Here is a 72,089-nt window from a genome sequence, read left to right on the forward strand (position 1 = left end):
GACTTGAAAGAAGTGGATTCTGGTGCATGGTTTTGAAACCGCAGTCAGAAAAAAAAAATCACATATATATCAACATTTTTATAACTCCCGGGGCTGTCGTTTTGGTCAAAAAATGAAAATTCTAAAAGTTCCTGTTTTTCTGCTTTAAACTCTAGGTACACATCCAAAATGTATTACTGAGTTGAAAGAAGTGGATTCTGGTGCATGGTTTTGAAACCGCAGTCAGAAAAAAAATCACAACCATATCAACATGTTTATAACCCCCGGGGCTGTCGTTTTGGTCAAAAAATTAAAATTCTAAATGTTCCTGTTTTTCTGCTTTAAACTCTAGGTACACATCCAAAATGTATTACTGAGTTGAAAGAAGTGGATTCTGGTGCATGGTTTTGAAACCGCAGTCAGAAAAAAAATCACAACCATATCAACATGTTTATAACCCCCGGGGCTGTCGTTTTGGTCAAAAAATTAAAATTCTAAAAGTTCCTGTTTTTCTGCTTTAAACTCTAGGTACACATCCAAAATGTATTACTGAGTTGAAAGAAGTGGATTCTGGTGCATGGTTTTGAAACCGCAGTCAGAAAAAAAATCACAACCATATCAACATGTTTATAACCCCCGGGGCTGTCGTTTTGGTCAAAAAATGAAAATTCTAAAAGTTCAGTTTTTTCTGCTTTAAACTCTAGGTACACATCCAAAATGTATTACTGAGTTGAAAGAAGTGGATTCTGGTGCATGGTTTTGAAACCGCAGTCAGAAAAAAAATCACATCCATATCAACATTTTTATAACCCCCGGGGCTGTCGTTTTGGTCAAAAAATGAAAATTCTAAAAGTTCAGTTTTTTCTGCTTTAAACTCTAGGTACAAATCCAAAATGTATTACTGAGTTGAAAGAAGTGGATTCTGGTGCATGGTTTTGAAACCGCAGTCAGAAAAAAAATCACATCCATATCAACATGTTTATAATCCCCGGGGCTGTCGTTCTGGTCAAAAAATGAAAATTCTAAAAGTTCCTGTTTTTCTGCTTTAAACTCTAGGTACACATCCAAAATGTATTACTGAGTTGAAAGAAGTGGATTCTGGTGCATGGTTTTGAAACCGCAGTCAGAAAAAAAATCACATCCATATCAACATGTTTATAACCCCCGGGGCTGTCGTTCTGGTCAAAAAATGAAAATTCTAAAAGTTCCTGTTTTTCTGCTTTAAACTCTAGGTACACATCCAAAATGTATTACTGAGTTGAAAGAAGTGGATTCTGGTGCATGGTTTTGAAACCGCAGTCAGAAAAAAAATCACAACCATATCAACATTTTTATAACCCCCGGGGCTGTCGTTTTGGTCAAAAAATGAACATTCTAAAAGTTCCGGTTTTTCTGCTTTAAACTCTAGGTACACATCCAAAATGTATTACTGAGTTGAAAGAAGTGGATTCTGGTGCATGGTTTTGAAACCAAAGTCAGAAAAAAAATCACATCCATATCAACATTTTTATAACCCCCGGGGCTGTCGTTTTGGTCAAAAATCGAAAATTCTAAAAGTTCAGTTTGTTCTGCTTTAAACTCTAGGTACACATCCAAAATGTATTATTGACTTGAAAGAAGTGGATTCTGGTGCATGGTTTTGAAACCGCAGTCAGAAAAAAAATCACATATATATCAACATTTTTATAACTCCCGGGGCTGTCGTTTTGGTCAAAAAATGAAAATTCTAAAAGTTCCTGTTTTTCTGCTTTAAACTCTAGGTACACATCCAAAATGTATTACTGAGTTGAAAGAAGTGGATTCTGGTGCATGGTTTTGAAACTGCAGTCAGAAAAAAAAATCACATCCATATCAACATTTTTATAACCCCCGGGGCTGTCGTTTTGGTCAAAAAATGAAAATTCTAAAAGTTCAGTTTTTTCTGCTTTAAACTCTAGGTACACATCCAAAATGTATTACTGACTTGAAAGAAGTGGATTCTGGTGCATGGTTTTGAAACCGCAGTCAGAAAAAAAAATCACATATATATCAACATTTTTATAACTCCCGGGGCTGTCGTTTTGGTCAAAAAATGAAAATTCTAAAAGTTCCTGTTTTTCTGCTTTAAACTCTAGGTACACATCCAAAATGTATTACTGAGTTGAAAGAAGTGGATTCTGGTGCATGGTTTTGAAACCGCAGTCAGAAAAAAAATCACAACCATATCAACATGTTTATAACCCCCGGGGCTGTCGTTTTGGTCAAAAAATTAAAATTCTAAAAGTTCCTGTTTTTCTGCTTTAAACTCTAGGTACACATCCAAAATGTATTACTGAGTTGAAAGAAGTGGATTCTGGTGCATGGTTTTGAAACCGCAGTCAGAAAAAAAATCACAACCATATCAACATGTTTATAACCCCCGGGGCTGTCGTTTTGGTCAAAAAATGAAAATTCTAAAAGTTCAGTTTTTTCTGCTTTAAACTCTAGGTACACATCCAAAATGTATTACTGAGTTGAAAGAAGTGGATTCTGGTGCATGGTTTTGAAACCGCAGTCAGAAAAAAAATCACATCCATATCAACATTTTTATAACCCCCGGGGCTGTCGTTTTGGTCAAAAAATGAAAATTCTAAAAGTTCATTTTTTTCTGCTTTAAACTCTAGGTACAAATCCAAAATGTATTACTGAGTTGAAAGAAGTGGATTCTGGTGCATGGTTTTGAAACCGCAGTCAGAAAAAAAATCACATCCATATCAACATGTTTATAATCCCCGGGGCTGTCGTTCTGGTCAAAAAATGAAAATTCTAAAAGTTCCTGTTTTTCTGCTTTAAACTCTAGGTACACATCAAAAATGTATTACTGAGTTGAAAGAAGTGGATTCTGGTGCATGGTTTTGAAACCGCAGTCAGAAAAAAAATCACATCCATATCAACATGTTTATAACCCCCGGGGCTGTCGTTCTGGTCAAAAAATGAAAATTCTAAAAGTTCCTGTTTTTCTGCTTTAAACTCTAGGTACACATCCAAAATGTATTACTGAGTTGAAAGAAGTGGATTCTGGTGCATGGTTTTGAAACCGCAGTCAGAAAAAAAATCACAACCATATCAACATTTTTATAACCCCCGGGGCTGTCGTTTTGGTCAAAAAATGAACATTCTAAAAGTTCCGGTTTTTCTGCTTTAAACTCTAGGTACACATCCAAAATGTATTACTGAGTTGAAAGAAGTGGATTCTGGTGCATGGTTTTGAAACCAAAGTCAGAAAAAAAATCACAACCATATCAACATTTTTATAACCCCCGGGGCTGTCGTTTTGGTCAAAAATCGAAAATTCTAAAAGTTCAGTTTGTTCTGCTTTAAACTCTAGGTACACATCCAAAATGTATTACTGACTTGAAAGAAGTGGATTCTGGTGCATGGTTTTGAAACCGCAGTCAGAAAAAAAATCACATATATATCAACATTTTTATAACTCCCGGGGCTGTCGTTTTGGTCAAAAAATGAAAATTCTAAAAGTTCCTGTTTTTCTGCTTTAAACTCTAGGTACACATCCAAAATGTATTACTGAGTTGAAAGAAGTGGATTCTGGTGCATGGTTTTGAAACTGCAGTCAGAAAAAAAAATCACATCCATATCAACATTTTTATAACCCCCGGGGCTGTCGTTTTGGTCAAAAAATGAAAATTCTAAAAGTTCAGTTTTTTCTGCTTTAAACTCTAGGTACACATCCAAAATGTATTACTGACTTGAAAGAAGTGGATTCTGGTGCATGGTTTTGAAACCGCAGTCAGAAAAAAAAATCACATATATATCAACATTTTTATAACTCCCGGGGCTGTTGTTTTGGTCAAAAAATGAAAATTCTAAAAGTTCCTGTTTTTCTGCTTTAAACTCTAGGTACACATCCAAAATGTATTACTGAGTTGAAAGAAGTGGATTCTGGTGCATGGTTTTGATACCGCAGTCAGAAAAAAAATCACAACCATATCAACATGTTTATAACCCCCGGGGCTGTCGTTTTGGTCAAAAAATGAAAATTCTAAAAGTTCCTGTTTTTTCTGCTTTAAACTCTAGGTACACATCCAAAATGTATTACTGAGTTGAAAGAAGTGGATTCTGGTGCATGGTTTTGAAACCGCAGTCAGAAAAAAAATCACATCCATATCAACATTTTTATAACCCCCGGGGCTGTCGTTTTGGTCAAAAAATGAAAATTCTAAAAGTTCAGTTTTTTCTGCTTTAAACTCTAGGTACAAATCCAAAATGTATTACTGAGTTGAAAGAAGTGGATTCTGGTGCATGGTTTTGAAACCGCAGTCAGAAAAAAAATCACATCCATATCAACATGTTTATAATCCCCGGGGCTGTCGTTCTGGTCAAAAAATGAAAATTCTAAAAGTTCCTGTTTTTCTGCTTTAAACTCTAGGTACACATCCAAAATGTATTACTGAGTTGAAAGAAGTGGATTCTGGTGCATGGTTTTGAAACTGCAGTCAGAAAAAAAATCACATCCATATCAACATTTTTATAACCCCCGGGGCTGTCGTTTTGGTCAAAAAATGAAAATTCTAAAAGTTCAGTTTTTTCTGCTTTAAACTCTAGGTACACATCCAAAATGTATTACTGACTTGAAAGAAGTGGATTCTGGTGCATGGTTTTAAAACCGCAGTCAGAAAAAAAATCACATCCATATCAACATGTTTATAACCCCCGGGGCTGTCGTTTTGGTCAAAAAATGAAAATTCTAAAAGTTCCTGTTTTTCTGCTTTAAACTCTAGGTACACATCCAAAATGTATTACTGAGTTGAAAGAAGTGGATTCTGGTGCATGGTTTTGAAACCGCAGTCAGAAAAAAAATCACATCCATATCAACATGTTTATAACCCCTGGCGCTGTCGTTTTGGTCAAAAAATTAAAATTCTAAAAGTTCCTGTTTTTCTGCTTTAAACTCTAGGTACACATCCAAAATGTATTACTGAGTTGAAAGAAGTGGATTCTGGTGCATGGTTTTGAAACCGCAGTCAGAAAAAAAATCACAACCATATCAACATTTTTATAACCCCCGGGGCTGTCGTTTTGGTCAAAAAATGAACATTCTAAAAGTTCCGGTTTTTCTGCTTTAAACTCTAGGTACACATCCAAAATGTATTACTGAGTTGAAAGAAGTGGATTCTGGTGCATGGTTTTGAAACCAAAGTCAGAAAAAAAATCACATCCATATCAACATTTTTATAACCCCCGGGGCTGTCGTTTTGGTCAAAAATCGAAAATTCTAAAAGTTCAGTTTGTTCTGCTTTAAACTCTAGGTACACATCCAAAATGTATTATTGACTTGAAAGAAGTGGATTCTGGTGCATGGTTTTGAAACCGCAGTCAGAAAAAAAATCACATATATATCAACATTTTTATAACTCCCGGGGCTGTCGTTTTGGTCAAAAAATGAAAATTCTAAAAGTTCCTGTTTTTCTGCTTTAAACTCTAGGTACACATCCAAAATGTATTACTGAGTTGAAAGAAGTGGATTCTGGTGCATGGTTTTGAAACTGCAGTCAGAAAAAAAAATCACATCCATATCAACATTTTTATAACCCCCGGGGCTGTCGTTTTGGTCAAAAAATGAAAATTCTAAAAGTTCAGTTTTTTCTGCTTTAAACTCTAGGTACACATCCAAAATGTATTACTGACTTGAAAGAAGTGGATTCTGGTGCATGGTTTTGAAACCGCAGTCAGAAAAAAAAATCACATATATATCAACATTTTTATAACTCCCGGGGCTGTTGTTTTGGTCAAAAAATGAAAATTCTAAAAGTTCCTGTTTTTCTGCTTTAAACTCTAGGTACACATCCAAAATGTATTACTGAGTTGAAAGAAGTGGATTCTGGTGCATGGTTTTGATACCGCAGTCAGAAAAAAAATCACAACCATATCAACATGTTTATAACCCCCGGGGCTGTCGTTTTGGTCAAAAAATGAAAATTCTAAAAGTTCCTGTTTTTTCTGCTTTAAACTCTAGGTACACATCCAAAATGTATTACTGAGTTGAAAGAAGTGGATTCTGGTGCATGGTTTTGAAACCGCAGTCAGAAAAAAAATCACATCCATATCAACATTTTTATAACCCCCGGGGCTGTCGTTTTGGTCAAAAAATGAAAATTCTAAAAGTTCAGTTTTTTCTGCTTTAAACTCTAGGTACAAATCCAAAATGTATTACTGAGTTGAAAGAAGTGGATTCTGGTGCATGGTTTTGAAACCGCAGTCAGAAAAAAAATCACATCCATATCAACATGTTTATAATCCCCGGGGCTGTCGTTCTGGTCAAAAAATGAAAATTCTAAAAGTTCCTGTTTTTCTGCTTTAAACTCTAGGTACACATCCAAAATGTATTACTGAGTTGAAAGAAGTGGATTCTGGTGCATGGTTTTGAAACTGCAGTCAGAAAAAAAATCACATCCATATCAACATTTTTATAACCCCCGGGGCTGTCGTTTTGGTCAAAAAATGAAAATTCTAAAAGTTCAGTTTTTTCTGCTTTAAACTCTAGGTACACATCCAAAATGTATTACTGACTTGAAAGAAGTGGATTCTGGTGCATGGTTTTAAAACCGCAGTCAGAAAAAAAATCACATCCATATCAACATGTTTATAACCCCCGGGGCTGTCGTTTTGGTCAAAAAATGAAAATTCTAAAAGTTCCTGTTTTTCTGCTTTAAACTCTAGGTACACATCCAAAATGTATTACTGAGTTGAAAGAAGTGGATTCTGGTGCATGGTTTTGAAACCGCAGTCAGAAAAAAAATCACATCCATATCAACATGTTTATAACCCCTGGCGCTGTCGTTTTGGTCAAAAAATTAAAATTCTAAAAGTTCCTGTTTTTCTGCTTTAAACTCTAGGTACACATCCAAAATGTATTACTGAGTTGAAAGAAGTGGATTCTGGTGCATGGTTTTGAAACCGCAGTCAGAAAAAAAATCACAACCATATCAACATTTTTATAACCCCCGGGGCTGTCGTTTTGGTCAAAAAATGAACATTCTAAAAGTTCCGGTTTTTCTGCTTTAAACTCTAGGTACACATCCAAAATGTATTACTGAGTTGAAAGAAGTGGATTCTGGTGCATGGTTTTGAAACCAAAGTCAGAAAAAAAATCACATCCATATCAACATTTTTATAACCCCCGGGGCTGTCGTTTTGGTCAAAAATCGAAAATTCTAAAAGTTCAGTTTGTTCTGCTTTAAACTCTAGGTACACATCCAAAATGTATTATTGACTTGAAAGAAGTGGATTCTGGTGCATGGTTTTGAAACCGCAGTCAGAAAAAAAATCACATATATATCAACATTTTTATAACTCCCGGGGCTGTCGTTTTGGTCAAAAAATGAAAATTCTAAAAGTTCCTGTTTTTCTGCTTTAAACTCTAGGTACACATCCAAAATGTATTACTGAGTTGAAAGAAGTGGATTCTGGTGCATGGTTTTGAAACTGCAGTCAGAAAAAAAAATCACATCCATATCAACATTTTTATAACCCCCGGGGCTGTCGTTTTGGTCAAAAAATGAAAATTCTAAAAGTTCAGTTTTTTCTGCTTTAAACTCTAGGTACACATCCAAAATGTATTACTGACTTGAAAGAAGTGGATTCTGGTGCATGGTTTTGAAACCGCAGTCAGAAAAAAAAATCACATATATATCAACATTTTTATAACTCCCGGGGCTGTTGTTTTGGTCAAAAAATGAAAATTCTAAAAGTTCCTGTTTTTCTGCTTTAAACTCTAGGTACACATCCAAAATGTATTACTGAGTTGAAAGAAGTGGATTCTGGTGCATGGTTTTGATACCGCAGTCAGAAAAAAAATCACAACCATATCAACATGTTTATAACCCCCGGGGCTGTCGTTTTGGTCAAAAAATGAAAATTCTAAAAGTTCCTGTTTTTTCTGCTTTAAACTCTAGGTACACATCCAAAATGTATTACTGAGTTGAAAGAAGTGGATTCTGGTGCATGGTTTTGAAACCGCAGTCAGAAAAAAAATCACATCCATATCAACATTTTTATAACCCCCGGGGCTGTCGTTTTGGTCAAAAAATGAAAATTCTAAAAGTTCAGTTTTTTCTGCTTTAAACTCTAGGTACAAATCCAAAATGTATTACTGAGTTGAAAGAAGTGGATTCTGGTGCATGGTTTTGAAACCGCAGTCAGAAAAAAAATCACATCCATATCAACATGTTTATAATCCCCGGGGCTGTCGTTCTGGTCAAAAAATGAAAATTCTAAAAGTTCCTGTTTTTCTGCTTTAAACTCTAGGTACACATCCAAAATGTATTACTGAGTTGAAAGAAGTGGATTCTGGTGCATGGTTTTGAAACTGCAGTCAGAAAAAAAATCACATCCATATCAACATTTTTATAACCCCCGGGGCTGTCGTTTTGGTCAAAAAATGAAAATTCTAAAAGTTCAGTTTTTTCTGCTTTAAACTCTAGGTACACATCCAAAATGTATTACTGACTTGAAAGAAGTGGATTCTGGTGCATGGTTTTAAAACCGCAGTCAGAAAAAAAATCACATCCATATCAACATGTTTATAACCCCCGGGGCTGTCGTTTTGGTCAAAAAATGAAAATTCTAAAAGTTCCTGTTTTTCTGCTTTAAACTCTAGGTACACATCCAAAATGTATTACTGAGTTGAAAGAAGTGGATTCTGGTGCATGGTTTTGAAACCGCAGTCAGAAAAAAAATCACATCCATATCAACATGTTTATAACCCCTGGCGCTGTCGTTTTGGTCAAAAAATTAAAATTCTAAAAGTTCCTGTTTTTCTGCTTTAAACTCTAGGTACACATCCAAAATGTATTACTGAGTTGAAAGAAGTGGATTCTGGTGCATGGTTTTGAAACCGCAGTCAGAAAAAAAATCACATCCATATCAACATGTTTATAACCCCCGGGGCTGTCGTTCTGGTCAAAAAATGAAAATTCTAAAAGTTCCTGTTTTTCTGCTTTAAACTCTAGGTACACATCCAAAATGTATTACTGACTTGAAAGAAGTGCATTCTGGTGCATGGTTTTGAAACCGCAGTCAGAAAAAAAATCACAACCATATCAACATGTTTATAACCCCCGGGGCTGTCGTTTTGGTCAAAAAATGAAAATTCTAAAAGTTCCTGTTTTTCTGCTTTAAACTCTAGGGACACATCCAAAATGTATTACTGAGTTGAAAGAAGTGGATTCTGGTGCATGGTTTTGAAACTGCAGTCAGAAAAAAAATCACATCCATATCAACATTTTTATAACCCCCGGGGCTGTCGTTTTGGTCAAAAAAATGAAAATTCTAAAAGTTCAGTTTTTTCTGCTTTAAACTCTAGGTACACATCCAAAATGTATTACTGACTTGAAAGAAGTGGATTCTGGTGCATGGTTTTGAAACCGCAGTCAGAAAAAAAAATCACATATATATCAACATTTTTTTAACCCCCGGGGCTGTCGTTTTGGTCAAAAAATGAAAATTCTAAAAGTTCCTGTTTTTCTGCTTTAAACTCTAGGTACACATCCAAAATGTATTACTGACTTGAAAGAAGTGCATTCTGGTGCATGGTTTTGAAACCGCAGTCAGAAAAAAAATCACAACCATATCAACATGTTTATAACCCCCGGGGCTGTCGTTTTGGTCAAAAAATGAAAATTCTAAAAGTTCCTGTTTTTCTGCTTTAAACTCTAGGTACACATCCAAAATGTATAACTGAGTTGAAAGAAGTGGATTCTGGTGCATGGTTTTGAAACCGCAGTCAGAAAAAAAATCACATCCATATCAACATTTTTATAACCCCCGGGGCTGTCGTTTTGGTCAAAAAATGAAAATTCTAAAAGTTCAGTTTTTTCTGCTTTAAACTCTAGGTACACATCCAAAATGTATTACTGACTTGAAAGAAGTGGATTCTGGTGCATGGTTTTGAAACCACAGTCAGAAAAAAAATCACATATATATCAACATTTTTATAACTCCCGGGGCTGTCGTTTTGATCAAAAAATGAAAATTCTAAAAGTTCCTGTTTTTCTGCTTTAAACTCTAGGTACACATCCAAAATGTATTACTGAGTTGAAAGAAGTGGATTCTGGTGCATGGTTTTGAAACTGCAGTCAGAAAAAAAAATCACATCCATATCAAAAATTTTATAACCCCCGGGGCTGTCGTTTTGGTCAAAAAATGAAAATTCTAAAAGTTCAGTTTTTTCTGCTTTAAACTCTAGGTACACATCCAAAATGTATTACTGACTTGAAAGAAGTGGATTCTGGTGCATGGTTTTGAAACCGCAGTCAGAAAAAAAAATCACATATATATCAACATTTTTATAACTCCCGGGGCTGTCGTTTTGGTCAAAAAATGAAAATTCTAAAAGTTCCTGTTTTTCTGCTTTAAACTCTAGGTACACATCCAAAATGTATTACTGAGTTGAAAGAAGTGGATTCTGGTGCATGGTTTTGAAACCGCAGTCAGAAAAAAAATCACAACCATATCAACATGTTTATAACCCCCGGGGCTGTCGTTTTGGTCAAAAAATTAAAATTCTAAAAGTTCCTGTTTTTCTGCTTTAAACTCTAGGTACACATCCAAAATGTATTACTGAGTTGAAAGAAGTGGATTCTGGTGCATGGTTTTGAAACCGCAGTCAGAAAAAAAATCACAACCATATCAACATGTTTATAACCCCCGGGGCTGTCGTTTTGGTCAAAAAATGAAAATTCTAAAAGTTCAGTTTTTTCTGCTTTAAACTCTAGGTACACATCCAAAATGTATTACTGAGTTGAAAGAAGTGGATTCTGGTGCATGGTTTTGAAACCGCAGTCAGAAAAAAAATCACATCCATATCAACATTTTTATAAACCCCGGGGCTGTCGTTTTGGTCAAAAAATGAAAATTCTAAAAGTTCAGTTTTTTCTGCTTTAAACTCTAGGTACACATCCAAAATGTATTACTGACTTGAAAGAAGTGGATTCTGGTGCATGGTTTTGAAACCGCAGTCAGAAAAAAAAATCACATATATATCAACATTTTTATAACTCCCGGGGCTGTCGTTTTGGTCAAAAAATGAAAATTCTAAAAGTTCCTGTTTTTCTGCTTTAAACTCTAGGTACACATCCAAAATGTATTACTGAGTTGAAAGAAGTGGATTCTGGTGCATGGTTTTGAAACCGCAGTCAGAAAAAAAATCACAACCATATCAACATGTTTATAACCCCCGGGGCTGTCGTTTTGGTCAAAAAATTAAAATTCTAAATGTTCCTGTTTTTCTGCTTTAAACTCTAGGTACACATCCAAAATGTATTACTGAGTTGAAAGAAGTGGATTCTGGTGCATGGTTTTGAAACCGCAGTCAGAAAAAAAATCACAACCATATCAACATGTTTATAACCCCCGGGGCTGTCGTTTTGGTCAAAAAATTAAAATTCTAAAAGTTCCTGTTTTTCTGCTTTAAACTCTAGGTACACATCCAAAATGTATTACTGAGTTGAAAGAAGTGGATTCTGGTGCATGGTTTTGAAACCGCAGTCAGAAAAAAAATCACAACCATATCAACATGTTTATAACCCCCGGGGCTGTCGTTTTGGTCAAAAAATGAAAATTCTAAAAGTTCAGTTTTTTCTGCTTTAAACTCTAGGTACACATCCAAAATGTATTACTGAGTTGAAAGAAGTGGATTCTGGTGCATGGTTTTGAAACCGCAGTCAGAAAAAAAATCACATCCATATCAACATTTTTATAACCCCCGGGGCTGTCGTTTTGGTCAAAAAATGAAAATTCTAAAAGTTCAGTTTTTTCTGCTTTAAACTCTAGGTACAAATCCAAAATGTATTACTGAGTTGAAAGAAGTGGATTCTGGTGCATGGTTTTGAAACCGCAGTCAGAAAAAAAATCACATCCATATCAACATGTTTATAATCCCCGGGGCTGTCGTTCTGGTCAAAAAATGAAAATTCTAAAAGTTCCTGTTTTTCTGCTTTAAACTCTAGGTACACATCCAAAATGTATTACTGAGTTGAAAGAAGTGGATTCTGGTGCATGGTTTTGAAACCGCAGTCAGAAAAAAAATCACATCCATATCAACATGTTTATAACCCCCGGGGCTGTCGTTCTGGTCAAAAAATGAAAATTCTAAAAGTTCCTGTTTTTCTGCTTTAAACTCTAGGTACACATCCAAAATGTATTACTGAGTTGAAAGAAGTGGATTCTGGTGCATGGTTTTGAAACCGCAGTCAGAAAAAAAATCACAACCATATCAACATTTTTATAACCCCCGGGGCTGTCGTTTTGGTCAAAAAATGAACATTCTAAAAGTTCCGGTTTTTCTGCTTTAAACTCTAGGTACACATCCAAAATGTATTACTGAGTTGAAAGAAGTGGATTCTGGTGCATGGTTTTGAAACCAAAGTCAGAAAAAAAATCACATCCATATCAACATTTTTATAACCCCCGGGGCTGTCGTTTTGGTCAAAAATCGAAAATTCTAAAAGTTCAGTTTGTTCTGCTTTAAACTCTAGGTACACATCCAAAATGTATTATTGACTTGAAAGAAGTGGATTCTGGTGCATGGTTTTGAAACCGCAGTCAGAAAAAAAATCACATATATATCAACATTTTTATAACTCCCGGGGCTGTCGTTTTGGTCAAAAAATGAAAATTCTAAAAGTTCCTGTTTTTCTGCTTTAAACTCTAGGTACACATCCAAAATGTATTACTGAGTTGAAAGAAGTGGATTCTGGTGCATGGTTTTGAAACTGCAGTCAGAAAAAAAAATCACATCCATATCAACATTTTTATAACCCCCGGGGCTGTCGTTTTGGTCAAAAAATGAAAATTCTAAAAGTTCAGTTTTTTCTGCTTTAAACTCTAGGTACACATCCAAAATGTATTACTGACTTGAAAGAAGTGGATTCTGGTGCATGGTTTTGAAACCGCAGTCAGAAAAAAAAATCACATATATATCAACATTTTTATAACTCCCGGGGCTGTCGTTTTGGTCAAAAAATGAAAATTCTAAAAGTTCCTGTTTTTCTGCTTTAAACTCTAGGTACACATCCAAAATGTATTACTGAGTTGAAAGAAGTGGATTCTGGTGCATGGTTTTGAAACCGCAGTCAGAAAAAAAATCACAACCATATCAACATGTTTATAACCCCCGGGGCTGTCGTTTTGGTCAAAAAATTAAAATTCTAAATGTTCCTGTTTTTCTGCTTTAAACTCTAGGTACACATCCAAAATGTATTACTGAGTTGAAAGAAGTGGATTCTGGTGCATGGTTTTGAAATCGCAGTCAGAAAAAAAATCACAACCATATCAACATGTTTATAACCCCCGGGGCTGTCGTTTTGGTCAAAAAATTAAAATTCTAAAAGTTCCTGTTTTTCTGCTTTAAACTCTAGGTACACATCCAAAATGTATTACTGAGTTGAAAGAAGTGGATTCTGGTGCATGGTTTTGAAACCGCAGTCAGAAAAAAAATCACAACCATATCAACATGTTTATAACCCCCGGGGCTGTCGTTTTGGTCAAAAAATGAAAATTCTAAAAGTTCAGTTTTTTCTGCTTTAAACTCTAGGTACACATCCAAAATGTATTACTGAGTTGAAAGAAGTGGATTCTGGTGCATGGTTTTGAAACCGCAGTCAGAAAAAAAATCACATCCATATCAACATTTTTATAACCCCCGGGGCTGTCGTTTTGGTCAAAAAATGAAAATTCTAAAAGTTCAGTTTTTTCTGCTTTAAACTCTAGGTACAAATCCAAAATGTATTACTGAGTTGAAAGAAGTGGATTCTGGTGCATGGTTTTGAAACCGCAGTCAGAAAAAAAATCACATCCATATCAACATGTTTATAATCCCCGGGGCTGTCGTTCTGGTCAAAAAATGAAAATTCTAAAAGTTCCTGTTTTTCTGCTTTAAACTCTAGGTACACATCCAAAATGTATTACTGAGTTGAAAGAAGTGGATTCTGGTGCATGGTTTTGAAACCGCAGTCAGAAAAAAAATCACATCCATATCAACATGTTTATAACCCCCGGGGCTGTCGTTCTGGTCAAAAAATGAAAATTCTAAAAGTTCCTGTTTTTCTGCTTTAAACTCTAGGTACACATCCAAAATGTATTACTGAGTTGAAAGAAGTGGATTCTGGTGCATGGTTTTGAAACCGCAGTCAGAAAAAAAATCACAACCATATCAACATTTTTATAACCCCCGGGGCTGTCGTTTTGGTCAAAAAATGAACATTCTAAAAGTTCCGGTTTTTCTGCTTTAAACTCTAGGTACACATCCAAAATGTATTACTGAGTTGAAAGAAGTGGATTCTGGTGCATGGTTTTGAAACCAAAGTCAGAAAAAAAATCACATCCATATCAACATTTTTATAACCCCCGGGGCTGTCGTTTTGGTCAAAAATCGAAAATTCTAAAAGTTCAGTTTGTTCTGCTTTAAACTCTAGGTACACATCCAAAATGTATTACTGACTTGAAAGAAGTGGATTCTGGTGCATGGTTTTGAAACCGCAGTCAGAAAAAAAATCACATATATATCAACATTTTTATAACTCCCGGGGCTGTCGTTTTGGTCAAAAAATGAAAATTCTAAAAGTTCCTGTTTTTCTGCTTTAAACTCTAGGTACACATCCAAAATGTATTACTGAGTTGAAAGAAGTGGATTCTGGTGCATGGTTTTGAAACTGCAGTCAGAAAAAAAAATCACATCCATATCAACATTTTTATAACCCCCGGGGCTGTCGTTTTGGTCAAAAAATGAAAATTCTAAAAGTTCAGTTTTTTCTGCTTTAAACTCTAGGTACACATCCAAAATGTATTACTGACTTGAAAGAAGTGGATTCTGGTGCATGGTTTTGAAACCGCAGTCAGAAAAAAAAATCACATATATATCAACATTTTTATAACTCCCGGGGCTGTTGTTTTGGTCAAAAAATGAAAATTCTAAAAGTTCCTGTTTTTCTGCTTTAAACTCTAGGTACACATCCAAAATGTATTACTGAGTTGAAAGAAGTGGATTCTGGTGCATGGTTTTGATACCGCAGTCAGAAAAAAAATCACAACCATATCAACATGTTTATAACCCCCGGGGCTGTCGTTTTGGTCAAAAAATGAAAATTCTAAAAGTTCCTGTTTTTTCTGCTTTAAACTCTAGGTACACATCCAAAATGTATTACTGAGTTGAAAGAAGTGGATTCTGGTGCATGGTTTTGAAACCGCAGTCAGAAAAAAAATCACATCCATATCAACATTTTTATAACCCCCGGGGCTGTCGTTTTGGTCAAAAAATGAAAATTCTAAAAGTTCAGTTTTTTCTGCTTTAAACTCTAGGTACAAATCCAAAATGTATTACTGAGTTGAAAGAAGTGGATTCTGGTGCATGGTTTTGAAACCGCAGTCAGAAAAAAAATCACATCCATATCAACATGTTTATAATCCCCGGGGCTGTCGTTCTGGTCAAAAAATGAAAATTCTAAAAGTTCCTGTTTTTCTGCTTTAAACTCTAGGTACACATCCAAAATGTATTACTGAGTTGAAAGAAGTGGATTCTGGTGCATGGTTTTGAAACTGCAGTCAGAAAAAAAATCACATCCATATCAACATTTTTATAACCCCCGGGGCTGTCGTTTTGGTCAAAAAATGAAAATTCTAAAAGTTCAGTTTTTTCTGCTTTAAACTCTAGGTACACATCCAAAATGTATTACTGACTTGAAAGAAGTGGATTCTGGTGCATGGTTTTAAAACCGCAGTCAGAAAAAAAATCACATCCATATCAACATGTTTATAACCCCCGGGGCTGTCGTTTTGGTCAAAAAATGAAAATTCTAAAAGTTCCTGTTTTTCTGCTTTAAACTCTAGGTACACATCCAAAATGTATTACTGAGTTGAAAGAAGTGGATTCTGGTGCATGGTTTTGAAACCGCAGTCAGAAAAAAAATCACATCCATATCAACATGTTTATAACCCCTGGCGCTGTCGTTTTGGTCAAAAAATTAAAATTCTAAAAGTTCCTGTTTTTCTGCTTTAAACTCTAGGTACACATCCAAAATGTATTACTGAGTTGAAAGAAGTGGATTCTGGTGCATGGTTTTGAAACCGCAGTCAGAAAAAAAATCACAACCATATCAACATTTTTATAACCCCCGGGGCTGTCGTTTTGGTCAAAAAATGAACATTCTAAAAGTTCCGGTTTTTCTGCTTTAAACTCTAGGTACACATCCAAAATGTATTACTGAGTTGAAAGAAGTGGATTCTGGTGCATGGTTTTGAAACCAAAGTCAGAAAAAAAATCACATCCATATCAACATTTTTATAACCCCCGGGGCTGTCGTTTTGGTCAAAAATCGAAAATTCTAAAAGTTCAGTTTGTTCTGCTTTAAACTCTAGGTACACATCCAAAATGTATTATTGACTTGAAAGAAGTGGATTCTGGTGCATGGTTTTGAAACCGCAGTCAGAAAAAAAATCACATATATATCAACATTTTTATAACTCCCGGGGCTGTCGTTTTGGTCAAAAAATGAAAATTCTAAAAGTTCCTGTTTTTCTGCTTTAAACTCTAGGTACACATCCAAAATGTATTACTGAGTTGAAAGAAGTGGATTCTGGTGCATGGTTTTGAAACTGCAGTCAGAAAAAAAAATCACATCCATATCAACATTTTTATAACCCCCGGGGCTGTCGTTTTGGTCAAAAAATGAAAATTCTAAAAGTTCAGTTTTTTCTGCTTTAAACTCTAGGTACACATCCAAAATGTATTACTGACTTGAAAGAAGTGGATTCTGGTGCATGGTTTTGAAACCGCAGTCAGAAAAAAAAATCACATATATATCAACATTTTTATAACTCCCGGGGCTGTTGTTTTGGTCAAAAAATGAAAATTCTAAAAGTTCCTGTTTTTCTGCTTTAAACTCTAGGTACACATCCAAAATGTATTACTGAGTTGAAAGAAGTGGATTCTGGTGCATGGTTTTGATACCGCAGTCAGAAAAAAAATCACAACCATATCAACATGTTTATAACCCCCGGGGCTGTCGTTTTGGTCAAAAAATGAAAATTCTAAAAGTTCCTGTTTTTTCTGCTTTAAACTCTAGGTACACATCCAAAATGTATTACTGAGTTGAAAGAAGTGGATTCTGGTGCATGGTTTTGAAACCGCAGTCAGAAAAAAAATCACATCCATATCAACATTTTTATAACCCCCGGGGCTGTCGTTTTGGTCAAAAAATGAAAATTCTAAAAGTTCAGTTTTTTCTGCTTTAAACTCTAGGTACAAATCCAAAATGTATTACTGAGTTGAAAGAAGTGGATTCTGGTGCATGGTTTTGAAACCGCAGTCAGAAAAAAAATCACATCCATATCAACATGTTTATAATCCCCGGGGCTGTCGTTCTGGTCAAAAAATGAAAATTCTAAAAGTTCCTGTTTTTCTGCTTTAAACTCTAGGTACACATCCAAAATGTATTACTGAGTTGAAAGAAGTGGATTCTGGTGCATGGTTTTGAAACTGCAGTCAGAAAAAAAATCACATCCATATCAACATTTTTATAACCCCCGGGGCTGTCGTTTTGGTCAAAAAATGAAAATTCTAAAAGTTCAGTTTTTTCTGCTTTAAACTCTAGGTACACATCCAAAATGTATTACTGACTTGAAAGAAGTGGATTCTGGTGCATGGTTTTAAAACCGCAGTCAGAAAAAAAATCACATCCATATCAACATGTTTATAACCCCCGGGGCTGTCGTTTTGGTCAAAAAATGAAAATTCTAAAAGTTCCTGTTTTTCTGCTTTAAACTCTAGGTACACATCCAAAATGTATTACTGAGTTGAAAGAAGTGGATTCTGGTGCATGGTTTTGAAACCGCAGTCAGAAAAAAAATCACATCCATATCAACATGTTTATAACCCCTGGCGCTGTCGTTTTGGTCAAAAAATTAAAATTCTAAAAGTTCCTGTTTTTCTGCTTTAAACTCTAGGTACACATCCAAAATGTATTACTGAGTTGAAAGAAGTGGATTCTGGTGCATGGTTTTGAAACCGCAGTCAGAAAAAAAATCACATCCATATCAACATGTTTATAACCCCCGGGGCTGTCGTTCTGGTCAAAAAATGAAAATTCTAAAAGTTCCTGTTTTTCTGCTTTAAACTCTAGGTACACATCCAAAATGTATTACTGACTTGAAAGAAGTGCATTCTGGTGCATGGTTTTGAAACCGCAGTCAGAAAAAAAATCACAACCATATCAACATGTTTATAACCCCCGGGGCTGTCGTTTTGGTCAAAAAATGAAAATTCTAAAAGTTCCTGTTTTTCTGCTTTAAACTCTAGGGACACATCCAAAATGTATTACTGAGTTGAAAGAAGTGGATTCTGGTGCATGGTTTTGAAACTGCAGTCAGAAAAAAAATCACATCCATATCAACATTTTTATAACCCCCGGGGCTGTCGTTTTGGTCAAAAAAATGAAAATTCTAAAAGTTCAGTTTTTTCTGCTTTAAACTCTAGGTACACATCCAAAATGTATTACTGACTTGAAAGAAGTGGATTCTGGTGCATGGTTTTGAAACCGCAGTCAGAAAAAAAAATCACATATATATCAACATTTTTTTAACCCCCGGGGCTGTCGTTTTGGTCAAAAAATGAAAATTCTAAAAGTTCCTGTTTTTCTGCTTTAAACTCTAGGTACACATCCAAAATGTATTACTGACTTGAAAGAAGTGCATTCTGGTGCATGGTTTTGAAACCGCAGTCAGAAAAAAAATCACAACCATATCAACATGTTTATAACCCCCGGGGCTGTCGTTTTGGTCAAAAAATGAAAATTCTAAAAGTTCCTGTTTTTCTGCTTTAAACTCTAGGTACACATCCAAAATGTATAACTGAGTTGAAAGAAGTGGATTCTGGTGCATGGTTTTGAAACCGCAGTCAGAAAAAAAATCACATCCATATCAACATTTTTATAACCCCCGGGGCTGTCGTTTTGGTCAAAAAATGAAAATTCTAAAAGTTCAGTTTTTTCTGCTTTAAACTCTAGGTACACATCCAAAATGTATTACTGACTTGAAAGAAGTGGATTCTGGTGCATGGTTTTGAAACCACAGTCAGAAAAAAAATCACATATATATCAACATTTTTATAACTCCCGGGGCTGTCGTTTTGATCAAAAAATGAAAATTCTAAAAGTTCCTGTTTTTCTGCTTTAAACTCTAGGTACACATCCAAAATGTATTACTGAGTTGAAAGAAGTGGATTCTGGTGCATGGTTTTGAAACTGCAGTCAGAAAAAAAAATCACATCCATATCAAAATTTTTATAACCCCCGGGGCTGTCGTTTTGGTCAAAAAATGAAAATTCTAAAAGTTCAGTTTTTTCTGCTTTAAACTCTAGGTACACATCCAAAATGTATTACTGACTTGAAAGAAGTGGATTCTGGTGCATGGTTTTGAAACCGCAGTCAGAAAAAAAAATCACATATATATCAACATTTTTATAACTCCCGGGGCTGTCGTTTTGGTCAAAAAATGAAAATTCTAAAATTTCCTGTTTTTCTGCTTTAAACTCTAGGTACACATCCAAAATGTATTACTGAGTTGAAAGAAGTGGATTCTGGTGCATGGTTTTGAAACCGCAGTCAGAAAAAAAATCACAACCATATCAACATGTTTATAACCCCCGGGGCTGTCGTTTTGGTCAAAAAATTAAAATTCTAAAAGTTCCTGTTTTTCTGCTTTAAACTCTAGGTACACATCCAAAATGTATTACTGAGTTGAAAGAAGTGGATTCTGGTGCATGGTTTTGAAACTGCAGTCAGAAAAAAAAATCACATCCATATCAACATTTTTATAACCCCCGGGGCTGTCGTTTTGGTCAAAAAATGAAAATTCTAAAAGTTCAGTTTTTTCTGCTTTAAACTCTAGGTACACATCCAAAATGTATTACTGACTTGAAAGAAGTGGATTCTGGTGCATGGTTTTGAAACCGCAGTCAGAAAAAAAAATCACATATATATCAACATTTTTATAACTCCCGGGGCTGTTGTTTTGGTCAAAAAATGAAAATTCTAAAAGTTCCTGTTTTTCTGCTTTAAACTCTAGGTACACATCCAAAATGTATTACTGAGTTGAAAGAAGTGGATTCTGGTGCATGGTTTTGATACCGCAGTCAGAAAAAAAATCACAACCATATCAACATGTTTATAACCCCCGGGGCTGTCGTTTTGGTCAAAAAATGAAAATTCTAAAAGTTCCTGTTTTTTCTGCTTTAAACTCTAGGTACACATCCAAAATGTATTACTGAGTTGAAAGAAGTGGATTCTGGTGCATGGTTTTGAAACCGCAGTCAGAAAAAAAATCACATCCATATCAACATTTTTATAACCCCCGGGGCTGTCGTTTTGGTCAAAAAATGAAAATTCTAAAAGTTCAGTTTTTTCTGCTTTAAACTCTAGGTACAAATCCAAAATGTATTACTGAGTTGAAAGAAGTGGATTCTGGTGCATGGTTTTGAAACCGCAGTCAGAAAAAAAATCACATCCATATCAACATGTTTATAATCCCCGGGGCTGTCGTTCTGGTCAAAAAATGAAAATTCTAAAAGTTCCTGTTTTTCTGCTTTAAACTCTAGGTACACATCCAAAATGTATTACTGAGTTGAAAGAAGTGGATTCTGGTGCATGGTTTTGAAACTGCAGTCAGAAAAAAAATCACATCCATATCAACATTTTTATAACCCCCGGGGCTGTCGTTTTGGTCAAAAAATGAAAATTCTAAAAGTTCAGTTTTTTCTGCTTTAAACTCTAGGTACACATCCAAAATGTATTACTGACTTGAAAGAAGTGGATTCTGGTGCATGGTTTTAAAACCGCAGTCAGAAAAAAAATCACATCCATATCAACATGTTTATAACCCCCGGGGCTGTCGTTTTGGTCAAAAAATGAAAATTCTAAAAGTTCCTGTTTTTCTGCTTTAAACTCTAGGTACACATCCAAAATGTATTACTGAGTTGAAAGAAGTGGATTCTGGTGCATGGTTTTGAAACCGCAGTCAGAAAAAAAATCACATCCATATCAACATGTTTATAACCCCTGGCGCTGTCGTTTTGGTCAAAAAATTAAAATTCTAAAAGTTCCTGTTTTTCTGCTTTAAACTCTAGGTACACATCCAAAATGTATTACTGAGTTGAAAGAAGTGGATTCTGGTGCATGGTTTTGAAACCGCAGTCAGAAAAAAAATCACATCCATATCAACATGTTTATAACCCCCGGGGCTGTCGTTCTGGTCAAAAAATGAAAATTCTAAAAGTTCCTGTTTTTCTGCTTTAAACTCTAGGTACACATCCAAAATGTATTACTGACTTGAAAGAAGTGCATTCTGGTGCATGGTTTTGAAACCGCAGTCAGAAAAAAAATCACAACCATATCAACATGTTTATAACCCCCGGGGCTGTCGTTTTGGTCAAAAAATGAAAATTCTAAAAGTTCCTGTTTTTCTGCTTTAAACTCTAGGGACACATCCAAAATGTATTACTGAGTTGAAAGAAGTGGATTCTGGTGCATGGTTTTGAAACTGCAGTCAGAAAAAAAATCACATCCATATCAACATTTTTATAACCCCCGGGGCTGTCGTTTTGGTCAAAAAAATGAAAATTCTAAAAGTTCAGTTTTTTCTGCTTTAAACTCTAGGTACACATCCAAAATGTATTACTGACTTGAAAGAAGTGGATTCTGGTGCATGGTTTTGAAACCGCAGTCAGAAAAAAAAATCACATATATATCAACATTTTTTTAACCCCCGGGGCTGTCGTTTTGGTCAAAAAATGAAAATTCTAAAAGTTCCTGTTTTTCTGCTTTAAACTCTAGGTACACATCCAAAATGTATTACTGACTTGAAAGAAGTGCATTCTGGTGCATGGTTTTGAAACCGCAGTCAGAAAAAAAATCACAACCATATCAACATGTTTATAACCCCCGGGGCTGTCGTTTTGGTCAAAAAATGAAAATTCTAAAAGTTCCTGTTTTTCTGCTTTAAACTCTAGGTACACATCCAAAATGTATAACTGAGTTGAAAGAAGTGGATTCTGGTGCATGGTTTTGAAACCGCAGTCAGAAAAAAAATCACATCCATATCAACATTTTTATAACCCCCGGGGCTGTCGTTTTGGTCAAAAAATGAAAATTCTAAAAGTTCAGTTTTTTCTGCTTTAAACTCTAGGTACACATCCAAAATGTATTACTGACTTGAAAGAAGTGGATTCTGGTGCATGGTTTTGAAACCACAGTCAGAAAAAAAATCACATATATATCAACATTTTTATAACTCCCGGGGCTGTCGTTTTGATCAAAAAATGAAAATTCTAAAAGTTCCTGTTTTTCTGCTTTAAACTCTAGGTACACATCCAAAATGTATTACTGAGTTGAAAGAAGTGGATTCTGGTGCATGGTTTTGAAACTGCAGTCAGAAAAAAAAATCACATCCATATCAAAATTTTTATAACCCCCGGGGCTGTCGTTTTGGTCAAAAAATGAAAATTCTAAAAGTTCAGTTTTTTCTGCTTTAAACTCTAGGTACACATCCAAAATGTATTACTGACTTGAAAGAAGTGGATTCTGGTGCATGGTTTTGAAACCGCAGTCAGAAAAAAAAATCACATATATATCAACATTTTTATAACTCCCGGGGCTGTCGTTTTGGTCAAAAAATGAAAATTCTAAAATTTCCTGTTTTTCTGCTTTAAACTCTAGGTACACATCCAAAATGTATTACTGAGTTGAAAGAAGTGGATTCTGGTGCATGGTTTTGAAACCGCAGTCAGAAAAAAAATCACAACCATATCAACATGTTTATAACCCCCGGGGCTGTCGTTTTGGTCAAAAAATTAAAATTCTAAAAGTTCCTGTTTTTCTGCTTTAAACTCTAGGTACACATCCAAAATGTATTACTGAGTTGAAAGAAGTGGATTCTGGTGCATGGTTTTGAAACCGCAGTCAGAAAAAAAATCACAACCATATCAACATGTTTATAACCCCCGGGGCTGTCGTTTTGGTCAAAAAATGAAAATTCTAAAAGTTCAGTTTTTTCTGCTTTAAACTCTAGGTACACATCCAAAATGTATTACTGAGTTGAAAGAAGTGGATTCTGGTGCATGGTTTTGAAACCGCAGTCAGAAAAAAAATCACATCCATATCAACATTTTTATAAACCCCGGGGCTGTCGTTTTGGTCAAAAAATGAAAATTCTAAAAGTTCAGTTTTTTCTGCTTTAAACTCTAGGTACAAATCCAAAATGTATTACTGAGTTGAAAGAAGTGGATTCTGGTGCATGGTTTTGAAACCGCAGTCAGAAAAAAAATCACATCCATATCAACATGTTTATAATCCCCGGGGCTGTCGTTTTGGTCAAAAAATGAAAATTCTAAAAGTTCAGTTTTTTCTGCTTTAAACTCTAGGTACACATCCAAAATGTATTACTGACTTGAAAGAAGTGGATTCTGGTGCATGGTTTTGAAACCGCAGTCAGAAAAAAAAATCACATATATATCAACATTTTTATAACTCCCGGGGCTGTCGTTTTGGTCAAAAAATGAAAATTCTAAAAGTTCCTGTTTTTCTGCTTTAAACTCTAGGTACACATCCAAAATGTATTACTGAGTTGAAAGAAGTGGATTCTGGTGCATGGTTTTGAAACCGCAGTCAGAAAAAAAATCACAACCATATCAACATGTTTATAACCCCCGGGGCTGTCGTTTTGGTCAAAAAATTAAAATTCTAAATGTTCCTGTTTTTCTGCTTTAAACTCTAGGTACACATCCAAAATGTATTACTGAGTTGAAAGAAGTGGATTCTGGTGCATGGTTTTGAAACCGCAGTCAGAAAAAAAATTACAACCATATCAACATGTTTATAACCCCCGGGGCTGTCGTTTTGGTCAAAAAATGAAAATTCTAAAAGTTCAGTTTTTTCTGCTTTAAACTCTAGGTACACATCCAAAATGTATTACTGAGTTGAAAGAAGTGGATTCTGGTGCATGGTTTTGAAACCGCAGTCAGAAAAAAAATCACATCCATATCAACATTTTTATAACCCCCGGGGCTGTCGTTTTGGTCAAAAAATGAAAATTCTAAAAGTTCAGTTTTTTTCTGCTTTAAACTCTAGGTACAAATCCAAAATGTATTACTGAGTTGAAAGAAGTGGATTCTGGTGCATGGTTTTGAAACCGCAGTCAGAAAAAAAATCACATCCATATCAACATGTTTATAATCCCCGGGGCTGTCGTTCTGGTCAAAAAATGAAAATTCTAAAAGTTCCTGTTTTTCTGCTTTAAACTCTAGGTACACATCCAAAATGTATTACTGAGTTGAAAGAAGTGGATTCTGGTGCATGGTTTTGAAACCGCAGTCAGAAAAAAAATCACATCCATATCAACATGTTTATAACCCCCGGGGCTGTCGTTCTGGTCAAAAAATGAAAATTCTAAAAGTTCCTGTTTTTCTGCTTTAAACTCTAGGTACACATCCAAAATGTATTACTGAGTTGAAAGAAGTGGATTCTGGTGCATGGTTTTGAAACCGCAGTCAGAAAAAAAATCACAACCATATCAACATTTTTATAACCCCCGGGGCTGTCGTTTTGGTCAAAAAATTAACATTCTAAAAGTTCCGGTTTTTCTGCTTTAAACTCTAGGTACACATCCAAAATGTATTACTGAGTTGAAAGAAGTGGATTCTGGTGCATGGTTTTGAAACCAAAGTCAGAAAAAAAATCACATCCATATCAACATTTTTATAACCCGCGGGGCTGTCGTTTTGGTCAAAAATCGAAAATTCTAAAAGTTCAGTTTTTTCTGCTTTAAACTCTAGGTACACATCCAAAATGTATTACTGACTTGAAAGAAGTGGATTCTGGTGCATGGTTTTGAAACCGCAGTCAGAAAAAAAATCACATATATATCAACATTTTTATAACTCCCGGGGCTGTCGTTTTGGTCAAAAAATGAAAATTCTAAAAGTTCCTGTTTTTCTGCTTTAAACTCTAGGTACACATCCAAAATGTATAACTGAGTTGAAAGAAGTGGATTCTGGTGCATGGTTTTGAAACCGCAGTCAGAAAAAAAATCACATCCATATCAACATGTTTATAATCCCCGGGGCTGTCGTTTTGGTCAAAAAATGAAAATTCTAAAAGTTCAGTTTTTTCTGCTTTAAACTCTAGGTACACATCCAAAATGTATTACTGACTTGAAAGAAGTGGATTCTGGTGCATGGTTTTGAAACCGCAGTCAGAAAAAAAAATCACATATATATCAACATTTTTATAACTCCCGGGGCTGTCGTTTTGGTCAAAAAATGAAAATTCTAAAAGTTCCTGTTTTTCTGCTTTAAACTCTAGGTACACATCCAAAATGTATTACTGAGTTGAAAGAAGTGGATTCTGGTGCATGGTTTTGAAACCGCAGTCAGAAAAAAAATCACAACCATATCAACATGTTTATAACCCCCGGGGCTGTCGTTTTGGTCAAAAAATTAAAATTCTAAATGTTCCTGTTTTTCTGCTTTAAACTCTAGGTACACATCCAAAATGTATTACTGAGTTGAAAGAAGTGGATTCTGGTGCATGGTTTTGAAACCGCAGTCAGAAAAAAAATTACAACCATATCAACATGTTTATAACCCCCGGGGCTGTCGTTTTGGTCAAAAAATGAAAATTCTAAAAGTTCAGTTTTTTCGGCTTTAAACTCTAGGTACACATCCAAAATGTATTACTGAGTTGAAAGAAGTGGATTCTGGTGCATGGTTTTGAAACCGCAGTCAGAAAAAAAATCACATCCATATCAACATTTTTATAACCCCCGGGGCTGTCGTTTTGGTCAAAAAATGAAAATTCTAAAAGTTCAGTTTTTTCTGCTTTAAACTCTAGGTACAAATCCAAAATGTATTACTGAGTTGAAAGAAGTGGATTCTGGTGCATGGTTTTGAAACCGCAGTCAGAAAAAAAATCACATCCATATCAACATGTTTATAATCCCCGGGGCTGTCGTTCTGGTCAAAAAATGAAAATTCTAAAAGTTCCTGTTTTTCTGCTTTAAACTCTAGGTACACATCCAAAATGTATTACTGAGTTGAAAGAAGTGGATTCTGGTGCATGGTTTTGAAACCGCAGTCAGAAAAAAAATCACATCCATATCAACATGTTTATAACCCCCGGGGCTGTCGTTCTGGTCAAAAAATGAAAATTCTAAAAGTTCCTGTTTTTCTGCTTTAAACTCTAGGTACACATCCAAAATGTATTACTGAGTTGAAAGAAGTGGATTCTGGTGCATGGTTTTGAAACCGCAGTCAGAAAAAAAATCACAACCATATCAACATTTTTATAACCCCCGGGGCTGTCGTTTTGGTCAAAAAATGAACATTCTAAAAGTTCCGGTTTTTCTGCTTTAAACTCTAGGTACACATCCAAAATGTATTACTGAGTTGAAAGAAGTGGATTCTGGTGCATGGTTTTGAAACCAAAGTCAGAAAAAAAATCACATCCATATCAACATTTTTATAACCCCCGGGGCTGTCGTTTTGGTCAAAAATCGAAAATTCTAAAAGTTCAGTTTTTTCTGCTTTAAACTCTAGGTACACATCCAAAATGTATTACTGACTTGAAAGAAGTGGATTCTGGTGCATGGTTTTGAAACCGCAGTCAGAAAAAAAATCACATATATATCAACATTTTTATAACTCCCGGGGCTGTCGTTTTGGTCAAAAAATGAAAATTCTAAAAGTTCCTGTTTTTCTGCTTTAAACTCTAGGTACACATCCAAAATGTATAACTGAGTTGAAAGAAGTGGATTCTGGTGCATGGTTTTGAAACCGCAGTCAGAAAAAAAATCACATCCATATCAACATTTTTATAACCCCCCGGGGCTGTCGTTTTGGTCAAAAAATGAAAATTCTAAAAGTTCAGTTTTTTCTGCTTTAAACTCTAGGTACACATCCAAAATGTATTACTGAGTTGAAAGAAGTGGATTCTGGTGCATGGTTTTGAAACTGCAGTCAGAAAAAAAAATCACATCCATATCAACATTTTTATAACCCCCGGGGCTGTCGTTTTGGTCAAAAAATGAAAATTCTAAAAGTTCCTGTTTTTCTGCTTTAAACTCTAGGTACACATCCAAAATTTATTACTGAGTTGAAAGAAGTGGATTCTGGTGCATGGTTTTAAAAACCGCAGTCAGAAAAAAAATCACAACCATATCAACATTTTTATAACCCCCGGGGCTGTCGTTTTGGTCAAAAAATGAACATTCTAAAAGTTCCGGTTTTTCTGCTTTAAACTCTAGGTACACATCCAAAATGTATTACTGAGTTGAAAGAAGTGGATTCTGGTGCATGGTTTTGAAACCGCAGTCAGAAAAAAAATCACATCCATATCAACATGTTTATAACCCCCGGGGCTGTCGTTTTGGTCAAAAAATGAAAATTCTAAAAGTTCAGTTTTTTCTGCTTTAAACTCTAGGTACACATCCAAAATGTATTACTGAGTTGAAAGAAGTGGATTCTGGTGCATGGTTTTGAAACCGCAGTCAGAAAAAAAAATCACATATATATCAACATTTTTATAACTCCCGGGGCTGTCGTTTTGGTCAAAAAATGAAAATTCTAAAAGTTCCTGTTTTTCTGCTTTAAACTCTAGGTACACATCCAAAATGTATTACTGAGTTGAAAGAAGTGGATTCTGGTGCATGGTTTTGAAACCGCAGTCAGAAAAAAAATCACATCCATATCAACATGTTTATAACCCCTGGCGCTGTCGTTTTGGTCAAAAAATTAAAATTCTAAAAGTTCCTGTTTTTCTGCTTTAAACTCTAGGTACACATCCAAAATGTATTACTGAGTTGAAAGAAGTGGATTCTGGTGCATGGTTTTGAAACTGCAGTCAGAAAAAAAATCACATCCATATCAACATTTTTATAACCCCCGGGGCTGTCGTTTTGGTCAAAAAAATGAAAATTCTAAAAGTTCAGTTTTTTCTGCTTTAAACTCTAGGTACACATCCAAAATGTATTACTGACTTGAAAGAAGTGGATTCTGGTGCATGGTTTTGAAACCGCAGTCAGAAAAAAAAATCACATATATATCAACATTTTTTTAACCCCCGGGGCTGTCGTTTTGGTCAAAAAATGAAAATTCTAAAAGTTCCTGTTTTTCTGCTTTAAACTCTAGGTACACATCCAAAATGTATTACTGACTTGAAAGAAGTGGATTCTGGTGCATGGTTTTGAAACCACAGTCAGAAAAAAAATCACATATATATCAACATTTTTATAACTCCCGGGGCTGTCGTTTTGATCAAAAAATGAAAATTCTAAAAGTTCCTGTTTTTCTGCTTTAAACTCTAGGTACACATCCAAAATGTATTACTGAGTTGAAAGAAGTGGATTCTGGTGCATGGTTTTGAAACTGCAGTCAGAAAAAAAAATCACATCCATATCAAAATTTTTATAACCCCCGGGGCTGTCGTTTTGGTCAAAAAAATGAAAATTCTAAAAGTTCAGTTTTTTCTGCTTTAAACTCTAGGTACACATCCAAAATGTATTACTGACTTGAAAGAAGTGGATTCTGGTGCATGGTTTTGAAACCGCAGTCAGAAAAAAAAATCACATATATATCAACATTTTTTTAACCCCCGGGGCTGTCGTTTTGGTCAAAAAATGAAAATTCTAAAAGTTCCTGTTTTTCTGCTTTAAACTCTAGGTACACATCCAAAATGTATTACTGACTTGAAAGAAGTGGATTCTGGTGCATGGTTTTGAAACCACAGTCAGAAAAAAAATCACATATATATCAACATTTTTATAACTCCCGGGGCTGTCGTTTTGATCAAAAAATGAAAATTCTAAAAGTTCCTGTTTTTCTGCTTTAAACTCTAGGTACACATCCAAAATGTATTACTGAGTTGAAAGAAGTGGATTCTGGTGCATGGTTTTGAAACTGCAGTCAGAAAAAAAAATCACATCCATATCAAAATTTTTATAACCCCCGGGGCTGTCGTTTTGGTCAAAAAATGAAAATTCTAAAAGTTCCTATTTTTCTGCTTTAAACTCTAGGTACACATCCAAAATGTATTACTGACTTGAAAGAAGTGGATTCTGGTGCATGGTTTTGAAACCGCAGTCAGAAAAAAAATCACAACCATATCAACATGTTTATAACCCCCGGGGCTGTCGTTTTGGTCAAAAAATTAAAATTCTAAAAGTTCCTGTTTTTCTGCTTTAAACTCTAGGTACACATCCAAAATGTATTACTGAGTTGAAAGAAGTGGATTCTGGTGCATGGTTTTGAAACCGCAGTCAGAAAAAAAATCACAACCATATCAACATGTTTATAACCCCCGGGGCTGTCGTTTTGGTCAAAAAATGAAAATTCTAAAAGTTCAGTTTTTTCTGCTTTAAACTCTAGGTACACATCCAAAATGTATTACTGAGTTGAAAGAAGTGGATTCTGGTGCATGGTTTTGAAACCGCAGTCAGAAAAAAAATCACATCCATATCAACATTTTTATAACCCCCGGGGCTGTCGTTTTGGTCAAAAAATGAAAATTCTAAAAGTTCAGTTTTTTCTGCTTTAAACTCTAGGTACAAATCCAAAATGTATTACTGAGTTGAAAGAAGTGGATTCTGGTGCATGGTTTTGAAACCGCAGTCAGAAAAAAAATCACATCCATATCAACATGTTTATAATCCCCGGGGCTGTCGTTCTGGTCAAAAAATGAAAATTCTAAAAGTTCCTGTTTTTCTGCTTTAAACTCTAGGTACACATCCAAAATGTATTACTGAGTTGAAAGAAGTGGATTCTGGTGCATGGTTTTGAAACCGCAGTCAGAAAAAAAATCACATCCATATCAACATGTTTATAACCCCCGGGGCTGTCGTTCTGGTCAAAAAATGAAAATTCTAAAAGTTCCTGTTTTTCTGCTTTAAACTCTAGGTACACATCCAAAATGTATTACTGAGTTGAAAGAAGTGGATTCTGGTGCATGGTTTTGAAACCGCAGTCAGAAAAAAAATCACAACCATATCAACATTTTTATAACCCCCGGGGCTGTCGTTTTGGTCAAAAAATGAACATTCTAAAAGTTCCGGTTTTTCTGCTTTAAACTCTAGGTACACATCCAAAATGTATTACTGAGTTGAAAGAAGTGGATTCTGGTGCATGGTTTTGAAACCAAAGTCAGAACAAAAATCACATCCATATCAACATTTTTATAACCCCCGGGGCTGTCGTTTTGGTCAAAAATCGAAAATTCTAAAAGTTCAGTTTGTTCTGCTTTAAACTCTAGGTACACATCCAAAATGTATTACTGACTTGAAAGAAGTGGATTCTGGTGCATGGTTTTGAAACCGCAGTCAGAAAAAAAAATCACATATATATCAACATTTTTATAACTCCCGGGGCTGTCGTTTTGGTCAAAAAATGAAAATTCTAAAAGTTCCTGTTTTTCTGCTTTAAACTCTAGGTACACATCCAAAATGTATTACTGAGTTGAAAGAAGTGGATTCTGGTGCATGGTTTTGAAACCGCAGTCAGAAAAAAAATCACATCCATATCAACATGTTTATAACCCCTGGCGCTGTCGTTTTGGTCAAAAAATTAAAATTCTAAAAGTTCCTGTTTTTCTGCTTTAAACTCTAGGTACACATCCAAAATGTATTACTGAGTTGAAAGAAGTGGATTCTGGTGCATGGTTTTGAAACCGCAGTCAGAAAAAAAATCACAACCATATCAACATTTTTATAACCCCCGGGGCTGTCGTTTTGGTCAAAAAATGAACATTCTAAAAGTTCCGGTTTTTCTGCTTTAAACTCTAGGTACACATCCAAAATGTATTACTGAGTTGAAAGAAGTGGATTCTGGTGCATGGTTTTGAAACCAAAGTCAGAAAAAAAATCACATCCATATCAACATTTTTATAACCCCCGGGGCTGTCGTTTTGGTCAAAAATCGAAAATTCTAAAAGTTCAGTTTGTTCTGCTTTAAACTCTAGGTACACATCCAAAATGTATTATTGACTTGAAAGAAGTGGATTCTGGTGCATGGTTTTGAAACCGCAGTCAGAAAAAAAATCACATATATATCAACATTTTTATAACTCCCGGGGCTGTCGTTTTGGTCAAAAAATGAAAATTCTAAAAGTTCCTGTTTTTCTGCTTTAAACTCTAGGTACACATCCAAAATGTATTACTGAGTTGAAAGAAGTGGATTCTGGTGCATGGTTTTGAAACTGCAGTCAGAAAAAAAAATCACATCCATATCAACATTTTTATAACCCCCGGGGCTGTCGTTTTGGTCAAAAAATGAAAATTCTAAAAGTTCAGTTTTTTCTGCTTTAAACTCTAGGTACACATCCAAAATGTATTACTGAGTTGAAAGAAGTGGATTCTGGTGCATGGTTTTGAAACCGCAGTCAGAAAAAAAATCACATCCATATCAACATGTTTATAATCCCCGGGGCTGTCGTTCTGGTCAAAAAATGAAAATTCTAAAAGTTCCTGTTTTTCTGCTTTAAACTCTAGGTACACATCCAAAATGTATTACTGAGTTGAAAGAAGTGGATTCTGGTGCATGGTTTTGAAACTGCAGTCAGAAAAAAAATCACATCCATATCAACATTTTTATAACCCCCGGGGCTGTCGTTTTGGTCAAAAAATGAAAATTCTAAAAGTTCAGTTTTTTCTGCTTTAAACTCTAGGTACACATCCAAAATGTATTACTGACTTGAAAGAAGTGGATTCTGGTGCATGGTTTTAAAACCGCAGTCAGAAAAAAAATCACATCCATATCAACATGTTTATAACCCCCGGGGCTGTCGTTTTGGTCAAAAAATGAAAATTCTAAAAGTTCCTGTTTTTCTGCTTTAAACTCTAGGTACACATCCAAAATGTATTACTGAGTTGAAAGAAGTGGATTCTGGTGCATGGTTTTGAAACCGCAGTCAGAAAAAAAATCACATCCATATCAACATGTTTATAACCCCTGGCGCTGTCGTTTTGGTCAAAAAATTAAAATTCTAAAAGTTCCTGTTTTTCTGCTTTAAACTCTAGGTACACATCCAAAATGTATTACTGAGTTGAAAGAAGTGGATTCTGGTGCATGGTTTTGAAACCGCAGTCAGAAAAAAAATCACATCCATATCAACATGTTTATAACCCCCGGGGCTGTCGTTCTGGTCAAAAAATGAAAATTCTAAAAGTTCCTGTTTTTCTGCTTTAAACTCTAGGTACACATCCAAAATGTATTACTGACTTGAAAGAAGTGCATTCTGGTGCATGGTTTTGAAACCGCAGTCAGAAAAAAAATCACAACCATATCAACATGTTTATAACTCCCGGGGCTGTCGTTTTGGTCAAAAAATGAAAATTCTAAAAGTTCCTGTTTTTCTGCTTTAAACTCTAGGGACACATCCAAAATGTATTACTGAGTTGAAAGAAGTGGATTCTGGTGCATGGTTTTGAAACTGCAGTCAGAAAAAAAATCACATCCATATCAACATTTTTATAACCCCCGGGGCTGTCGTTTTGGTCAAAAAAATGAAAATTCTAAAAGTTCAGTTTTTTCTGCTTTAAACTCTAGGTACACATCCAAAATGTATTACTGACTTGAAAGAAGTGGATTCTGGTGCATGGTTTTGAAACCGCAGTCAGAAAAAAAAATCACATATATATCAACATTTTTTTAACCCCCGGGGCTGTCGTTTTGGTCAAAAAATGAAAATTCTAAAAGTTCCTGTTTTTCTGCTTTAAACTCTAGGTACACATCCAAAATGTATTACTGACTTGAAAGAAGTGCATTCTGGTGCATGGTTTTGAAACCGCAGTCAGAAAAAAAATCACAACCATATCAACATGTTTATAACCCCCGGGGCTGTCGTTTTGGTCAAAAAATGAAAATTCTAAAAGTTCCTGTTTTTCTGCTTTAAACTCTAGGTACACATCCAAAATGTATAACTGAGTTGAAAGAAGTGGATTCTGGTGCATGGTTTTGAAACCGCAGTCAGAAAAAAAATCACATCCATATCAACATTTTTATAACCCCCGGGGCTGTCGTTTTGGTCAAAAAATGAAAATTCTAAAAGTTCAGTTTTTTCTGCTTTAAACTCTAGGTACACATCCAAAATGTATTACTGACTTGAAAGAAGTGGATTCTGGTGCATGGTTTTGAAACCACAGTCAGAAAAAAAATCACATATATATCAACATTTTTATAACTCCCGGGGCTGTCGTTTTGATCAAAAAATGAAAATTCTAAAAGTTCCTGTTTTTCTGCTTTAAACTCTAGGTACACATCCAAAATGTATTACTGAGTTGAAAGAAGTGGATTCTGGTGCATGGTTTTGAAACCGCAGTCAGAAAAAAAATCACAACCATATCAACATGTTTATAACCCCCGGGGCTGTCGTTTTGGTCAAAAAATTAAAATTCTAAAAGTTCCTGTTTTTCTGCTTTAAACTCTAGGTACACATCCAAAATGTATTACTGAGTTGAAAGAAGTGGATTCTGGTGCATGGTTTTGAAACCGCAGTCAGAAAAAAAATCACAACCATATCAACATGTTTATAACCCCCGGGGCTGTCGTTTTGGTCAAAAAATGAAAATTCTAAAAGTTCAGTTTTTTCTGCTTTAAACTCTAGGTACACATCCAAAATGTATTACTGAGTTGAAAGAAGTGGATTCTGGTGCATGGTTTTGAAACCGCAGTCAGAAAAAAAATCACATCCATATCAACATTTTTATAAACCCCGGGGCTGTCGTTTTGGTCAAAAAATGAAAATTCTAAAAGTTCAGTTTTTTCTGCTTTAAACTCTAGGTACAAATCCAAAATGTATTACTGAGTTGAAAGAAGTGGATTCTGGTGCATGGTTTTGAAACCGCAGTCAGAAAAAAAAATCACATATATATCAACATTTTTATAACTCCCGGGGCTGTCGTTTTGGTCAAAAAATGAAAATTCTAAAAGTTCCTGTTTTTCTGCTTTAAACTCTAGGTACACATCCAAAATGTATTACTGAGTTGAAAGAAGTGGATTCTGGTGCATGGTTTTGAAACCACAGTCAGAAAAAAAATCACAACCATATCAACATGTTTATAACCCCCGGGGCTGTCGTTTTGGTCAAAAAATTAAAATTCTAAAAGTTCCTGTTTTTCTGCTTTAAACTCTAGGTACACATCCAAAATGTATTACTGAGTTGAAAGAAGTGGATTCTGGTGCATGGTTTTGAAACCGCAGTCAGAAAAAAAAATCACAACCATATCAACATGTTTATAACCCCCGGGGCTGTCGTTTTGGTCAAAAAATTAAAATTCTAAAAGTTCCTGTTTTTCTGCTTTAAACTCTAGGTACACATCCAAAATGTATTACTGAGTTGAAAGAAGTGGATTCTGGTGCATGGTTTTGAAACCGCAGTCAGAAAAAAAATCACAACCATATCAACATGTTTATAACCCCCGGGGCTGTCGTTTTGGTCAAAAAATGAAAATTCTAAAAGTTCAGTTTTTTTCTGCTTTAAACTCTAGGTACACATCCAAAATGTATTACTGAGTTGAAAGAAGTGGATTCTGGTGCATGGTTTTGAAACCGCAGTCAGAAAAAAAATCACATCCATATCAACATTTTTATAAACCCCGGGGCTGTCGTTTTGGTCAAAAAATGAAAATTCTAAAAGTTCAGTTTTTTCTGCTTTAAACTCTAGTTACAAATCCAAAATGTATTACTGAGTTGAAAGAAGTGGATTCTGGTGCATGGTTTTGAAACCGCAGTCAGAAAAAAAAATCACATATATATCAACATTTTTATAACTCCCGGGGCTGTCGTTTTGGTCAAAAAATGAAAATTCTAAAAGTTCCTGTTTTTCTGCTTTAAACTCTAGGTACACATCCAAAATGTATTACTGAGTTGAAAGAAGTGGATTCTGGTGCATGGTTTTGAAACCGCAGTCAGAAAAAAAATCACAACCATATCAACATGTTTATAACCCCCGGGGCTGTCGTTTTGGTCAAAAAATTAAAATTCTAAAAGTTCCTGTTTTTCTGCTTTAAACTCTAGGTACACATCCAAAATGTATTACTGAGTTGAAAGAAGTGGATTCTGGTGCATGGTTTTGAAACCGCAGTCAGAAAAAAAATCACAACCATATCAACATGTTTATAACCCCCGGGGCTGTCGTTTTGGTCAAAAAATGAAAATTCTAAAAGTTCAGTTTTTTCTGCTTTAAACTCTAGGTACACATCCAAAATGTATTACTGAGTTGAAAGAAGTGGATTCTGGTGCATGGTTTTGAAACCGCAGTCAGAAAAAAAATCACATCCATATCAACATTTTTATAAACCCCGGGGCTGTCGTTTTGGTCAAAAAATGAAAATTCTAAAAGTTCAGTTTTTTCTGCTTTAAACTCTAGGTACAAATCCAAAATGTATTACTGAGTTGAAAGAAGTGGATTCTGGTGCATGGTTTTGAAACCGCAGTCAGAAAAAAAATCACATCCATATCAACATGTTTATAATCCCCGGGGCTGTCGTTTTGGTCAAAAAATGAAAATTCTAAAAGTTCAGTTTTTTCTGCTTTAAACTCTAGGTACACATCCAAAATGTATTACTGACTTGAAAGAAGTGGATTCTGGTGCATGGTTTTGAAACCGCAGTCAGAAAAAAAAATCACATATATATCAACATTTTTATAACTCCCGGGGCTGTCGTTTTGGTCAAAAAATGAAAATTCTAAAAGTTCCTGTTTTTCTGCTTTAAACTCTAGGTACACATCCAAAATGTATTACTGAGTTGAAAGAAGTGGATTCTGGTGCATGGTTTTGAAACCGCAGTCAGAAAAAAAATCACAACCATATCAACATGTTTATAACCCCCGGGGCTGTCGTTTTGGTCAAAAAATTAAAATTCTAAATGTTCCTGTTTTTCTGCTTTAAACTCTAGGTACACATCCAAAATGTATTACTGAGTTGAAAGAAGTGGATTCTGGTGCATGGTTTTGAAACCGCAGTCAGAAAAAAAATCACAACCATATCAACATGTTTATAACCCCCGGGGCTGTCGTTTTGGTCAAAAAATGAAAATTCTAAAAGTTCAGTTTTTTCTGCTTTAAACTCTAGGTACACATCCAAAATGTATTACTGAGTTGAAAGAAGTGGATTCTGGTGCATGGTTTTGAAACCGCAGTCAGAAAAAAAATCACATCCATATCAACATTTTTATAACCCCCGGGGCTGTCGTTTTGGTCAAAAAATGAAAATTCTAAAAGTTCAGTTTTTTCTGCTTTAAACTCTAGGTACAAATCCAAAATGTATTACTGAGTTGAAAGAAGTGGATTCTGGTGCATGGTTTTGAAACCGCAGTCAGAAAAAAAATCACATCCATATCAACATGTTTATAATCCCCGGGGCTGTCGTTCTGGTCAAAAAATGAAAATTCTAAAAGTTCCTGTTTTTCTGCTTTAAACTCTAGGTACACATCCAAAATGTATTACTGAGTTGAAAGAAGTGGATTCTGGTGCATGGTTTTGAAACCGCAGTCAGAAAAAAAATCACATCCATATCAACATGTTTATAACCCCCGGGGCTGTCGTTCTGGTCAAAAAAATGAAAATTCTAAAAGTTCCTGTTTTTCTGCTTTAAACTCTAGGTACACATCCAAAATGTATTACTGAGTTGAAAGAAGTGGATTCTGGTGCATGGTTTTGAAACCGCAGTCAGAAAAAAAATCACAACCATATCAACATTTTTATAACCCCCGGGGCTGTCGTTTTGGTCAAAAAATGAACATTCTAAAAGTTCCGGTTTTTCTGCTTTAAACTCTAGGTACACATCCAAAATGTATTACTGAGTTGAAAGAAGTGGATTCTGGTGCATGGTTTTGAAACCAAAGTCAGAAAAAAAATCACATCCATATCAACATTTTTATAACCCCCGGGGCTGTCGTTTTGGTCAAAAATCGAAAATTCTAAAAGTTCAGTTTTTTCTGCTTTAAACTCTAGGTACACATCCAAAATGTATTACTGACTTGAAAGAAGTGGATTCTGGTGCATGGTTTTGAAACCGCAGTCAGAAAAAAAAATCACATATATATCAACATTTTTATAACTCCCGGGGCTGTTGTTTTGGTCAAAAAATGAAAATTCTAAAAGTTCCTGTTTTTCTGCTTTAAACTCTAGGTACACATCCAAAATGTATTACTGAGTTGAAAGAAGTGGATTCTGGTGCATGGTTTTGATACCGCAGTAAGAAAAAAAATCACAACCATATCAACATGTTTATAACCCCCGGGGCTGTCGTTTTGGTCAAAAATCGAAAATTCTAAAAGTTCAGTTTGTTCTGCTTTAAACTCTAGGTACACATCCAAAATGTATTATTGACTTGAAAGAAGTGGATTCTGGTGCATGGTTTTGAAACCGCAGTCAGAAAAAAAATCACATATATATCAACATTTTTATAACTCCCGGGGCTGTCGTTTTGGTCAAAAAATGAAAATTCTAAAAGTTCCTGTTTTTCTGCTTTAAACTCTAGGTACACATCCAAAATGTATTACTGAGTTGAAAGAAGTGGATTCTGGTGCATGGTTTTGAAACTGCAGTCAGAAAAAAAAATCACATCCATATCAACATTTTTATAACCCCCGGGGCTGTCGTTTTGGTCAAAAAATGAAAATTCTAAAAGTTCAGTTTTTTCTGCTTTAAACTCTAGGTACACATCCAAAATGTATTACTGACTTGAAAGAAGTGGATTCTGGTGCATGGTTTTGAAACCGCAGTCAGAAAAAAAAATCACATATATATCAACATTTTTATAACTCCCGGGGCTGTTGTTTTGGTCAAAAAATGAAAATTCTAAAAGTTCCTGTTTTTCTGCTTTAAACTCTAGGTACACATCCAAAATGTATTACTGAGTTGAAAGAAGTGGATTCTGGTGCATGGTTTTGATACCGCAGTCAGAAAAAAAATCACAACCATATCAACATGTTTATAACCCCCGGGGCTGTCGTTTTGGTCAAAAAATGAAAATTCTAAAAGTTCCTGTTTTTTCTGCTTTAAACTCTAGGTACACATCCAAAATGTATTACTGAGTTGAAAGAAGTGGATTCTGGTGCATGGTTTTGAAACCGCAGTCAGAAAAAAAATCACATCCATATCAACATTTTTATAACCCCCGGGGCTGTCGTTTTGGTCAAAAAATGAAAATTCTAAAAGTTCAGTTTTTTCTGCTTTAAACTCTAGGTACAAATCCAAAATGTATTACTGAGTTGAAAGAAGTGGATTCTGGTGCATGGTTTTGAAACCGCAGTCAGAAAAAAAATCACATCCATATCAACATGTTTATAATCCCCGGGGCTGTCGTTCTGGTCAAAAAATGAAAATTCTAAAAGTTCCTGTTTTTCTGCTTTAAACTCTAGGTACACATCCAAAATGTATTACTGAGTTGAAAGAAGTGGATTCTGGTGCATGGTTTTGAAACTGCAGTCAGAAAAAAAATCACATCCATATCAACATTTTTATAACCCCCGGGGCTGTCGTTTTGGTCAAAAAATGAAAATTCTAAAAGTTCAGTTTTTTCTGCTTTAAACTCTAGGTACACATCCAAAATGTATTACTGACTTGAAAGAAGTGGATTCTGGTGCATGGTTTTAAAACCGCAGTCAGAAAAAAAATCACATCCATATCAACATGTTTATAACCCCCGGGGCTGTCGTTTTGGTCAAAAAATGAAAATTCTAAAAGTTCCTGTTTTTCTGCTTTAAACTCTAGGTACACATCCAAAATGTATTACTGAGTTGAAAGAAGTGGATTCTGGTGCATGGTTTTGAAACCGCAGTCAGAAAAAAAATCACATCCATATCAACATGTTTATAACCCCTGGCGCTGTCGTTTTGGTCAAAAAATTAAAATTCTAAAAGTTCCTGTTTTTCTGCTTTAAACTCTAGGTACACATCCAAAATGTATTACTGAGTTGAAAGAAGTGGATTCTGGTGCATGGTTTTGAAACCGCAGTCAGAAAAAAAATCACATCCATATCAACATGTTTATAACCCCCGGGGCTGTCGTTCTGGTCAAAAAATGAAAATTCTAAAAGTTCCTGTTTTTCTGCTTTAAACTCTAGGTACACATCCAAAATGTATTACTGACTTGAAAGAAGTGCATTCTGGTGCATGGTTTTGAAACCGCAGTCAGAAAAAAAATCACAACCATATCAACATGTTTATAACTCCCGGGGCTGTCGTTTTGGTCAAAAAATGAAAATTCTAAAAGTTCCTGTTTTTCTGCTTTAAACTCTAGGGACACATCCAAAATGTATTACTGAGTTGAAAGAAGTGGATTCTGGTGCATGGTTTTGAAACTGCAGTCAGAAAAAAAATCACATCCATATCAACATTTTTATAACCCCCGGGGCTGTCGTTTTGGTCAAAAAAATGAAAATTCTAAAAGTTCAGTTTTTTCTGCTTTAAACTCTAGGTACACATCCAAAATGTATTACTGACTTGAAAGAAGTGGATTCTGGTGCATGGTTTTGAAACCGCAGTCAGAAAAAAAAATCACATATATATCAACATTTTTTTAACCCCCGGGGCTGTCGTTTTGGTCAAAAAATGAAAATTCTAAAAGTTCCTGTTTTTCTGCTTTAAACTCTAGGTACACATCCAAAATGTATTACTGACTTGAAAGAAGTGCATTCTGGTGCATGGTTTTGAAACCGCAGTCAGAAAAAAAATCACAACCATATCAACATGTTTATAACCCCCGGGGCTGTCGTTTTGGTCAAAAAATGAAAATTCTAAAAGTTCCTGTTTTTCTGCTTTAAACTCTAGGTACACATCCAAAATGTATAACTGAGTTGAAAGAAGTGGATTCTGGTGCATGGTTTTGAAACCGCAGTCAGAAAAAAAATCACATCCATATCAACATTTTTATAACCCCCGGGGCTGTCGTTTTGGTCAAAAAATGAAAATTCTAAAAGTTCAGTTTTTTCTGCTTTAAACTCTAGGTACACATCCAAAATGTATTACTGACTTGAAAGAAGTGGATTCTGGTGCATGGTTTTGAAACCACAGTCAGAAAAAAAATCACATATATATCAACATTTTTATAACTCCCGGGGCTGTCGTTTTGATCAAAAAATGAAAATTCTAAAAGTTCCTGTTTTTCTGCTTTAAACTCTAGGTACACATCCAAAATGTATTACTGAGTTGAAAGAAGTGGATTCTGGTGCATGGTTTTGAAACTGCAGTCAGAAAAAAAAATCACATCCATATCAAAATTTTTATAACCCCCGGGGCTGTCGTTTTGGTCAAAAAATGAAAATTCTAAAAGTTCAGTTTTTTCTGCTTTAAACTCTAGGTACACATCCAAAATGTATTACTGACTTGAAAGAAGTGGATTCTGGTGCATGGTTTTGAAACCGCAGTCAGAAAAAAAAATCACATATATATCAACATTTTTATAACTCCCGGGGCTGTCGTTTTGGTCAAAAAATGAAAATTCTAAAAGTTCCTGTTTTTCTGCTTTAAACTCTAGGTACACATCCAAAATGTATTACTGAGTTGAAAGAAGTGGATTCTGGTGCATGGTTTTGAAACCGCAGTCAGAAAAAAAATCACAACCATATCAACATGTTTATAACCCCCGGGGCTGTCGTTTTGGTCAAAAAATTAAAATTCTAAAAGTTCCTGTTTTTCTGCTTTAAACTCTAGGTACACATCCAAAATGTATTACTGAGTTGAAAGAAGTGGATTCTGGTGCATGGTTTTGAAACCGCAGTCAGAAAAAAAATCACAACCATATCAACATGTTTATAACCCCCGGGGCTGTCGTTTTGGTCAAAAAATGAAAATTCTAAAAGTTCAGTTTTTTCTGCTTTAAACTCTAGGTACACATCCAAAATGTATTACTGAGTTGAAAGAAGTGGATTCTGGTGCATGGTTTTGAAACCGCAGTCAGAAAAAAAATCACATCCATATCAACATTTTTATAAACCCCGGGGCTGTCGTTTTGGTCAAAAAATGAAAATTCTAAAAGTTCAGTTTTTTCTGCTTTAAACTCTAGGTACAAATCCAAAATGTATTACTGAGTTGAAAGAAGTGGATTCTGGTGCATGGTTTTGAAACCGCAGTCAGAAAAAAAAATCACATATATATCAACATTTTTATAACTCCCGGGGCTGTCGTTTTGGTCAAAAAATGAAAATTCTAAAAGTTCCTGTTTTTCTGCTTTAAACTCTAGGTACACATCCAAAATGTATTACTGAGTTGAAAGAAGTGGATTCTGGTGCATGGTTTTGAAACCGCAGTCAGAAAAAAAATCACAACCATATCAACATGTTTATAACCCCCGGGGCTGTCGTTTTGGTCAAAAAATTAAAATTCTAAAAGTTCCTGTTTTTCTGCTTTAAACTCTAGGTACACATCCAAAATGTATTACTGAGTTGAAAGAAGTGGATTCTGGTGCATGGTTTTGAAACCGCAGTCAGAAAAAAAAATCACAACCATATCAACATGTTTATAACCCCCGGGGCTGTCGTTTTGGTCAAAAAATTAAAATTCTAAAAGTTCCTGTTTTTCTGCTTTAAACTCTAGGTACACATCCAAAATGTATTACTGAGTTGAAAGAAGTGGATTCTGGTGCATGGTTTTGAAACCGCAGTCAGAAAAAAAATCACAACCATATCAACATGTTTATAACCCCCGGGGCTGTCGTTTTGGTCAAAAAATGAAAATTCTAAAAGTTCAGTTTTTTCTGCTTTAAACTCTAGGTACACATCCAAAATGTATTACTGAGTTGAAAGAAGTGGATTCTGGTGCATGGTTTTGAAACCGCAGTCAGAAAAAAAATCACATCCATATCAACATTTTTATAAACCCCGGGGCTGTCGTTTTGGTCAAAAAATGAAAATTCTAAAAGTTCAGTTTTTTCTGCTTTAAACTCTAGGTACAAATCCAAAATGTATTACTGAGTTGAAAGAAGTGGATTCTGGTGCATGGTTTTGAAACCGCAGTCAGAAAAAAAAATCACATATATATCAACATTTTTATAACTCCCGGGGCTGTCGTTTTGGTCAAAAAATGAAAATTCTAAAAGTTCCTGTTTTTCTGCTTTAAACTCTAGGTACACATCCAAAATGTATTACTGAGTTGAAAGAAGTGGATTCTGGTGCATGGTTTTGAAACCGCAGTCAGAAAAAAAATCACAACCATATCAACATGTTTATAACCCCCGGGGCTGTCGTTTTGGTCAAAAAATTAAAATTCTAAAAGTTCCTGTTTTTCTGCTTTAAACTCTAGGTACACATCCAAAATGTATTACTGAGTTGAAAGAAGTGGATTCTGGTGCATGGTTTTGAAACCGCAGTCAGAAAAAAAATCACAACCATATCAACATGTTTATAAACCCCGGGGCTGTCGTTTTGGTCAAAAAATGAAAATTCTAAAAGTTCAGTTTTTTCTGCTTTAAACTCTAGGTACACATCCAAAATGTATTACTGAGTTGAAAGAAGTGGATTCTGGTGCATGGTTTTGAAACCGCAGTCAGAAAAAAAATCACATCCATATCAACATTTTTATAAACCCCGGGGCTGTCGTTTTGGTCAAAAAATGAAAATTCTAAAAGTTCAGTTTTTTCTGCTTTAAACTCTAGGTACAAATCCAAAATGTATTACTGAGTTGAAAGAAGTGGATTCTGGTGCATGGTTTTGAAACCGCAGTCAGAAAAAAAATCACATCCATATCAACATGTTTATAATCCCCGGGGCTGTCGTTTTGGTCAAAAAATGAAAATTCTAAAAGTTCAGTTTTTTCTGCTTTAAACTCTAGGTACACATCCAAAATGTATTACTGACTTGAAAGAAGTGGATTCTGGTGCATGGTTTTGAAACCGCAGTCAGAAAAAAAAATCACATATATATCAACATTTTTATAACTCCCGGGGCTGTCGTTTTGGTCAAAAAATGAAAATTCTAAAAGTTCCTGTTTTTCTGCTTTAAACTCTAGGTACACATCCAAAATGTATTACTGAGTTGAAAGAAGTGGATTCTGGTGCATGGTTTTGAAACCGCAGTCAGAAAAAAAATCACAACCATATCAACATGTTTATAACCCCCGGGGCTGTCGTTTTGGTCAAAAAATTAAAATTCTAAATGTTCCTGTTTTTCTGCTTTAAACTCTAGGTACACATCCAAAATGTATTACTGAGTTGAAAGAAGTGGATTCTGGTGCATGGTTTTGAAACCGCAGTCAGAAAAAAAATCACAACCATATCAACATGTTTATAACCCCCGGGGCTGTCGTTTTGGTCAAAAAATGAAAATTCTAAAAGTTCAGTTTTTTCTGCTTTAAACTCTAGGTACACATCCAAAATGTATTACTGAGTTGAAAGAAGTGGATTCTGGTGCATGGTTTTGAAACCGCAGTCAGAAAAAAAATCACATCCATATCAACATTTTTATAACCCCCGGGGCTGTCGTTTTGGTCAAAAAATGAAAATTCTAAAAGTTCAGTTTTTTCTGCTTTAAACTCTAGGTACAAATCCAAAATGTATTACTGAGTTGAAAGAAGTGGATTCTGGTGCATGGTTTTGAAACCGCAGTCAGAAAAAAAATCACATCCATATCAACATGTTTATAATCCCCGGGGCTGTCGTTCTGGTCAAAAAAATGAAAATTCTAAAAGTTCCTGTTTTTCTGCTTTAAACTCTAGGTACACATCCAAAATGTATTACTGAGTTGAAAGAAGTGGATTCTGGTGCATGGTTTTGAAACCGCAGTCAGAAAAAAAATCACATCCATATCAACATGTTTATAACCCCCGGGGCTGTCGTTCTGGTCAAAAAAATGAAAATTCTAAAAGTTCCTGTTTTTCTGCTTTAAACTCTAGGTACACATCCAAAATGTATTACTGAGTTGAAAGAAGTGGATTCTGGTGCATGGTTTTGAAACCGCAGTCAGAAAAAAAATCACAACCATATCAACATTTTTATAACCCCCGGGGCTGTCGTTTTGGTCAAAAAATGAACATTCTAAAAGTTCCGGTTTTTCTGCTTTAAACTCTAGGTACACATCCAAAATGTATTACTGAGTTGAAAGAAGTGGATTCTGGTGCATGGTTTTGAAACCAAAGTCAGAAAAAAAATCACATCCATATCAACATTTTTATAACCCCCGGGGCTGTCGTTTTGGTCAAAAATCGAAAATTCTAAAAGTTCAGTTTTTTCTGCTTTAAACTCTAGGTACACATCCAAAATGTATTACTGACTTGAAAGAAGTGGATTCTGGTGCATGGTTTTGAAACCGCAGTCAGAAAAAAAAATCACATATATATCAACATTTTTATAACTCCCGGGGCTGTTGTTTTGGTCAAAAAATGAAAATTCTAAAAGTTCCTGTTTTTCTGCTTTAAACTCTAGGTACACATCCAAAATGTATTACTGAGTTGAAAGAAGTGGATTCTGGTGCATGGTTTTGATACCGCAGTAAGAAAAAAAATCACAACCATATCAACATGTTTATAACCCCCGGGGCTGTCGTTTTGGTCAAAAAATGAAAATTCTAAAAGTTCCTGTTTTTTCTGCTTTAAACTCTAGGTACACATCCAAAATGTATTACTGAGTTGAAAGAAGTGGATTCTGGTGCATGGTTTTGAAACCGCAGTCAGAAAAAAAATCACATCCATATCAACATTTTTATAACCCCCGGGGCTGTCGTTTTGGTCAAAAAATGAAAATTCTAAAAGTTCAGTTTTTTCTGCTTTAAACTCTAGGTACAAATCCAAAATGTATTACTGAGTTGAAAGAAGTGGATTCTGGTGCATGGTTTTGAAACCGCAGTCAGAAAAAAAATCACATCCATATCAACATGTTTATAATCCCCGGGGCTGTCGTTCTGGTCAAAAAATGAAAATTCTAAAAGTTCCTGTTTTTCTGCTTTAAACTCTAGGTACACATCCAAAATGTATTACTGAGTTGAAAGAAGTGGATTCTGGTGCATGGTTTTGAAACTGCAGTCAGAAAAAAAATCACATCCATATCAACATTTTTATAACCCCCGGGGCTGTCGTTTTGGTCAAAAAATGAAAATTCTAAAAGTTCAGTTTTTTCTGCTTTAAACTCTAGGTACACATCCAAAATGTATTACTGACTTGAAAGAAGTGGATTCTGGTGCATGGTTTTAAAACCGCAGTCAGAAAAAAAATCACATCCATATCAACATGTTTATAACCCCCGGGGCTGTCGTTTTGGTCAAAAAATGAAAATTCTAAAAGTTCCTGTTTTTCTGCTTTAAACTCTAGGTACACATCCAAAATGTATTACTGAGTTGAAAGAAGTGGATTCTGGTGCATGGTTTTGAAACCGCAGTCAGAAAAAAAATCACATCCATATCAACATGTTTATAACCCCTGGCGCTGTCGTTTTGGTCAAAAAATTAAAATTCTAAAAGTTCCTGTTTTTCTGCTTTAAACTCTAGGTACACATCCAAAATGTATTACTGAGTTGAAAGAAGTGGATTCTGGTGCATGGTTTTGAAACCGCAGTCAGAAAAAAAATCACATCCATATCAACATGTTTATAACCCCCGGGGCTGTCGTTCTGGTCAAAAAATGAAAATTCTAAAAGTTCCTGTTTTTCTGCTTTAAACTCTAGGTACACATCCAAAATGTATTACTGACTTGAAAGAAGTGCATTCTGGTGCATGGTTTTGAAACCGCAGTCAGAAAAAAAATCACAACCATATCAACATGTTTATAACCCCCGGGGCTGTCGTTTTGGTCAAAAAATGAAAATTCTAAAAGTTCCTGTTTTTCTGCTTTAAACTCTAGGGACACATCCAAAATGTATTACTGAGTTGAAAGAAGTGGATTCTGGTGCATGGTTTTGAAACTGCAGTCAGAAAAAAAATCACATCCATATCAACATTTTTATAACCCCCGGGGCTGTCGTTTTGGTCAAAAAAATGAAAATTCTAAAAGTTCAGTTTTTTCTGCTTTAAACTCTAGGTACACATCCAAAATGTATTACTGACTTGAAAGAAGTGGATTCTGGTGCATGGTTTTGAAACCGCAGACAAAAAAAAAAATCACATATATATCAACCTTTTTTTTAAGCCCCGGGGCTGTCGTTTTGGTCAAAAAATGAAAATTCTAAAAGTTCCTGTTTTTCTGCTTTAAACTCTAGGTACACATCCAAAATGTATTACTGACTTGAAAGAAGTGGATTCTGGTGCATGGTTTTGAAACCACAGTCAGAAAAAAAATCACATATATATCAACATTTTTATAACTCCCGGGGCTGTCGTTTTGATCAAAAAATGAAAATTCTAAAAGTTCCTGTTTTTCTGCTTTAAACTCTAGGTACACATCCAAAATGTATTACTGAGTTGAAAGAAGTGGATTCTGGTGCATGGTTTTGAAACTGCAGTCAGAAAAAAAAATCACATCCATATCAAAATTTTTATAACCCCCGGGGCTGTCGTTTTGGTCAAAAAATGAAAATTCTAAAAGTTCAGTTTTTTCTGCTTTAAACTCTAGGTACACATCCAAAATGTATTACTGACTTGAAAGAAGTGGATTCTGGTGCATGGTTTTGAAACCGCAGTCAGAAAAAAAAATCACATATATATCAACATTTTTATAACTCCCGGGGCTGTCGTTTTGGTCAAAAAATGAAAATTCTAAAAGTTCCTGTTTTTCTGCTTTAAACTCTAGGTACACATCCAAAATGTATTACTGAGTTGAAAGAAGTGGATTCTGGTGCATGGTTTTGAAACCGCAGTCAGAAAAAAAATCACAACCATATCAACATGTTTATAACCCCCGGGGCTGTCGTTTTGGTCAAAAAATTAAAATTCTAAAAGTTCCTGTTTTTCTGCTTTAAACTCTAGGTACACATCCAAAATGTATTACTGACTTGAAAGAAGTGGATTCTGGTGCATGGTTTTGAAACCACAGTCAGAAAAAAAATCACATATATATCAACATTTTTATAACTCCCGGGGCTGTCGTTTTGATCAAAAAATGAAAATTCTAAAAGTTCCTGTTTTTCTGCTTTAAACTCTAGGTACACATCCAAAATGTATTACTGAGTTGAAAGAAGTGGATTCTGGTGCATGGTTTTGAAACTGCAGTCAGAAAAAAAAATCACATCCATATCAAAATTTTTATAACCCCCGGGGCTGTCGTTTTGGTCAAAAAATGAAAATTCTAAAAGTTCAGTTTTTTCTGCTTTAAACTCTAGGTACACATCCAAAATGTATTACTGACTTGAAAGAAGTGGATTCTGGTGCATGGTTTTGAAACCGCAGTCAGAAAAAAAAATCACATATATATCAACATTTTTATAACTCCCGGGGCTGTCGTTTTGGTCAAAAAATGAAAATTCTAAAAGTTCCTGTTTTTCTGCTTTAAACTCTAGGTACACATCCAAAATGTATTACTGAGTTGAAAGAAGTGGATTCTGGTGCATGGTTTTGAAACCGCAGTCAGAAAAAAAATCACAACCATATCAACATGTTTATAACCCCCGGGGCTGTCGTTTTGGTCAAAAAATGAAAATTCTAAATGTTCCTGTTTTTCTGCTTTAAACTCTAGGTACACATCCAAAATGTATTACTGAGTTGAAAGAAGTGGATTCTGGTGCATGGTTTTGAAACCGCAGTCAGAAAAAAAATCACAACCATATCAACATGTTTATAACCCCCGGGGCTGTCGTTTTGGTCAAAAAATTAAAATTCTAAATGTTCCTGTTTTTCTGCTTTAAACTCTAGGTACACATCCAAAATGTATTACTGAGTTGAAAGAAGTGGATTCTGGTGCATGGTTTTGAAACCGCAGTCAGAAAAAAAATCACAACCATATCAACATGTTTATAACCCCCGGGGCTGTCGTTTTGGTCAAAAAATGAAAATTCTAAAAGTTCAGTTTTTTCTGCTTTAAACTCTAGGTACACATCCAAAATGTATTACTGAGTTGAAAGAAGTGGATTCTGGTGCATGGTTTTGAAACCGCAGTCAGAAAAAAAATCACATCCATATCAACATTTTTATAACCCCCGGGGCTGTCGTTTTGGTCAAAAAATGAAAATTCTAAAAGTTCAGTTTTTTCTGCTTTAAACTCTAGGTACAAATCCAAAATGTATTACTGAGTTGAAAGAAGTGGATTCTGGTGCATGGTTTTGAAACCGCAGTCAGAAAAAAAATCACATCCATATCAACATGTTTATAATCCCCGGGGCTGTCGTTCTGGTCAAAAAATGAAAATTCTAAAAGTTCCTGTTTTTCTGCTTTAAACTCTAGGTACACATCCAAAATGTATTACTGAGTTGAAAGAAGTGGATTCTGGTGCATGGTTTTGAAACCGCAGTCAGAAAAAAAATCACATCCATATCAACATGTTTATAACCCCCGGGGCTGTCGTTCTGGTCAAAAAATGAAAATTCTAAAAGTTCCTGTTTTTCTGCTTTATACTCTAGGTACACATCCAAAATGTATTACTGAGTTGAAAGAAGTGGATTCTGGTGCATGGTTTTGAAACCGCAGTCAGAAAAAAAATCACAACCATATCAACATTTTTATAACCCCCGGGGCTGTCGTTTTGGTCAAAAAATGAACATTCTAAAAGTTCCGGTTTTTCTGCTTTAAACTCTAGGTACACATCCAAAATGTATTACTGAGTTGAAAGAAGTGGATTCTGGTGCATGGTTTTGAAACCAAAGTCAGAAAAAAAATCACATCCATATCAACATTTTTATAACCCCCGGGGCTGTCGTTTTGGTCAAAAATCGAAAATTCTAAAAGTTCAGTTTTTTCTGCTTTAAACTCTAGGTACACATCCAAAATGTATTACTGACTTGAAAGAAGTGGATTCTGGTGCATGGTTTTGAAACCGCAGTCAGAAAAAAAATCACATATATATCAACATTTTTATAACTCCCGGGGCTGTCGTTTTGGTCAAAAAATGAAAATTCTAAAAGTTCCTGTTTTTCTGCTTTAAACTCTAGGTACACATCCAAAATGTATTACTGAGTTGAAAGAAGTGGATTCTGGTGCATGGTTTTGAAACTGCAGTCAGAAAAAAAAATCACATCCATATCAACATTTTTATAACCCCCGGGGCTGTCGTTTTGGTCAAAAAATGAAAATTCTAAAAGTTCAGTTTTTTCTGCTTTAAACTCTAGGTACACATCCAAAATGTATTACTGACTTGAAAGAAGTGGATTCTGGTGCATGGTTTTGAAACCGCAGTCAGAAAAAAAAATCACATATATATCAACATTTTTATAACTCCTGGGGCTGTTGTTTTGGTCAAAAAATGAAAATTCTAAAAGTTCCTGTTTTTCTGCTTTAAACTCTAGGTACACATCCAAAATGTATTACTGAGTTGAAAGAAGTGGATTCTGGTGCATGGTTTTGATACCGCAGTCAGAAAAAAAATCACAACCATATCAACATGTTTATAACCCCCGGGGCTGTCGTTTTGGTCAAAAAATGAAAATTCTAAAAGTTCCTGTTTTTTCTGCTTTAAACTCTAGGTACACATCCAAAATGTATTACTGAGTTGAAAGAAGTGGATTCTGGTGCATGGTTTTGAAACCGCAGTCAGAAAAAAAATCACATCCATATCAACATTTTTATAACCCCCGGGGCTGTCGTTTTGGTCAAAAAATGAAAATTCTAAAAGTTCAGTTTTTTCTGCTTTAAACTCTAGGTACAAATCCAAAATGTATTACTGAGTTGAAAGAAGTGGATTCTGGTGCATGGTTTTGAAACCGCAGTCAGAAAAAAAATCACATCCATATCAACATGTTTATAATCCCCGGGGCTGTCGTTCTGGTCAAAAAATGAAAATTCTAAAAGTTCCTGTTTTTCTGCTTTAAACTCTAGGTACACATCCAAAATGTATTACTGAGTTGAAAGAAGTGGATTCTGGTGCATGGTTTTGAAACTGCAGTCAGAAAAAAAATCACATCCATATCAACATTTTTATAACCCCCGGGGCTGTCGTTTTGGTCAAAAAATGAAAATTCTAAAAGTTCAGTTTTTTCTGCTTTAAACTCTAGGTACACATCCAAAATGTATTACTGACTTGAAAGAAGTGGATTCTGGTGCATGGTTTTAAAACCGCAGTCAGAAAAAAAATCACATCCATATCAACATGTTTATAACCCCCGGGGCTGTCGTTTTGGTCAAAAAATGAAAATTCTAAAAGTTCCTGTTTTTCTGCTTTAAACTCTAGGTACACATCCAAAATGTATTACTGAGTTGAAAGAAGTGGATTCTGGTGCATGGTTTTGAAACCGCAGTCAGAAAAAAAATCACATCCATATCAACATGTTTATAACCCCTGGCGCTGTCGTTTTGGTCAAAAAATTAAAATTCTAAAAGTTCCTGTTTTTCTGCTTTAAACTCTAGGTACACATCCAAAATGTATTACTGAGTTGAAAGAAGTGGATTCTGGTGCATGGTTTTGAAACCGCAGTCAGAAAAAAAATCACATCCATATCAACATGTTTATAACCCCCGGGGCTGTCGTTCTGGTCAAAAAATGAAAATTCTAAAAGTTCCTGTTTTTCTGCTTTAAACTCTAGGTACACATCCAAAATGTATTACTGACTTGAAAGAAGTGCATTCTGGTGCATGGTTTTGAAACCGCAGTCAGAAAAAAAATCACAACCATATCAACATGTTTATAACCCCCGGGGCTGTCGTTTTGGTCAAAAAATGAAAATTCTAAAAGTTCCTGTTTTTCTGCTTTAAACTCTAGGGACACATCCAAAATGTATTACTGAGTTGAAAGAAGTGGATTCTGGTGCATGGTTTTGAAACTGCAGTCAGAAAAAAAATCACATCCATATCAACATTTTTATAACCCCCGGGGCTGTCGTTTTGGTCAAAAAAATGAAAATTCTAAAAGTTCAGTTTTTTTCTGCTTTAAACTCTAGGTACACATCCAAAATGTATTACTGACTTGAAAGAAGTGGATTCTGGTGCATGGTTTTGAAACCGCAGACAAAAAAAAAATCACATATATATCAACCTTTTTTTTAAGCCCCGGGGCTGTCGTTTTGGTCAAAAAATGAAAATTCTAAAAGTTCCTGTTTTTCTGCTTTAAACTCTAGGTACACATCCAAAATGTATTACTGACTTGAAAGAAGTGGATTCTGGTGCATGGTTTTGAAACCACAGTCAGAAAAAAAATCACATATATATCAACATTTTTATAACTCCCGGGGCTGTCGTTTTGATCAAAAAATGAAAATTCTAAAAGTTCCTGTTTTTCTGCTTTAAACTCTAGGTACACATCCAAAATGTATTACTGAGTTGAAAGAAGTGGATTCTGGTGCATGGTTTTGAAACTGCAGTCAGAAAAAAAAATCACATCCATATCAAAATTTTTATAACCCCCGGGGCTGTCGTTTTGGTCAAAAAATGAAAATTCTAAAAGTTCAGTTTTTTCTGCTTTAAACTCTAGGTACACATCCAAAATGTATTACTGACTTGAAAGAAGTGGATTCTGGTGCATGGTTTTGAAACCGCAGTCAGAAAAAAAAATCACATATATATCAACATTTTTATAACTCCCGGGGCTGTCGTTTTGGTCAAAAAATGAAAATTCTAAAAGTTCCTGTTTTTCTGCTTTAAACTCTAGGTACACATCCAAAATGTATTACTGAGTTGAAAGAAGTGGATTCTGGTGCATGGTTTTGAAACCGCAGTCAGAAAAAAAATCACAACCATATCAACATGTTTATAACCCCCGGGGCTGTCGTTTTGGTCAAAAAATGAAAATTCTAAAAGTTCAGTTTTTTCTGCTTTAAACTCTAGGTACACATCCAAAATGTATTACTGAGTTGAAAGAAGTGGATTCTGGTGCATGGTTTTGAAACCGCAGTCAGAAAAAAAATCACATCCATATCAACATTTTTATAACCCCCGGGGCTGTCGTTTTGGTCAAAAAATGAAAATTCTAAAAGTTCAGTTTTTTCTGCTTTAAACTCTAGGTACAAATCCAAAATGTATTACTGAGTTGAAAGAAGTGGATTCTGGTGCATGGTTTTGAAACCGCAGTCAGAAAAAAAATCACATCCATATCAACATGTTTATAATCCCCGGGGGCTGTCGTTCTGGTCAAAAAATGAAAATTCTAAAAGTTCCTGTTTTTCTGCTTTAAACTCTAGGTACACATCCAAAATGTATTACTGAGTTGAAAGAAGTGGATTCTGGTGCATGGTTTTGAAACCGCAGTCAGAAAAAAAATCACAACCATATCAACATTTTTATAACCCCCGGGGCTGTCGTTTTGGTCAAAAAATGAACATTCTAAAAGTTCCGGTTTTTCTGCTTTAAACTCTAGGTACACATCCAAAATGTATTACTGAGTTGAAAGAAGTGGATTCTGGTGCATGGTTTTGAAACCAAAGTCAGAAAAAAAATCACATCCATATCAACATTTTTATAACCCCCGGGGCTGTCGTTTTGGTCAAAAATCGAAAATTCTAAAAGTTCAGTTTTTTCTGCTTTAAACTCTAGGTACACATCCAAAATGTATTACTGACTTGAAAGAAGTGGATTCTGGTGCATGGTTTTGAAACCGCAGTCAGAAAAAAAATCACATATATATCAACATTTTTATAACTCCCGGGGCTGTCGTTTTGGTCAAAAAATGAAAATTCTAAAAGTTCCTGTTTTTCTGCTTTAAACTCTAGGTACACATCCAAAATGTATTACTGAGTTGAAAGAAGTGGATTCTGGTGCATGGTTTTGAAACTGCAGTCAGAAAAAAAAATCACATCCATATCAACATTTTTATAACCCCCGGGGCTGTCGTTTTGGTCAAAAAATGAAAATTCTAAAAGTTCAGTTTTTTCTGCTTTAAACTCTAGGTACACATCCAAAATGTATTACTGACTTGAAAGAAGTGGATTCTGGTGCATGGTTTTGAAACCGCAGTCAGAAAAAAAAATCACATATATATCAACATTTTTATAACTCCCGGGGCTGTTGTTTTGGTCAAAAAATGAAAATTCTAAAAGTTCCTGTTTTTCTGCTTTAAACTCTAGGTACACATCCAAAATGTATTACTGAGTTGAAAGAAGTGGATTCTGGTGCATGGTTTTGATACCGCAGTCAGAAAAAAAATCACAACCATATCAACATGTTTATAACCCCCGGGGCTGTCGTTTTGGTCAAAAAATGAAAATTCTAAAAGTTCCTGTTTTTTCTGCTTTAAACTCTAGGTACACATCCAAAATGTATTACTGAGTTGAAAGAAGTGGATTCTGGTGCATGGTTTTGAAACCGCAGTCAGAAAAAAAATCACATCCATATCAACATTTTTATAACCCCCGGGGCTGTCGTTTTGGTCAAAAAATGAAAATTCTAAAAGTTCAGTTTTTTCTGCTTTAAACTCTAGGTACAAATCCAAAATGTATTACTGAGTTGAAAGAAGTGGATTCTGGTGCATGGTTTTGAAACCGCAGTCAGAAAAAAAATCACATCCATATCAACATGTTTATAATCCCCGGGGCTGTCGTTCTGGTCAAAAAATGAAAATTCTAAAAGTTCCTGTTTTTCTGCTTTAAACTCTAGGTACACATCCAAAATGTATTACTGAGTTGAAAGAAGTGGATTCTGGTGCATGGTTTTGAAACTGCAGTCAGAAAAAAAATCACATCCATATCAACATTTTTATAACCCCCGGGGCTGTCGTTTTGGTCAAAAAATGAAAATTCTAAAAGTTCAGTTTTTTCTGCTTTAAACTCTAGGTACACATCCAAAATGTATTACTGACTTGAAAGAAGTGGATTCTGGTGCATGGTTTTAAAACCGCAGTCAGAAAAAAAATCACATCCATATCAACATGTTTATAACCCCCGGGGCTGTCGTTTTGGTCAAAAAATGAAAATTCTAAAAGTTCAGTTTTTTCTGCTTTAAACTCTAGGTACACATCCAAAATGTATTACTGAGTTGAAAGAAGTGGATTCTGGTGCATGGTTTTGAAACCAAAGTCAGAAAAAAAATCACATCCATATCAACATTTTTATAACCCCCGGGTCTGTCGTTTTAGTCAAAAAATGAAAATTCTAAAAGTTCCGTTTTTTCTGCTTTAAACTCTAGGTACACATCCAAAATGTATTACTGACTTGAAAGAAGTGCATTCTGGTGCATGGTTTTGAAACCGCAGTCAGAAAAAAATCACATCCATATCAACATGTTTATAACCCCCGGGGCTGTCGTTTTGGTCAAAAAATGAAAATTCTAAAAGTTCCTGTTTTTCTGCTTTAAACTCTAGGTACACATCCAAAATGTATTACTGAGTTGAAAGAAGTGGATTCTGGTGCATGGTTTTGAAACCGCAGTCAGAAAAAAAATCACATCCATATCAACATGTTTATAACCCCCGGGGCTGTCTTTCTGGTCAAAAAATGAAAATTCTAAAAGTTCCTGTTTTTCTGCTTTAAACTCTAGGTACACATCCAAAATGTATTACTGACTTGAAAGAAGTGTATTCTGGTGCATGGTTTTGAAACCGCAGTCAGAAAAAAATCACATCCATATCAACATGTTTATAACCCCCGGGGCTGTCGTTTTGGTCAAAAAATGAAAATTCTAAAAGTTCCTGTTTTTCTGCTTTAAACTCTAGGTACACATCCAAAATGTATTACTGAGTTGAAAGAAGTGGATTCTGGTGCATGGTTTTGAAACCGCAGTCAGAAAAAAAATCACATCCATATCAACATGTTTATAACCCCCGGGGCTGTCGTTTTGGTCAAAAAATGAAAATTCTAAAAGTTCAGTTTTTTCTGCTTTAAACTCTAGGTACACATCCAAAATGTATTACTGAGTTGAAAGAAGTGGATTCTGGTGCATGGTTTTGAAACCGCAGTCAGAAAAAAAATCACATCCATATCAACATGTTTATAACCCCCGGGGCTGTCTTTCTGGTCAAAAAATGAAAATTCTAAAAGTTCCTGTTTTTCTGCTTTAAACTCTAGGTACACATCCAAAATGTATTACTGACTTGAAAGAAGTGCATTCTGGTGCATGGTTTTGAAACCGCAGTCAGAAAAAAATCACATCCATATCAACATGTTTATAACCCCCGGGGCTGTCGTTTTGGTCAAAAAATGAAAATTCTAAAAGTTCCTGTTTTTCTGCTTTAAACTCTAGGTACACATCCAAAATGTATTACTGAGTTGAAAGAAGTGGATTCTGGTGCATGGTTTTGAAACCGCAGTCAGAAAAAAAAATCACATCCATATCAACATGTTTATAACCCCCGAGGCTGTCTTTCTGGTCAAAAAATGAAAATTCTAAAAGTTCCTGTTTTTCTGCTTTAAACTCTAGGTACACATCTAAAATGTATTACTGACTTGAAAGAAGTGCATTCTGGTGCATGGTTTTGAAACCGCAGTCAGAAAAAAATCACATCCATATCAACATGTTTATAACCCCCGGGGCTGTCGTTTTGGTCAAAAAATGAAAATTCTAAAAGTTCCTGTTTTTCTGCTTTAAACTCTAGGTACACATCCAAAATGTATTACTGAGTTGAAAGAAGTGGATTCTGGTGCATGGTTTTGAAACCGCAGTCAGAAAAAAAATCACATCCATATCAACATGTTTATAACCCCCGGGGCTGTCGTTCTGGTCAAAAAATGAAAATTCTAAAAGTTCCTGTTTTTCTGCTTTAAACTCTAGGTACACATCCAAAATTTATTACTGAGTTGAAAGAAGTGGATTCTGGTGCATGGTTTTGAAACCGCAGTCAGAAAAAAAATCACAAACATATCAACATTTTTATAACCCCCGGGGCTGTCGTTTTGGTCAAAAAATGAACATTCTAAAAGTTCCGGTTTTTCTGCTTTAAACTCTAGGTACACATCCAAAATGTATTACTGAGTTGAAAGAAGTGGATTCTGGTGCATGGTTTTGAAACCAAAGTCAGAAAAAAAATCACATCCATATCAACATTTTTATAACCCCCGGGTCTGTCGTTTTAGTCAAAAAATGAAAATTCTAAAAGTTCCGTTTTTTCTGCTTTAAACTCTAGGTACACATCCAAAATGTATTACTGAGTTGAAAGAAGTGGATTCTGGTGCATGGTTTTGAAACCGCAGTCAGAAAAAAAATCACATCCATATCAACATGTTTATAACCCCCGGGGCTGTCGTTTTGGTCAAAAAATGAAAATTCTAAAAGTTCAGTTTTTTCTGCTTTAAACTCTAGGTACACATCCAAAATGTATTACTGAGTTGAAAGAAGTGGATTCTGGTGCATGGTTTTGAAACCGCAGTCAGAAAAAAAATCACATCCATATCAACATGTTTATAACCCCCGGGGCTGTCTTTCTGGTCAAAAAATGAAAATTCTAAAAGTTCCTGTTTTTCTGCTTTAAACTCTAGGTACACATCCAAAATGTATTACTGACTTGAAAGAAGTGCATTCTGGTGCATGGTTTTGAAACCGCAGTCAGAAAAAAATCACATCCATATCAACATGTTTATAACCCCCGGGGCTGTCGTTTTGGTCAAAAAATGAAAATTCTAAAAGTTCCTGTTTTTCTGCTTTAAACTCTAGGTACACATCCAAAATGTATTACTGAGTTGAAAGAAGTGGATTCTGGTGCATGGTTTTGAAACCGCAGTCAGAAAAAAAAATCACATCCATATCAACATGTTTATAACCCCCGAGGCTGTCGTTTTGGTCAAAAAATGAAAATTCTAAAAGTTCCTGTTTTTCTGCTTTAAACTCTAGGTACACATCCAAAATGTATTACTGAGTTGAAAGAAGTGCATTCTGGTGCATGGTTTTGAAACCGCAGTCAGAAAAAAATCACATCCATATCAACATGTTTATAACCCCCGGGGCTGTCGTTTTGGTCAAAAAATGAAAATTCTAAAAGTTCCTGTTTTTCTGCTTTAAACTCTAGGTACACATCCAAAATGTATTACTGAGTTGAAAGAAGTGGATTCTGGTGCATGGTTTTGAAACCGCAGTCAGAAAAAAAATCACATCCATATCAACATGTTTATAACCCCCGGGGCTGTCGTTCTGGTCAAAAAATGAAAATTCTAAAAGTTCCTGTTTTTCTGCTTTAAACTCTAGGTACACATCCAAAATTTATTACTGAGTTGAAAGAAGTGGATTCTGGTGCATGGTTTTGAAACCGCAGTCAGAAAAAAAATCACAAACATATCAACATTTTTATAACCCCCGGGGCTGTCGTTTTGGTCAAAAAATGAACATTCTAAAAGTTCCGGTTTTTCTGCTTTAAACTCTAGGTACACATCCAAAATGTATTACTGAGTTGAAAGAAGTGGATTCTGGTGCATGGTTTTGAAACCAAAGTCAGAAAAAAAATCACATCCATATCAACATTTTTATAACCCCCGGGTCTGTCGTTTTAGTCAAAAAATGAAAATTCTAAAAGTTCCGTTTTTTCTGCTTTAAACTCTAGGTACACATCCAAAATGTATTACTGAGTTGAAAGAAGTGGATTCTGGTGCATGGTTTTAAAACCGCAGTCAGAAAAAAAATCACATCCATATCAACATGTTTATAAACCCCGGGGCTGTCGTTTTGGTCAAAAAATGAAAATTCTAAAAGTTCAGTTTTTTCTGCTTTAAACTCTAGGTACACATCCAAAATGTATTACTGAGTTGAAAGAAGTGGATTCTGGTGCATGGTTTTGAAACCGCAGTCAGAAAAAAAAATCACATATATATCAACATTTTTATAACTCCCGGGGCTGTCGTTTTGGTCAAAAAATGAAAATTCTAAAAGTTCCTGTTTTTCTGCTTTAAACTCTAGGTACACATCCAAAATGTATTACTGAGTTGAAAGAAGTGGATTCTGGTGCATGGTTTTGAAACCGCAGTCAGAAAAAAAATCACATCCATATCAACATGTTTATAATCCCCGGGGCTGTCGTTCTGGTCAAAAAATGAAAATTCTAAAAGTTCCTGTTTTTCTGCTTTAAACTCTAGGTACACATCCAAAATGTATTACTGAGTTGAAAGAAGTGGATTCTGGTGCATGGTTTTGAAACCGCAGTCAGAAAAAAAATCACATCCATATCAACATGTTTATAACCCCCGGGGCTGTCGTTCTGGTCAAAAAATGAAAATTCTAAAAGTTCCTGTTTTTCTGCTTTAAACTCTAGGTACACATCCAAAATGTATTACTGAGTTGAAAGAAGTGGATTCTGGTGCATGGTTTTGAAACCGCAGTCAGAAAAAAAAATCACATATATATCAACATTTTTATAACTCCCGGGGCTGTCGTTTTGGTCAAAAAAATGAAAATTCTAAAAGTTCCTGTTTTTCTGCTTTAAACTCTAGGTACACATCCAAAATGTATTACTGAGTTGAAAGAAGTGGATTCTGGTGCATGGTTTTGAAACCGCAGTCAGAAAAAAAATCACATCCATATCAACATGTTTATAATCCCCGGGGCTGTCGTTCTGGTCAAAAAATGAAAATTCTAAAAGTTCCTGTTTTTCTGCTTTAAACTCTAGGTACACATCCAAAATGTATTACTGAGTTGAAAGAAGTGGATTCTGGTGCATGGTTTTGAAACCGCAGTCAGAAAAAAAAATCTCATATATATCAACATTTTTATAACTCCCGGGGCTGTCGTTTTGGTCAAAAAATGAAAATTCTAAAAGTTCCTGTTTTTCTGCTTTAAACTCTAGGTACACATCCAAAATGTATTACTGAGTTGAAAGAAGTGGATTCTGGTGCATGGTTTTGAAACCGCAGTCAGAAAAAAAATCACATCCATATCAACATTTTTATAACCCCCGGGTCTGTCGTTTTAGTCAAAAAATGAAAATTCTAAAAGTTCCGTTTTTTCTGCTTTAAACTCTAGGTACACATCCAAAATGTATTACTGAGTTGAAAGAAGTGGATTCTGGTGCATGGTTTTAAAACCGCAGTCAGAAAAAAAATCACATCCATATCAACATGTTTATAACCCCCGGGGCTGTCGTTTTGGTCAAAAAATGAAAATTCTAAAAGTTCAGTTTTTTCTGCTTTAAACTCTAGGTACACATCCAAAATGTATTACTGAGTTGAAAGAAGTGGATTCTGGTGCATGGTTTTGAAACCGCAGTCAGAAAAAAAATCACATCCATATCAACATGTTTATAACCCCAGGGGCTGTCGTTCTGGTCAAAAAATGAAAATTCTAAAAGTTCCTGTTTTTCTGCTTTAAACTCTAGGTACACATCCAAAATGTATTACTGAGTTGAAAGAAGTGGATTCTGGTGCATGGTTTTGAAACCGCAGTCAGAAAAAAAAATCACATATATATCAACATTTTTATAACTCCCGGGGCTGTCGTTTTGGTCAAAAAATGAAAATTCTAAAAGTTCCTTTTTTTCTGCTTTAAACTCTAGGTACACATCCAAAATGTATTACTGAGTTGAAAGAAGTGGATTCTGGTGCATGGTTTTGAAACCGCAGTCAGAAAAAAAATCACATCCATATCAACATGTTTATAATCCCCGGGGCTGTCGTTCTGGTCAAAAAATGAAAATTCTAAAAGTTCCTGTTTTTCTGCTTTAAACTCTAGGTACACATCCTAAATGTATTACTGAGTTGAAAGAAGTGGATTCTGGTGCATGGTTTTGAAACCGCAGTCAGAAAAAAAATCACATCCATATCAACATGTTTATAACCCCCGGGGCTGTCGTTCTGGTCAAAAAATGAAAATTCTAAAAGTTCCTGTTTTTCTGCTTTAAACTCTAGGTACACATCCAAAATGTATTACTGAGTTGAAAGAAGTGGATTCTGGTGCATGGTTTTAAAACCGCAGTCAGAAAAAAAATCACATCCATATCAACATGTTTATAACCCCCGGGGCTGTCGTTTTGGTCAAAAAATGAAAATTCTAAAAGTTCAGTTTTTTCTGCTTTAAACTCTAGGTACACATCCAAAATGTATTACTGAGTTGAAAGAAGTGGATTCTGGTGCATGGTTTTAAAACCGCAGTCAGAAAAAAAATCACATCCATATCAACATGTTTATAACCCCCGGGGCTGTCGTTTTGGTCAAAAAATGAAAATTCTAAAAGTTCAGTTTTTTCTGCTTTAAACTCTAGGTACACATCCAAAATGTATTACTGAGTTGAAAGAAGTGGATTCTGGTGCATGGTTTTGAAACCGCAGTCAGAAAAAAAATCACATCCATATCAACATGTTTATAACCCCCGGGGCTGTCGTTCTGGTCAAAAAATGAAAATTTTAAAAGTTCCTGTTTTTCTGCTTTAAACTCTAGGTACACATCCAAAATGTATTACTGAGTTGAAAGAAGTAGATTCTGGTGCATGGTTTTGAAACCGCAGTCAGAAAAAAAATCACATCCATATCAACATTTTTATAACCCCCGGGTCTGTCGTTTTAGTCAAAAAATGAAAATTCTAAAAGTTCCGTTTTTTCTGCTTTAAACTCTAGGTACACATCCAAAATGTATTACTGAGTTGAAAGAAGTGGATTCTGGTGCATGGTTTTAAAACCGCAGTCAGAAAAAAAATCACATCCATATCAACATGTTTATAACCCCCGGGGCTGTCGTTTTGGTCAAAAAATGAAAATTCTAAAAGTTCAGTTTTTTCTGCTTTAAACTCTAGGTACACATCCAAAATGTATTACTGAGTTGAAAGAAGTGGATTCTGGTGCATGGTTTTGAAACCGCAGTCAGAAAAAAAAATCACATCCATATCAACATGTTTATAACCCCAGGGGCTGTCGTTCTGGTCAAAAAATGAAAATTCTAAAAGTTCCTGTTTTTCTGCTTTAAACTCTAGGTACACATCCAAAATGTATTACTGAGTTGAAAGAAGTGGATTCTGGTGCATGGTTTTGAAACCGCAGTCAGAAAAAAAAATCACATATATATCAACATTTTTATAACTCCCGGGGCTGTCGTTTTGGTCAAAAAATGAAAATTCTAAAAGTTCCTTTTTTTCTGCTTTAAACTCTAGGTACACATCCAAAATGTATTACTGAGTTGAAAGAAGTGGATTCTGGTGCATGGTTTTGAAACCGCAGTCAGAAAAAAAATCACATCCATATCAACATGTTTATAATCCCCGGGGCTGTCGTTCTGGTCAAAAAATGAAAATTCTAAAAGTTCCTGTTTTTCTGCTTTAAACTCTAGGTACACATCCTAAATGTATTACTGAGTTGAAAGAAGTGGATTCTGGTGCATGGTTTTGAAACCGCAGTCAGAAAAAAAATCACATCCATATCAACATGTTTATAACCCCCGGGGCTGTCGTTCTGGTCAAAAAATGAAAATTCTAAAAGTTCCTGTTTTTCTGCTTTAAACTCTAGGTACACATCCAAAATGTATTACTGAGTTGAAAGAAGTGGATTCTGGTGCATGGTTTTAAAACCGCAGTCAGAAAAAAAATCACATCCATATCAACATGTTTATAACCCCCGGGGCTGTCGTTTTGGTCAAAAAATGAAAATTCTAAAAGTTCAGTTTTTTCTGCTTTAAACTCTAGGTACACATCCAAAATGTATTACTGAGTTGAAAGAAGTGGATTCTGGTGCATGGTTTTAAAACCGCAGTCAGAAAAAAAATCACATCCATATCAACATGTTTATAACCCCCGGGGCTGTCGTTTTGGTCAAAAAATGAAAATTCTAAAAGTTCAGTTTTTTCTGCTTTAAACTCTAGGTACACATCCAAAATGTATTACTGAGTTGAAAGAAGTGGATTCTGGTGCATGGTTTTGAAACCGCAGTCAGAAAAAAAATCACATCCATATCAACATGTTTATAACCCCCGGGGCTGTCGTTCTGGTCAAAAAATGAAAATTCTAAAAGTTCCTGTTTTTCTGCTTTAAACTCTAGGTACACATCCAAAATGTATTACTGAGTTGAAAGAAGTGGATTCTGGTGCATGGTTTTGAAACCGCAGTCAGAAAAAAAAATCACATATATATCAACATTTTTATAACTCCCGGGGCTGTCGTTTTGGTCAAAAAATGAAAATTCTAAAAGTTCCTGTTTTTCTGCTTTAAACTCTAGGTACACATCCAAAATGTATTACTGAGTTGAAAGAAGTGGATTCTGGTGCATGGTTTTGAAACCGCAGTCAGAAAAAAAATCACATCCATATCAACATGTTTATAATCCCCGGGGCTGTCGTTCTGGTCAAAAAATGAAAATTCTAAAAGTTCCTGTTTTTCTGCTTTAAACTCTAGGTACACATCCAAAATGTATTACTGAGTTGAAAGAAGTGGATTCTGGTGCATGGTTTTGAAACCGCAGTCAGAAAAGAAATCACATCCATATCAACATGTTTATAACCCCCGGGGCTGTCGTTCTGGTCAAAAAATGAAAATTCTAAAAGTTCCTGTTTTTCTGCTTTAAACTCTAGGTACACATCCAAAATGTATTACTGACTTGAAAGAAGTGCATTCTGGTGCATGGTTTTGAAACCGCAGTCAGAAAAAAATCACATCCATATCAACATGTTTATAACCCCCGGGGCTGTCGTTTTGGTCAAAAAATGAAAATTCTAAAAGTTCCTGTTTTTCTGCTTTAAACTCTAGGTACACATCCAAAATGTATTACTGAGTTGAAAGAAGTGGATTCTGGTGCATGGTTTTGAAACCGCAGTCAGAAAAAAAATCACATCCATATCAACATGTTTATATACCCCGGGGCTGTCGTTCTGGTCAAAAAATGAAAATTCTAAAAGTTCCTGTTTTTCTGCTTTAAACTCTAGGTACACATCCCAAATTTATTACTGAGTTGAAAGAAGTGGATTCTGGTGCATGGTTTTGAAACCGCAGTCAGAAAAAAAATCACAACCATATCAACATTTTTATAACCCCCGGGGCTGTCGTTTTGGTCAAAAAATGAAAATTCTAAAAGTTCAGTTTTTTCTGCTTTAAACTCTAGGTACACATCCAAAATGTATTACTGAGTTGAAAGAAGTGGATTCTGGTGCATGGTTTTGAAACCGCAGTCAGAAAAAAAAATCACATATATATCAACATTTTTATAACTCCCGGGGCTGTCGTTTTGGTCAAAAAATGAAAATTCTAAAAGTTCCTGTTTTTCTGCTTTAAACTCTAGGTACACATCCAAAATGTATTACTGAGTTGAAAGAAGTGGATTCTGGTGCATGGTTTTGAAACCGCAGTCAGAAAAAAAAATCACATATATATCAACATTTTTATAACTCCCGGGGCTATCGTTTTGGTCAAAAAATGAAAATTCTAAAAGTTCCTGTTTTTCTGCTTTAAACTCTAGGTACACATCCAAAATGTATTACTGACTTGAAAGAAGTGGATTCTGGTGCATGGTTTTGAAACCGCAGTCAGAAAAAAAAATCACATATATATCAACATTTTTATAACTCCCGGGGCTGTCGTTTTGGTCAAAAAATGAAAATTCTAAAAGTTCCTGTTTTTCTGCTTTAAACTCTAGGTACACATCCAAAATGTATTACTGAGTTGAAAGAAGTGAATTCTGGTGCATGGTTTTGAAACTGCAGTCAGAAAAAAAATCACATCCATATCAACATTTTTATAACCCCCGGGGCTGTCGTTTTGGTCAAAAAATGAAAATTCTAAAAGTTCAGTTTTTTCTGCTTTAAACTCTAGGTACACATCCAAAATGTATTACTGACTTGAAAGAAGTGGATTCTGGTGCATGGTTTTGAAACCGCAGTCAGAAAAAAAAATCACATATATATCAACATTTTTATAACTCCCGGGGCTGTCGTTTTGGTCAAAACATGAAAATTCTAAAAGTTCCTGTTTTTCTGCTTTAAACTCTAGGTACACATCCAAAATGTATTACTGAGTTGAAAGAAGTGGATTCTGGTGCATGGTTTTGAAACCGCAGTCAGAAAAAAAATCACATCCATATCAACATGTTTATAACCCCCGGCGCTGTCGTTTTGGTCAAAAAATGAAAATTCTAAAAGTTCCTGTTTTTCTGCTTTAAACTCTAGGTACACATCCAAAATGTATTACTGAGTTGAAAGAAGTGGATTCTGGTGCATGGTTTTGAAACCGCAGTCAGAAAAAAAATTACATCCATATCAACATGTTTATAACCCCCGGGGCTGTCGTTCTGGTCAAAAAATGAAAATTCTAAAAGTTCCTGTTTTTCTGCTTTAAACTCTAGGTACACATCCAAAATGTATTACTGACTTGAAAGAAGTGCATTCTGGTGCATGGTTTTGAAACCGCAGTCAGAAAAAAAATCACAACCATATCAACATGTTTATATCCCCCGGAGCTGTCGTTTTGGTCAAAAAATGAAAATTCTAAAAGTTCCTGTTTTTCTGCTTTAAACTCTAGGTACACATCCAAAATGTATAACTGAGTTGAAAGAAGTGGATTCTGGTGCATGGTTTTGAAACCGCAGTCAGAAAAAAAATCACATCCATATCAACATTTTTATAACCCCCGGGGCTGTCGTTTTGGTCAAAAAATGAAAATTATAAAAGTTCAGTTTTTTCTGCTTTAAACTCTAGGTACACATCCAAAATGTATTACTGAGTTGAAAGAAGTGGATTCTGGTGCATGGTTTTGAAACCGCAGTCAGAAAAAAAAATCACATATATATCAACATTTTTATAACTCCCGGGGCTGTCGTTTTGGTCAAAAAATGAAAATTCTAAAAGTTCCTGTTTTTCTGCTTTAAACTCTAGGTACACATCCAAAATGTATTACTGAGTTGAAAGAAGTGGATTCTGGTGCATGGTTTTGAAACTGCAGTCAGAAAAAAAATCACATCCATATCAACATTTTTATAACCCCCGGGGCTGTCGTTTTGGTCAAAAAATGAAAATTCTAAAAGTTCAGTTTTTTCTGCTTTAAACTCTAGGTACACATCCAAAATGTATTACTGACTTGAAAGAAGTGGATTCTGGTGCATGGTTTTGAAACCGCAGTCAGAAAAAAAAATCACATATATATCAACATGTTTATAACCCCCGGGGCTGTCGTTCTGGTCAAAAAATGAAAATTCTAAAAGTTCCTGTTTTTCTGCTTTAAACTCTAGGTACACATCCAAAATGTATTACTGACTTGAAAGAAGTGCATTCTGGTGCATGGTTTTGAAACCGCAGTCAGAAAAAAAATCACAACCATATCAACATGTTTATAACCCCCGGGGCTGTCGTTTTGGTCAAAAAATGACAATTCTAAAAGTTCAGTTTTTTCTGCTTTAAACTCTAGGTACACATCCAAAATGTATTACTGAGTTGAAAGAAGTGGATTCTGGTGCATGGTTTTGAAACCGCAGTCAGAAAAGAAAATCACATCCATATCAACATGTTTATAACCCCCGGGGCTGTCGTTTTGGTCAAAAAATGAAAATTCTAAAAGTTCCGGTTTTTCTGCTTTAACCTCTAGGTACACATCCAAAATGTATTACTGAGTTGAAAGAAGTGGATTCTGGTGCATGGTTTTGAAACCGCAGTCAGAAAAAAAATCACATCCATATCAACATGTTTATAACCCCCGGGGCTGTCGTTTTGGTCAAAAAATGAAAATTCTAAAAGTTCCTGTTTTTCTGCTTTAAACTCTAGGTACACATCCAAAATGTATTACTGAGTTGAAAGAAGTGGATTCTGGTGCATGGTTTTGAAACCGCAGTCAGAAAAAAAATCACATCCATATCAACATGTTTATAATCCCCGGGGCTGTCGTTCTGGTCAAAAAATGAAAATTCTAAAAGTTCCTGTTTTTCTGCTTTAAACTCTAGGTACACATCCAAAATGTATTACTGAGTTGAAAGAAGTGGATTCTGGTGCATGGTTTTGAAACCGCAGTCAGAAAAAAAATCACATCCATATCAAAATGTTTATAACCCCCGGGGCTGTCGTTCTGGTCAAAAAATGAAAATTCTAAAAGTTCCTGTTTTTCTGCTTTAAACTCTAGGTACACATCCAAAATGTATTACTGACTTGAAAGAAGTGCATTCTGGTGCATGGTTTTGAAACCGCAGTCAGAAAAAAATCACATCCATATCAACATGTTTATAACCCCCGGGGCTGTCGTTTTGGTCAAAAAATGAAAATTCTAAAAGTTCCTGTTTTTCTGCTTTAAACTCTAGGTACACATCCAAAATGTATTACTGAGTTGAAAGAAGTGGATTCTGGTGCATGGTTTTGAAACCGCAGTCAGAAAAAAAATCACATCCATATCAACATGTTTATAACCCCCGGGGCTGTCGTTCTGGTCAAAAAATGAAAATTCTAAAAGTTCCTGTTTTTCTGCTTTAAACTCTAGGTACACATCCAAAATGTATTACTGAGTTGAAAGAAGTGGATTCTGGTGCATGGTTTTGAAACCGCAGTCAGAAAAAAAATCACATCCATATCAACATGTTTATAACCCCCGGGGCTGTCGTTCTGGTCAAAAAATGAAAATTCTAAAAGTTCCTGTTTTTCTGCTTTAAACTCTAGGTACACATCCAAAATGTATTACTGAGTTGAAAGAAGTGGATTCTGGTGCATGGTTTTGAAACCGCAGTCAGAAAAAAAATCACAACCATATCAACATTTTTATAACCCCCGGGGCTGTCGTTTTGGTCAAAAAATGAACATTCTAAAAGTTCCGTTTTTTCTGCTTTAAACTCTAGGTACACATCCAAAATGTATTACTGAGTTGAAAGAAGTGGATTCTGGTGCATGGTTTTGAAACCAAAGTCAGAAAAAAAATCACATCCATATCAACATTTTTATAACCCCCGGGTCTGTCGTTTTAGTCAAAAAATGAAAATTCTAAAAGTTCCGTTTTTTCTGCTTTAAACTCTAGGTACACATCCAAAATGTATTACTGAGTTGAAAGAAGTGGATTCTGGTGCATGGTTTTGAAACCGCAGTCAGAAAAAAAATCACATCCATATCAACATGTTTATAACCCCCGGGGCTGTCGTTTTGGTCAAAAAATGAAAATTCTAAAAGTTCAGTTTTTTCTGCTTTAAACTCTAGGTACACATCCAAAATGTATTACTGAGTTGAAAGAAGTGGATTCTGGTGCATGGTTTTGAAACCGCAGTCAGAAAAAAAAATCACATATATATCAACATTTTTATAACTCCCGGGGCTGTCGTTTTGGTCAAAAAATGAAAATTCTAAAAGTTCCTGTTTTTCTGCTTTAAGCTCTAGGTACACATCCAAAATGTATTACTGACTTGAAAGAAGTGGATTCTGGTGCATGGTTTTGAAACCGCAGTCAGAAAAAAAATCACATCCATATCAACATGTTTATAACCCCCGGGGCTGTCGTTTTGGTCAAAAAATGAAAATTCTAAAAGTTCCGGTTTTTCTGCTTTAACCTCTAGGTACACATCCAAAATGTATTACTGAGTTGAAAGAAGTGGATTCTGGTGCATGGTTTTGAAACCGCAGTCAGAAAAAAAATCACATCCATATCAACATGTTTATAACCCCCGGGGCTGTCGTTTTGGTCAAAAAATGAAAATTCTAAAAGTTCCTGTTTTTCTGCTTTAAACTCTAGGTACACATCCAAAATGTATTACTGAGTTGAAAGAAGTGGATTCTGGTGCATGGTTTTGAAACCGCAGTCAGAAAAAAAATCACATCCATATCAAAATGTTTATAACCCCCGGGGCTGTCGTTCTGGTCAAAAAATGAAAATTCTAAAAGTTCCTGTTTTTCTGCTTTAAACTCTAGGTACACATCCAAAATGTATTACTGACTTGAAAGAAGTGCATTCTGGTGCATGGTTTTGAAACCGCAGTCAGAAAAAAATCACATCCATATCAACATGTTTATAACCCCCGGGGCTGTCGTTTTGGTCAAAAAATGAAAATTCTAAAAGTTCCTGTTTTTCTGCTTTAAACTCTAGGTACACATCCAAAATGTATTACTGAGTTGAAAGAAGTGGATTCTGGTGCATGGTTTTGAAACCGCAGTCAGAAAAAAAATCACATCCATATCAACATGTTTATAACCCCCGGGGCTGTCGTTCTGGTCAAAAAATGAAAATTCTAAAAGTTCCTGTTTTTCTGCTTTAAACTCTAGGTACACATCCAAAATGTATTACTGAGTTGAAAGAAGTGGATTCTGGTGCATGGTTTTGAAACCGCAGTCAGAAAAAAAATCACAACCATATCAACATTTTTATAACCCCCGGGGCTGTCGTTTTGGTCAAAAAATGAACATTCTAAAAGTTCAGTTTTTTCTGCTTTAAACTCTAGGTACACATCCAAAATGTATTACTGAGTTGAAAGAAGTGGATTCTGGTGCATGGTTTTGAAACCAAAGTCAGAAAAAAAATCACATCCATATCAACATTTTTATAACCCCCGGGGCTGTCGTTTTGGTCAAAAATCGAAAATTCTAAAAGTTCAGTTTTTTCTGCTTTAAACTCTAGGTACACATCCAAAATGTATTACTGACTTGAAAGAAGTGGATTCTGGTGCATGGTTTTGAAACCGCAGTCAGAAAAAAAATCACATATATATCAACATTTTTATAACTCCCGGGGCTGTCGTTTTGGTCAAAAAATGAAAATTCTAAAAGTTCCTGTTTTTCTGCTTTAAACTCTAGGTACACATCCAAAATGTATTACTGAGTTGAAAGAAGTGGATTCTGGTGCATGGTTTTGAAACTGCAGTCAGAAAAAAAAATCACATCCATATCAACATTTTTATAACCCCCGGGGCTGTCGTTTTGGTCAAAAAATGAAAATTCTAAAAGTTCAGTTTTTTCTGCTTTAAACTCTAGGTACACATCCAAAATGTATTACTGACTTGAAAGAAGTGGATTCTGGTGCATGGTTTTGAAACCGCAGTCAGAAAAAAAAATCACATATATATCAACATTTTTATAACTCCCGGGGCTGTTGTTTTGGTCAAAAAATGAAAATTCTAAAAGTTCCTGTTTTTCTGCTTTAAACTCTAGGTACACATCCAAAATGTATTACTGAGTTGAAAGAAGTGGATTCTGGTGCATGGTTTTGATACCGCAGTCAGAAAAAAAATCACAACCATATCAACATGTTTATAACCCCCGGGGCTGTCGTTTTGGTCAAAAAATGAAAATTCTAAAAGTTCCTGTTTTTTCTGCTTTAAACTCTAGGTACACATCCAAAATGTATTACTGAGTTGAAAGAAGTGGATTCTGGTGCATGGTTTTGAAACCGCAGTCAGAAAAAAAATCACATCCATATCAACATTTTTATAACCCCCGGGGCTGTCGTTTTGGTCAAAAAATGAAAATTCTAAAAGTTCAGTTTTTTCTGCTTTAAACTCTAGGTACAAATCCAAAATGTATTACTGAGTTGAAAGAAGTGGATTCTGGTGCATGGTTTTGAAACCGCAGTCAGAAAAAAAATCACATCCATATCAACATGTTTATAATCCCCGGGGCTGTCGTTCTGGTCAAAAAATGAAAATTCTAAAAGTTCCTGTTTTTCTGCTTTAAACTCTAGGTACACATCCAAAATGTATTACTGAGGTGAAAGAAGTGGATTCTGGTGCATGGTTTTGAAACCAAAGTCAGAAAAAAAATCACATCCATATCAACATTTTTATAACCCCCGGGGCTGTCGTTTTGGTCAAAAATCGAAAATTCTAAAAGTTCAGTTTTTTCTGCTTTAAACTCTAGGTACACATCCAAAATGTATTACTGACTTGAAAGAAGTGGATTCTGGTGCATGGTTTTGAAACCGCAGTCAGAAAAAAAATCACATATATATCAACATTTTTATAACTCCCGGGGCTGTCGTTTTGGTCAAAAAATGAAAATTCTAAAAGTTCCTGTTTTTCTGCTTTAAACTCTAGGTACACATCCAAAATGTATTACTGAGTTGAAAGAAGTGGATTCTGGTGCATGGTTTTGAAACTGCAGTCAGAAAAAAAAATCACATCCATATCAACATTTTTATAACCCCCGGGGCTGTCGTTTTGGTCAAAAAATGAAAATTCTAAAAGTTCAGTTTTTTCTGCTTTAAACTCTAGGTACACATCCAAAATGTATTACTGACTTGAAAGAAGTGGATTCTGGTGCATGGTTTTGAAACCGCAGTCAGAAAAAAAAATCACATATATATCAACATTTTTATAACTCCCGGGGCTGTTGTTTTGGTCAAAAAATGAAAATTCTAAAAGTTCCTGTTTTTCTGCTTTAAACTCTAGGTACACATCCAAAATGTATTACTGAGTTGAAAGAAGTGGATTCTGGTGCATGGTTTTGATACCGCAGTCAGAAAAAAAATCACAACCATATCAACATGTTTATAACCCCCGGGGCTGTCGTTTTGGTCAAAAAATGAAAATTCTAAAAGTTCCTGTTTTTTCTGCTTTAAACTCTAGGTACACATCCAAAATGTATTACTGAGTTGAAAGAAGTGGATTCTGGTGCATGGTTTTGAAACCGCAGTCAGAAAAAAAATCACATCCATATCAACATTTTTATAACCCCCGGGGCTGTCGTTTTGGTCAAAAAATGAAAATTCTAAAAGTTCAGTTTTTTCTGCTTTAAACTCTAGGTACAAATCCAAAATGTATTACTGAGTTGAAAGAAGTGGATTCTGGTGCATGGTTTTGAAACCGCAGTCAGAAAAAAAATCACATCCATATCAACATGTTTATAATCCCCGGGGCTGTCGTTCTGGTCAAAAAATGAAAATTCTAAAAGTTCCTGTTTTTCTGCTTTAAACTCTAGGTACACATCCAAAATGTATTACTGAGTTGAAAGAAGTGGATTCTGGTGCATGGTTTTGAAACTGCAGTCAGAAAAAAAATCACATCCATATCAACATTTTTATAACCCCCGGGGCTGTCGTTTTGGTCAAAAAATGAAAATTCTAAAAGTTCAGTTTTTTCTGCTTTAAACTCTAGGTACACATCCAAAATGTATTACTGAGTTGAAAGAAGTGGATTCTGGTGCATGGTTTTGAAACCAAAGTCAGAAAAAAAATCACATCCATATCAACATTTTTATAACCCCCGGGTCTGTCGTTTTAGTCAAAAAATGAAAATTCTAAAAGTTCCGTTTTTTCTGCTTTAAACTCTAGGTACACATCCAAAATGTATTACTGACTTGAAAGAAGTGCATTCTGGTGCATGGTTTTGAAACCGCAGTCAGAAAAAAATCACATCCATATCAACATGTTTATAACCCCCGGGGCTGTCGTTTTGGTCAAAAAATGAAAATTCTAAAAGTTCCTGTTTTTCTGCTTTAAACTCTAGGTACACATCCAAAATGTATTACTGAGTTGAAAGAAGTGGATTCTGGTGCATGGTTTTGAAACCGCAGTCAGAAAAAAAAATCACATCCATATCAACATGTTTATAACCCCCGGGGCTGTCTTTCTGGTCAAAAAATGAAAATTCTAAAAGTTCCTGTTTTTCTGCTTTAAACTCTAGGTACACATCCAAAATGTATTACTGACTTGAAAGAAGTGCATTCTGGTGCATGGTTTTGAAACCGCAGTCAGAAAAAAATCACATCCATATCAACATGTTTATAACCCCCGGGGCTGTCGTTTTGGTCAAAAAATGAAAATTCTAAAAGTTCCTGTTTTTCTGCTTTAAACTCTAGGTACACATCCAAAATGTATTACTGAGTTGAAAGAAGTGGATTCTGGTGCATGGTTTTGAAACCGCAGTCAGAAAAAAAATCACATCCATATCAACATGTTTATAACCCCCGGGGCTGTCGTTTTGGTCAAAAAATGAAAATTCTAAAAGTTCAGTTTTTTCTGCTTTAAACTCTAGGTACACATCCAAAATGTATTACTGAGTTGAAAGAAGTGGATTCTGGTGCATGGTTTTGAAACCGCAGTCAGAAAAAAAATCACATCCATATCAACATGTTTATAACCCCCGGGGCTGTCTTTCTGGTCAAAAAATGAAAATTCTAAAAGTTCCTGTTTTTCTGCTTTAAACTCTAGGTACACATCCAAAATGTATTACTGACTTGAAAGAAGTGCATTCTGGTGCATGGTTTTGAAACCGCAGTCAGAAAAAAATCACATCCATATCAACATGTTTATAACCCCCGGGGCTGTCGTTTTGGTCAAAAAATGAAAATTCTAAAAGTTCCTGTTTTTCTGCTTTAAACTCTAGGTACACATCCAAAATGTATT

Source organism: Crinia signifera, chromosome 11 (assembly GCF_055691185.1).
Source record: "Crinia signifera chromosome 11, ASM5569118v1, whole genome shotgun sequence".
Taxonomy (NCBI): Eukaryota; Metazoa; Chordata; class Amphibia; order Anura; family Myobatrachidae; genus Crinia; species Crinia signifera.